This window comes from Salmo salar, chromosome ssa15 (assembly GCF_905237065.1).
Source record: "Salmo salar chromosome ssa15, Ssal_v3.1, whole genome shotgun sequence".
Classification (NCBI taxonomy): Eukaryota; Metazoa; Chordata; class Actinopteri; order Salmoniformes; family Salmonidae; genus Salmo; species Salmo salar.
In genome coordinates, this window is record NC_059456.1 from 1,189,419 (window position 1) to 1,246,205 (window position 56,787).

Consider the following 56,787-nt stretch of genomic DNA (forward strand, 5'->3'; position numbering starts at 1 on the left):
GTTTTTGGAGCAGTGGCTTCTTCCTTACTGAGTGGCCTTTCAGGTTATGTCGATATACTTTTGTACCTGTTTCCTCCAGCATCTTCACAAGGTTCTTTGCTGTTGTTCTGGGATTGATTTGCACTTTTTGCACCAAAGCATGTTCATCTCTAGGAGACAGAATGCGTCTCCTTCCTGAGCGGTATGACGGCTACGTTGTCCCATGGTGTTTATACTTGCGTACTATTGTTTGTACAGATGAACATGGTACCTTCAAGCATTTTTAAATTGCTCCCAAGGATAAACCAGACTTGTGGAGGTCTACCATTTGTTTTCTGAGGTCTTGGCTGATTTCTTTTGATTTTCCCATGATGTCAAGCAATGAGGAATTGAGTTTGAAGATAGGCCTTGAAATACATCCACAGGTACACCTCCAATTGACTCAAATGATGTCAATTAGCCTATCAGAAGCTTCTAAAGCCATAACATAATTTTCTGGAATTTTGCAAGCTGTTTAAAGGCACAGTAAACTTCTGACCCACTGGAATTGTGATACAGTGAATTATAAGTGAAATAATCTGTCTGTAAACAATTGTTGGACAAGTTACTTTTGTCATGCACAAAGTAGGTGTTCTAACCGACTTGTCAAAACTATTGTTTGTTAAGAAGAAATGTGTGGAGTGGTTGAAAAATGAGTTTTAATGACTCCAACCTAGGTGTATGTAAACATCTGACTTCAACTGTATATAATATTCTGCCCTTGTGGACACATTTATTTTAGGCCATATAAAGGACAGCTTTGCATTCTTTAATGAAATGCAGCAAACAGACATATTGTTTCACATTCTTTAATAAAAGTCTCTCCCTCCCTCTCCCTGGGAAAACATATGGTCACAATGCCAAAGGAAGTGAAATCAATAACAAAAGTTAAAAACAAAATGACACTGTATTTCCAAAAGAATGAAGACATTCAAATTAATTATGTCTATATACAGTGTTTCTCTCTCTGTCTCCCATCATTCCTTTTACAAAGTAATTCAACTTGTATTCAGAATTCAATTCTCAGACAAACTATGTACTGAATCTTGATGTTGAGTGTGCAGGTGTCTGTAAGCAGGGTAGCACCTTCCACAACAGGTTTTTCTCGACTAAAATACACATAATCATGGATATAATAGTGGCCTGTAATAATGAAAGATGCTTATCATCCTATTTAAAGGGATAATTCACAAAGACAAGTATTTTTCTGACCCCAGAAGACAAGCCGGTTATCTATGCCGACACTGTCAAGATGTCTAATGTACTGATTCACTTTGATGTCAGCCGAAATGTACCCTTCTTTTCCTCTGGGCCGATGGTGACCTTGTTGTTGACGATACAGAGGTACTTTTGAGGTTCCGCCACAGATTTCAGGATGCCCCACTCCCCTGTCTTCTCATGCCACTGGAACAGGCAATTCTCGTCTGAACAGGCTGTTTTCACGTCTGGTTTCATCTCTAGCTGTGGATATAGAGAGAGCATAAGTACAAACACCTCAACGAATTTAGTGGCCTTGTGGTAAGAGTATCTGCCGCTCTAGGGTGGGGGTTCAATCCAGGTCAAGTCCTACCAAAGACTGTCACTCAGGAGATGGATTGGGTGTAAGGCCCTGTATATCAAGTTGTCTCATGCTGCAGAAACAGGATCCTGGCCTTCTGGCTCAGACAAGGCTGACACACTTTTCCACCAGCCGACTCTTATCCTGGGGACCGATCATTCAAGTGGCATACGACAAGCACACAGGAGTGAGATAATACAAAAAAACAGTTTTTCATTTGCTTGTCATGTGGCCTTTCTTTCCTTTTAGTGATTTGGTTCATCGTTTAGCTTTAGTGATTTGGTTCATCGTTTAGCTTTAGTGATTTGGTTCATCGTTTAGTTTTAGTGATTTGGTTTATCGTTTAGTTTTAGTGATTTGGTTTATCGTTTAGTTTTAGTGATTTGGTTTATCGTTTAGTTTTAGTGATTTGGTTTATCGTTTAGTTTTAGTGATTTGGTTTATCGTTTAGTTTTAGTGATTTGGTTTATCGTTTAGTTTTAGTGATTTGGTTTATTGTTTAGTTTTAGTGATTTGGTTTATCGTTTAGTTTTAGTGATTTGGTTTATCGTTTAGTTTTAGTGATTTGGTTTATTGTATAGTTTTAGTGATTTGGTTTATTGTATAGTTTTAGCTCCAGGAGGACTTGTCAAGCGCTACTTCTGCCACGTTCCTGCTGTATCAAAATAGTCACACGCATTAAACTATCGTTAGCCTCGATTATAGATGGAATCCACAGTTAGGGGAAATAGGGCTACTGGCCGCCATTATTGTTTTTCTCCCGTAGCATGGTAAAAAAAAAAAATGCTGTGCATATTGTGCTTCTTCTACTGCAAGTGCAACAATGTCTGAGGGCTACTTAAATCCAAGAGATGGTACTAGTGCGTCTGAAATGTAGATTAGATATGCTGGTGCTACCAAAGGCTTCAATGTACTGCTGGAGCCAGGGCAGGGCCAGGCCAGAATGAATCAGTTGGACAGGCATTAGATTTATATAGGTGGGCCCATTTTTAACAGGCGTTATAATAAAGACCATAGGCAGCTCCTGAGTTTATAGTTTGGGGAAGCTTACAATTTATCCTGCCAATCTGTGTGCCAGTTATGACAATTTTTACATGCGCATTTTCGTGGAACATTTTCATTTCAATAAAGTTTTCATTGCTCAAAATTTTTGTCATGTGGTTCATAATAAAAACATGAATTAAAATGATATAAATCTAAAAGTTAAAATTCAACTAATGCAAGAACAACACCCTTTGACATATGGACACATTGATACAGCGTGATCCATTGGCATCTAAAGAAATTAGTGCATGGAACTCAGCCTATAGGCCAATGCAACAGTAGACCTACAACTTCCATCATCAACTAAGTAAAATACATAGGCCTAAAGCCAAAATAAATTGTAAAAAATGTAGAATATACTGATAAATTCAGGTTCTTTAAATCTCAACTCTGCCTGTCTGCCTCCCTTTCTAATATGTCTTGATTTGAGCTATGGCTTGTGAAGTGCATCGTATCAACTCAACATCAGAGGGACCTGTTATCAGGACAGAGAAACCACACATGCTCATTGCTCACATGGAGCACTCCAAATAAAATAATGAAGAGACAAAACTCTTAAATTATGGTTATGAAATGAACAAATACTTGTTTCTCAAGTGTAGCAGATATGCCGACTAGTTACATATGGAATGGAGAATGAATACAAACATACATACAGTTGAAGTCAGAAGTTAACATACACCTTAGCCAAATACATTTAAACTCAGTTTTTCACAGTTCCTGACATTTAATTATAGTAAAAATTCCCTGCCTTAGGTCATTTAGGATCACCACTTTATTTTAAGAATGTGAAATGTATTAGTAGAGAGAATTATTTATTTCAGCTTTTATTTCTTTCATCACATTCCCAGTGGGTCATAAGTTTACATACACTCAATTAGTATTTGGTAACATTGCATTTAAATTGTTTAACCTGTCTGGGCTAGGGGGCAGTATTTTCACGGCCGGATAAAAAACGTACCCGATTTAAACTGGTTACTACTCTTGCCCAGAAACGAGAATATGCATATAATTAGTAGATTTGGATAGAAAACACTCTAAAGTTTCTAAAACTGTTTGAATGGTGTCTGTGAGTATAACAGAACTCATATGGCAGGCCAAAACTTGAGAAGATTCCATACAGGAAGTGCCCTGTCTGACAATTTGTTGTCCTTCTGTTGCATCTCTATCGAAAATACAGCATCTGTGCTGTAACGTGACACTTTCTAAGGCTTCCATTGGCTCTCTAAAGCCGCCAGAAAGTGGAATGGGGTGTCTGCTGTCTCTGGGCAAAGTACAGCAGCGGATGCTGGAGTGAGTGGTTGTGCTGCACCTCGTTCCGCAGGTAAAATTACATTTCATTACATTACATTGGAACGATTTGATTAGTGCATTGTTAGCTAGCTACATAGTTGTATCTGCTGTCTTTGTATCAAGGATAAAGGTGTAGCTCTGAGGAACTAACAAGGTTAGCTAGCCAGCTGTATTCGTTCATTCGCGCCGTTTTCGAAATGGCGTCAACACCATAACACCACAGCTAGCTAGCCAACTTTACCAATTAGCAGTACTGTAGAAACTATATACATTACAATGGAACGATTTGACTAGTGTAATGTTAGCTAGCTACATAGTTGTCTTTGTATCAAGATAAAGGCGTAGTACAGAGTAACGATCGAGGTTAGCTAGCCAGCTACATTTTCTAACATAGTCTACAACTAGCTGTATCATTTTTAGTCAATAAGATTTTTGCAACGTAAGCTTAACTTTCTGAACATTCGAGATGTGTAGTCCACTTGTGTAGCTAGCAGGACTGACTGTGTTAGCTAGCCAACGTTTAATTACTTCTGCGTTATGAACTAGACACGGACACGAATGATCCATTGGTAGCTTGTTGTTACCAAGTATTGGTGCTAACCGTATGTTATAGGATGCTAGCATGCTAGTTAGCTAGTTAGCTATGGCGTCATAGGACACGGTGCACTAGGTGGGTTTTCACAGAAGAATACTGTACCAAGTTATCTAGCGGAATAAACTAAGTTTGAGCCTATTCCTGAAAATATTGAACCACTGTAGTTTACATCAATTTTAATTTCTAGTGGTAGCTAGAAAAGTTATATTTTAGTGTTTCAGTGAAATGTTAGTGAGGGAGGCCCTGCTCTCTCGCTTCCCCAGTTGTTTAGTTAATTTTTCATGCCAATCTCTTTTGTATTAGCGTAGCCTCTCCTGTAGCCTATCAACTATGTGTCGGTCTATCCCTGTTCTCTCCTCTCTGCACAGGCCATACAAACGCTTCACATCGCATGGCCGCTGCCACTCTAACCTGGTGGTCCCAGCGCGCACGACCTACGTGGAGTTCCAGGTCTCCGGCAGCCTCTGGAACTGCCGGTCTGCGGCCAACAAGGCAGAGTTCATCTCAGCCTATGCTACTCTCCAGTCCCTCGACTTCTTGGCGCTGACGGAAACATGGATGACCACAGAAAACACTGCTACTCCTACAGCTCTCTCCTCGTCTGACCACGTGTTCTCGCACACCCCGAGAGCATCTGGTCAGCGGGGTGGTGGCACTGGAATCCTCATCTCTCCCAAGTGGACATTCTCTCTTTCTCCCCTGACCCATCTGTCTATCTCCTCCTTTGAATTCCATGCTGTCACAATCACTAGCCCGTTCAAGCTTAACATCCTTACCATTTATCGCCCTCCAGGTTCCCTTGGAGAGTTCATCAATGAGCTTGACGCCTTGATAAGTTCCTTTCCTGAGGATGGCTCACCCCTCACAGTTCTGGGTGACTTTAACCTCCCTACCTTTGACTAATTTCTCTCTGCCTCCTTCTTTCCACTCCTCTCCTCTTTTGACCTCACCCTCTCACCGCCCCCCCCTACTCAAAAGGCAGGCAATACGCTTGACCTCATCTTCACTAGATGCTGTTCTTCTACTAATCTCACTGCAACTCCCCTCCAAGTCTCCGATCACTACCTTGTATCCTTTTCCCTCTCGCTCTCCTCCAACACTACTCACTCTGCCCCTACTCAGATGGTATTGTGCCGTCGCAACCTTCGCTCTCTCTCTCCTGCTACTCTCTCCTCTTCCATCCTATCATCTCTTCCCTCTGCTCAAACCTTCTCCAACCTATCTCCTGATTCTGCCCCCTCAACCCTCCTCTCCTCCCTTTCTGCATCCTTTGACTCTCTATGTCCCCTATCCTCCCGACCGGCTCGGTCCTCCCCTCCTGCTCCGTGGCTTGACGACTCATTGCGAGCTTACAGAACAGGGCTCCGGGCAGCCGAGCGGAAATGGAGGAAAACTCGCCTCCCTGCGGACCTGGCATCTTTTCACTCCCTCCTCTCTACATTTTCCTCCTCTGTTTCTGCTGCTAAAGCCACTTTCTACCACTCTAACTTCCAAGCATCTGCCTCTAACCCTAGGAAGCTCTTTGCCACCGATCCTCGTTTGTTAAGTCAAACGACACCGCTGGTCCTGCTCACATTTCCCTACCCTATGCTTTGACCTCTTTCTCCCCTCTCTCTCCAGATGAAATCTTGCGTCTTGTGACGACCGGCCGCCCAACAACCTGCCCGCTTGACCCTATCCCCTCCTCTCTTCTCCAGACCATTTCCGGAGACCTTCTCCCTTACCTCACCTCGCTCATCAACTCATCCTTGACCGCTGGCTACGTCCCTTCCGTCTTCAAGAGAGCGAGAGTTGCACCCCTTCTCAAAAAACCTACACTCGATCCCTCCGATGTCAACAACTACAGACCAGTATCCCTTCTTTCTTTTCTCTCCAAAACTCTTGAACGTGCCGTCCTTGGCCAGCTCTCCTGCTATCTCTCTCAGAATGACCTTCTCGATCCAAATCAGTCAGGTTTCAAGGCTGGTAATTCAACTGAGACTGCTCTTCTCTGTGTCACGGAGGCTCTCCGCACTGCTAAAGCTAACTCTCTCTCCTCTGCTCTCATCCATCTAGACCTATCTGCTGCCTTTGATACTGTGAACCATCAGATCCTCCTCTCCACCCTCTCCAAGTTGGGTATCTCTGGCGCGGCTCACTCTTGGATTGCGTCCTACCTGACAGGTCGCTCCTACCAGGTGGCGTGGCGAGAATCCGTCTCCGCACCACGTGCTCTCACCACTGGTGTCCCCCATGGCTCAGTTCTAGGCCCTCTCCTATTCTCACTATACACCAAGTCACTTGGCTCTGTCATATCTTCACAAGGTCTCTCCTATCATTGCTACGCAGACAACACACAATTAATCTTCTCCTTTCCCCCTTCTGATAACCAGGTGGCGAATCGCATCTCTGCATGTCTGGCAGACATATCAGTGTGGATGACGGATCACCACCTCAAGCTGAACCTCGGCAAGACGGAGCTGCTCTTCCTCCCGGGGAAGGACTGCCCTTTCCATGATCTCGCCATCACGGTGGACAACTCCATTGTGTCCTCCTCCCAGAGTGCTAAGAGCCTCGGCGTGACCCTGGACAACACCCTGTCGTTCTCCGCCAACATCAAGGCGGTGACCCGATCCTGTAGGTTCATGCTATACAACATTTGCAGAGTACGACCCTGCCTTAGACAGGAAGCGGCGCAGGTCCTAATCCAGGCACTTGTCATCTCCCGTCTGGATTACTGCAACTCCCTATTGGCGGGGCTCCCTGCCTGTGCCATTAAACCCCTACAACTCATCCAGAACGCCGCAGCCCGTCTGGTGTTCAACCTTCCCAAGTTCTCTCACGTCACCCCGCTCCTCTGCACACTCCACTGGCTTCCAGTTGAAGCTCGCATCTGCTACAAGACCATGGTGCTTGCCTACGGAGCTGTGAGGGGAACGGCACCTCCGTACCTTCAGGCTCTGATCAGGCCCTACACCCAAACAAGGGCACTGCGTTCATCCACCTCTGGCCTGCTGGCCCCCCTACCTCTGCGGAAGCACAGTTCCCGCTCAGCCCAGTCAAAACTGTTCGCTGCTCTGGCACCCCAATGGTGGAACAAGCTCCCTCACGACGCCAGGACAGCGGAGTCAATCACCACCTTCCGTAGACACCGGAAACCCCACCTCCTAAAGGAATACCTGGGATAGGATATAGTAATCCTTCTAACCCCCCCCCCCAAAAAAAGATATAGATGTACTATTGTAAAGTGGTTGTTCCACTGGATATCTTAAGGTGAATGCACCAATTTGTAAGTTGCTCTGGATAAGAGCGTCTGCTAAATGACGTAAATGTAAAAGAGGTCAGCCTGGGGACAGTGAGACTGAGATGCGCGTTCACAAGACTTCAATTTTTTTTTTCAGCCTTTGAATGAATACAACGTTGCCCGGTTGGAATACTATCGCTATTTTATGAGAAAAATAGCATAAAAATTGATTTTAAACAGCGTTTGACATGCTTCTAAGTACAGTAATGGAAAAATTTGAATTTTTTTGTCACGAAATGCGTCGTGCGTTACCCTTCTGATAGTGACCTGAACGCACGAACAAAACTGAGGTATTTGAGTATACAGTGCCTTGCAAAAGTATTCGGCCCCCTTGAACTTTTCGACCTTTTGCCACATTTCAGGCTTCAAACATAAAGATATAAAACTGTAATTTTTTGTGAAGAATCAACAACAAGTGGGACACAGTTATGAAGTGGAACGAAATGTATTGGATATTTCAAACTTTTTTAACAAATAAAAAACTGAAAAATTGGCCGTGCAAAATTATTAGTGTATGTAAACTTCTGACTTCAACTGTACATACACTACCGTTCAAAGGTTTGGGGTCACTTAGAAATGTACTTGTTTTTGAAAGAAAAGCACATTTTTGGTCGATTAATAGAACATCAAATTGATGAGAAATACAGTGTAGACATTGTTAATGTTGTAAATGACTATTGTAGCTGGAAACGGCTGATTTTTAATGGAATATCTACATAGGCGTACAGAGGCCCATTACCAGCATCACTCCTGTGTTCCAGTGGCACATTGTGTTAGCTAATCCAAGTTTATAATTTTAAAAGGCTTATTGATCATTAGAAAACCCTTTTGCAATTATGTTAGCTGTGACGACCCTCCCACTCTGTCTGCCGAATTCTTTCTCTTTGCTCTTGTTTTCCTTAATAGGATGTCGGTGGGCGGAGTCGAGAGGGTCGTCAGAGAAATGGGACACACCTGGGCTGGGGTGTGTCCCAGGATAAATGCACCTCTTCCCCATTCATTGGGAAGACTCTCTCCATGCAGACACAGATTTTGGTTGTTTGCGGTGGCACCTTCCAACACCCCTCATTATCACATTTATGCACGCAACCACTCACTGACACTACTGATTACTGACTAACACACACACACACACACACACACACCATTGTTAATTATATTTAGTTTACTTTAGTTAATAAATATATTTTGTTATTCCTGATCTCCACGTTGTCTCCCTTTTTGTTTCGCACTTTGAGCCGGTTCGTGACAAGTGTGGGCTCGTCTGGGATCTTGAAGGTGTTGTGTTTGGGAGAAAACGTGGAGTTAATGTTAAACTCTGTAGGTGCTTTGTTTGCATCTTTTGTTACAGTTTGTTTGAGTTGTAATGTTTGGTGTCCAGTACTGGTTGACTTTATTTGTTTGATAAACTTGCCACTGCAGTGGATAGTTGGTTGTGTGCTGTGTTGGAGAGAGTATATTGGTTAGTTTCCAGGCCCCTGCCCAGGCTGGAGACTCTTGCTCTACTCGCTGTTGGGACATCGGTCCGAGGAGGTGAGTACAGTCGGCTGTGTACTTCAGTGGGAGATTTGGGTAGAGTAGTGATGCTTACTACCCGGAGCTATAGCCTTTTCCCCTGTCAGGCTTAGCGACGTGTTTCATTTTGGAATAGATTTTTTTTTTTTGTATTTACTTCTGACTATGGTGTCTATTGTAGATGAGTTCATTCGCTTTCCATCAGAGGAACTGTTAGAATTATATTCTAAAGAACAGCTGTTGAAGGTTGCTGAACACCACAAGGTTGAAATTAGTGATAAACATCTAAAATATTCTATTAGGTTGATATTGAAGGCCAATCTGATGGAGAGTGGTATTCTTGATGTTTACCACGGGGGCAGCCTCTGCCGAGGACTCGCCGTCTCCCCGTAACGTTACAATGACCGCTCCATCGGTTAGTCTTTTTGAACAGCAGAAAGAACTGCTTCTGTTACAGCTAGAGCATGATCTTGTAAAGTATGAAAAATAATTGGAATTTAAACAGGATATGGAGAGTGCTAAAGTCAAGCTGCAACAAGAGTGGCTAGAGCTGGTTAGGAAAGGAAAGCTCTCAGGGCAGAGTTTTCTCTGGGAAGGTGACCCAGATGTACCTAGGAGTCGTTCCTCTTTTGGGCGTGCCCCGGACACATTTGACATTGTTGGGAATTTACGGTTGTTGCCTCAGTTTAATGAAAAGGACCCTGAGACGTTCTTCTCGTTGTTTGAGCGTGTTGCTGACGCTAGGAGTTGGCCTGATTCTGACTGTACTTTAATGTTGCAGTGTGTGTTGACTGGTGAAGCGCAGGAAGCATATTCAGCTCTTAGTGTAGCTGACAGTGTCAGTTATAAGGTTAAAACGGCTGTGTTACAGATTCACGAATTGGTCCCTGAGGCTTACCACCAACGATTTACAACTTTAATCTAACCACATTGTCTGATTTCAAAAAGGCTTTACAGCGAAAGCAAAACATTAGATTATGTCAGGAGAGTACCCAGCCAGAAATAATCACACAGCCAATTTTCAAGCTAAAATATATGTCACAAAAGCCAAAACCACAGATAAATGCAGCACTAACCTTTGATGATCATCAGATGACACTCTTACGACATTATGTTATACAATACATGCATGTTTTGTTCAATCAAGTTCATATGTATATCAAAAACCAGCTTTTTACATTAGCATGTGACGTTCAGAACTAGCAAACACACCGAAAACTTCCGGTGAATTTACTAAATTACTCTTGATAATCGTTTACAAAATACATAACAATTATTTAAAGAATTATAGATACAGAACTCCTTTATGCAATTGCGGTGTCAGATTATGAAATAGCTTTTCAGCAAAAGCACATTTTGCAATATTCTGAGTACATAGCTCGCCATCACGGGCTAGCTAATTTGACACCCACCAAGTTTGGTGTTCACTAAACTCAGAATTACTATAAGAAAAATTGGATTACCTTTGTTGTTCTTCGTCAGAATGCACTCCCAGGACTTCTACTTCAACCACAAATGTTGTTTTGGTTCAAAATAATCCATAGTTATGTTCAAATATCCTCCGTTTTGTTCGTGCGTTCAGGTCCCTATCCGAACAGTGACGCGCGGACGCATGTCGTGACAAAAAAATTCAAAATATTCCATTACCGTACTTCGAAGCATGTCAAACGCTGTTTAAAATCAATTTTTATGCTATTTTTCTCGTAAAATAGCGATAATATTCCAACCGGGCGATGTTGTTTTCGTTCAAAGGCTGAAAGAAAAACATGGCCACTTCTCGGGGCCGCGCATCTCCTGTCTCTGAGCCACCAGCCTGACCACTCACAAACAGCGCTCCTGTACCTAGCCCAGAGACAGCAGAGATCTCATTCCACTTTCTGGCGCCTTCAGAGAGCCCATGGGAGCCTTAGAAATTGTCACGTTACAGCAGAGATGCTGTATTTTCGACAGAGATGCCACAGAAGCACAAGAAATGGTCAGAGAGGGCACTTCCTGTATGGAATCTTCTCAGGTTTTGACCTGCCATATGAGTTCTGTTATACTCACAGACACCATTCAAACAGTTTTAGAAACTTTAGAGCGTTTTCTATCCAAATCTACCAATTATATGCATATTCTCGTTTCTGGAAAAGAGTAGTAACCAGTTTAAATTGGGTATGTTTTTTATCCGGCTGTGAAAATACTGCCCCCTACCCTAGAGGTTAAAAAGGATAGTAAACAGACTCATGTTGAGTTTGCGCGAGAGTTATCTTCACAGTTTAATCGCTGGTGTTCCGCCTCTGCAGTTATGACTTTATAAGGGCAGTGTGATCTGATTATACTAGAGCAATTTAAGGACACAATCCCTGATCGTATAGCCACGTACATTAACGAACGAAAAGTAAAGACTGTCGTTGAAGCTGCGGTTTTGGCGGACCCGTATGTTTTGACTCACGTGTCTTTGCAGAGCCCCGTATTCGGAGTGCTCCAGTGGTAAAGCTGACTTTGGTCAAAGTGTCACTACTGTCAAGGTTCGGGTCATTGGAAAAACGAATGTCTGGTTCTCAGGGCTAGGGGTAAATTCAGTACTTGTGCTTACATTAAATCTAAGCCTACGGCGTTAGCTGCGCCTGTTCCACATCAGTTCACTCCTGACACATTGTCTCATGCCCAGGGACATGTGAAAGTCCATATTGACCCAGACTATTTACCTTTCATTACAGAGGGTTTTGTGTCAATGTTAGGAAGTAAGGACCTAGTGCCAGTGAAGATTCTGAGATCCACAGGTGCCTCTGAATCGTTTGTGTTGGAATATGTTACCCTTCTCTGCTGAGACTGATTCAGGGAATAGTGTTCTAATTAGGGGAATAGATTTGAACACTGTCAGTTCCATTGCATAAACTGATGTTGGATTGTGGACTGGTGAAAGGTGAGGTTGTTGTGGGGGTGCGTCCTTCATTGCTTATTTAGCGTATCGATGTTATCCTTGGGAGTAACTTGGCTGGTGAGCGTGTATGGCCTGTCGTGTTTCCATCTCTAGTGGCTTCTGCTAAGCCGTCATTTGTAGGGATTCCTGATGAGAGTCTGCGGAGTTTCCCCAGAGGTGTTCTCTGCGTGTGCAGTGATGCGTTCTATGAGCCGTGGCGACCTGGTCACTGCGCCGACTAACGAGAATACCACAAAGAAGTCTGTCACTGCTTTCCCTGTTATCCCGTTATCTGTATCCCGCTCCGATTCTAATGATCAATAAGCCTTTTAAAGGCGATTAGTCAGGTTGTTGTACCAGTTAAGCTTTGTGAGTTGGTGTTGACAACTTCCCACAACGACGTTGTTGGACATATGGGTGTGAGGAAAACCTACAACCGCATATTAAGACATTTCTTTTGGCCTAGATTAAAGAGCGATGTTTCTGATTTCATCAACTTGATACACCTGTCAATTAACTGGTAAACCTAATCAAGCTATTAAGCCAGTACCACTGTTTCCTATTCCTGTACTCAGCCAACCTTTTGAGTATCTGATTATTGACTGTGTTGGTCCTCTGCCTTGTTCTAAAAGGGTTGTAGTTACCTGTTCACTGTGATGTGTCAGACCACTAGGTTTCCTGCTGCCTATCCTCTCCGGTCTATCACCACTAAGTCTGTGCTAAAAGCTTTGACTCTCAATGTTTGGAATCCCTAAGGTCATTCAGAGTGATCAAGGATCTAATTTCACCTCCAATCTGTTTGGTCAGGTTCTCCAACAGCTCCATATTAAACACAATTTGTCTAGAGCCTATCACGCGCAAAGTCAAGGAGCACTGGAACGTTTCCATCGAACACTTAAGTCTCTGAGAGCTTATTGTACTGAGACGGATAAGGATTGGGAGGAGGGGTTGCCTTGGTTACTGTTAGCTGCTAGGGAGGTTTCACAGGAGAGTGCGGGTTTCAGTCCAAATGATCTTGTGTTTGGACATAGGGTGCGTGGACTTCTCTGTTCTCCAGGATGACTGGAAGTCTCCCGAGCCCCCTCAGTCCCTATTATCTTGTGTGATTTCTGGCGACGCCTGTACGCCGCTGGTGAAATGGCTAAAGAGAAGCTATCATCTTCACAGAAGAGGATGAAGGGCATATTTGATCGGCGAACTGAGCCTCGTCACTTTAGTCCAGGTGACCAGGTTCTTGCTCTGCTGCCAATTGTTGGTTCTCTTTTTCAAGCCAAGTTTCAAGGTCCATATACGGTTGTACGCCAGTGCACTGAGCAAAACTATCTAGTTGCCGCTCAGGAACGGAGAAAAGCACCAACTGTGCCAGGTAAATTTGTGACTGGTATGGTGTTCTAGGGTCCTTGTTGGTCTCCGGTTTTATGGGGGGGTGTGATGACCCTCCCACTCTGTCTGCCAAATTCTTTCTCTTTGCTCTTGTTTCCCTTAATAGGATGTTGGTGGGCGGAGCTGGGAGGGTCGTCAGAAAAATGGGACACCTGGGCTCGGGTAAATGCACCTCTTCCCCATTCATTGGGAAGACTCTCTCCATGCAAACACAGATTTTGGTTGTTTGTGGTGGCATCTTTCAACACCCCTCATTATCACATTTATGCACGCAACCACTCACTGACACTACTTATTACTGACTACACACACCATTGTTAATTATATTTAGTTTACTTTAGTTTATAAATATATTTTGTTATTCCTGATCTCCACATTGTCTGCCTTTTTGTTACGCACTTTGAGCCGGTTTGTGACATAGCACGGCTGAAAACTGTTCTGATTAAAGAAGCAATAAAACTACTGGCCTTTAGACTAGCTGAGTATCTGGAACATCAGCATTTGTGGGTTTGTTTACAGGCTCAAAATTGGCAGAAACAAAACTTTCAGTTTATTTTTTTGCTGAGGTATATACATATATTATTTTTAAAGAACGGTAAATGTCTAATACCACCATTAATGTAACCAAATGATGGGGATTGACAGTACATTTACTAGTTGTTCTGGCTTCAAATATAAGGTGGAATTGATCCAATAAAAATCAAATGGCAAACAATTCACACAATGAATGTGTAAGAATTGGCGGGAGACATTGGTGCACATTCTGGAGTGCATGCATTCTCGTGAGAGACGCCCATATCTTCGCTACACACCCCTCCCCTTGTCTCAACGTTTGAAATTGTACTCAAGACACATTATCTTCACACATATTAGATGCTTTTCACTGACAACCACAACTCAATAATCGGCAACGTGCGCTGCCCAAATAGTTCTACGCACCTGTGATATGAAACTTTTAATTTTTTTTAAAAGAAGCTAATGATCCATGTCATGCTCTCTGGTAAAGTATTTTAAATGATTTTATTTGGACGGGGGTAATTATATAATTTTGGCAAACCATCAATTTACTTTAGGGGAAGCCAGCATCCAAACAGTGCATTGCAACCGCCAACTCTCCTTTCTAATTCGCTTAGCTGAAACCAGAGATCTGTAAATAATGACGAGATGCTCATGTTCCCGCCCTAACAATGCGAGTCATTGTCCCAAAGGTGGGAATGCAGGCGACAAGCTTAGATTTGCATATTATGCCCATAAACGCATTGGGATTATTCAGGATAGATTTTGGCAAGAGTGAGCCATCTCGCTTCTCATCTTACTCTCTGCTAAAATTAGTGAGTGAAACAGCGCCCCTCTGTCTTACTATATGTAGCCAATGTATTTGATGCTGTCTGGCCAGAAAAAGTATGACATGCCATACTCCTTTTGTCCAGACAGCATCAGATACATGGTCTACGGAGACAGAGGGGTGCTGTTCTGCTCAATCGGATGCTTGATCTGAGACTAAGTCTTTATGTCAGCGTGCGTTTCGGTCAAATAAATGATCAATATTTTATTTGGATGGGCAAGGGGGTAGGGCGGGCCAGGCCTCATAGGTCCCACCCATAACACTGTCTCTGACTTCAATGGAGTTGTTGTAGTCCAAAAGAGACTGCAACAAATGTATTTTCAAATGCATAGCTTCTGAAATATATTTATTACCTTCAATTCATCCCCGTCGACAACAGAGAAAACTCGCTGTTTATTATGCAGGAAACTGAACGCCAATCCAACAGATTTCGAATCCCTTTTCAAGTGGTAGACGGTCACTGAAAAACGAAATAAGCAATCTTTACTTCCTAGGGTGTGATAAAGTTCTGCACATTTTTCCACCAATGGTTGTATTTTTTCTTGTTGCCACAAAAAATAATCAACTAAGTAATGAATGTGCCTTTAAAGCAGGTGTGTCAACTCAATTCCTGGAGGGCCATGTGTCTGCTGTTTTTTCTCATTTCGATGTGTGTTCAATTAAGACCTAGAAAACCATGTAAGGGGAGTTCCTAACTATTCAATGATAAAGTACAAGGGCAGGAGCAAAAATCCACCTACACTCCAGGAATTGAATTTAACACCCCTGCTTTAAAGGGACGAAATACAGTATTCTTTATGGGTCTTGCAGAAATCACAAATATTACACAAATGCAGCACCAATTTAATTTATCCTCCTACCTTCATGATTGTTTTTCTCATTTATTTGCATCTCCTTGACATTGAGGACTAGTTTGTTTAGAAAGAAGCACTTTTGGACTGACGCCATCTTCCCTGTTACTTCCATGTGCTTGTAGGTGGTGTAGATGATTTCTTCTCCTGACATGGTAGATCTGTAGAACAACAAACGATCAATTAACAAGATACAGGATAGAGAACGTTTTGTTGATGCTGAGAACGGAATGTATATGTTTTTAAAATAACATTCTTAGTAAAGTTCAGAGAACATTTTAAAGTTCTTTATGCAAAGTTTTCTAACGTTCTTGGGAAAATTTCAGAACATGTCTTTAAATATGACCACATGAGGAAACATAGGAAGTTATGCTGAAGTCACAGGAGGTTGGTGGCACCTAAATTGGGGAGGACAAGCTTGTGATAATGGCTGGAGTGGAGTAGGTGGAATGGTATCAGACACATGGTGTGTTTGATGCCATTCCATTTGTTCAGTTCCAGCCATTACTATGAGCCGTCCTCCTGTCAGCAGCCTCCACTGGCTGAAGTACTGAAATTCCCACAGAAGAATGTTCCCACTTGATCAGTCCAATCAAAGCTACAGTAGATATAACGTGATTTGATGTAATTTTATCTGTGGCCAATGACCTTGAGCTTTCTTGGATGGGCACTTATAATGTAAATCTATGGCAGCATCCAAGGGACTTGAATTTTCGAGCTCTCCCTGTAGATGTTACCGTGACATAGTGTCCCCATGAGTGACAGAACACTGAGCCAATCACAGCGCAGCTAGAGAACATTACTAACCCCTACGCTCTGTATTTTCCACTGGCTGCCCCACCACCACAGAAAGCACTGAGCTAGGCTGAAACACCTGCATTCTGGAGCTGCCTTACTCAGTAAAGCAAAAAAGAGACCATGTTTGTATGCGGCTTTATTAACTCAATGATTTTTTATATTGTTTGCAAACTGATACATGAAAAACAGGCAATTTTTTTTATATAGTAATACACACATATTTTAGCTAAACAGGTGGGGCACTGCCCCACCGGCCCAGAAAGACGGGCCACCACTGACAGTACATAAACTAAAACAAAGAGGCATTATGGCAGTACTCAGACACTGTGGATCCAAAGGGGCTAAATTATGATTTTTCACTGTTCTTGTTTCTATAATATTGTTGCCTTGTTTTTTGGGGTCTCTGTCTCTTCGGATTCACAGACACCCAAATATCAGCTATGTATAATTTGACCTGTTGATTAACGAGACACAGTATTTATTTTATTAAGTTGTGCTATAAATTACCTGAACATATTATAATGATGTATTTATTTACATGGTTGTGTCTCAATGAGCCACTAGGCTATAAATAGGAGCTATGTGCAATGGTCAGGTCGCTCTGAAGAAGACGTCAGCTTGACGTCGAAACGTCAGTCACATGTTCACATCCTGTACAATGAATTAACGTGAGCAAAAATACATTAATCTATTCCTTGTTTTTGTTGAGTGCTCCAACTCCGTTTTAACTTGAATTAGTCCTTTTGTTGTTGAGCACCCCTCCCTTCCTTTGTTTGTTGACGCAGGAAAGCCCACCTGAATCTATTTCAATCCCACTTTGTAAGGCAACAAAATGGATGAGAAAAACGATTGTGGGTGTAGACTTTCTACAGGCACTGTAAATGTAACCATGTTTGTTTGAACTGTTAAGAAATGTTCTGTTAAAGTATTGAAATACCAAGAAAACAACGTTTTTTTTTTTGTCAAGTTCCTTAAATGCGGCAGCGTTGGGCCAGTAACCGAAAGGTTGCAGGATCGAATCCCCGAGCTGACAAGGTTAAAAAAAATCTGTCGTTCTGTCCCTGAACAAGGCAGTTAACCCACTGTTCCCCGGTAGGCCGTCATTGTAAATAAGAATTTGTTCTTAACTGACTTGTCCTTAGTTAAATTAAAGGTATAAAATAATACAAATAAATAATGTGCAGAGAATGTTCCAAAGCCAAGAAACTATCCTGCACCATTCCCAGAAAGTTGTGGGAAGTTTGTATGCAAAATAACCACAGGAGAACCACACTCTCAGTAGGTTCTTGCATTACCCATACCACAATTACAAAGCACTATCTCAACACTTTAATGTTTATGAACTCAGGAGTGCATACATACTCTCCACATTATCTTCATTTTAAGATGGAATCAGCAGCAGTGGGAAACGGCGCCACTGTCACTGTCTGTCACTGTTTAGTTTACAAGGTAGTGAGAGCTGGGGGAGTGTCGCACATCAAAAATAACTGTCTGTCACTGTCTGTCACTGTTTAGTTTACAAGGTAGTGAGAGCTGGGGGAGTGTCGCACATCAAAAATAACTGTCTGTCACTGTCTGTCACTGTTTAGTTTACAAGGTAGTGAGAGCTGGGGGAGTGTCGCACATCAAAAATAACTGTCTGTCACTGTCTGTCACTGTTTAGTTTACAAGGTAGTGAGAGCTGGGGGAGTGTCGCACATCAAAAATAACTGTCTGTCACTGTCTGTCACTGTTTAGTTTACAAGGTAGTGAGAGCTGGGGGAGTGTCGCACATCAAAAATAACTGTCTGTCACTGTCTGTCACTGTTTAGTTTACAAGGTAGTGAGAGCTGGGGGAGTGTCGCACATCAAAAATAACTGTCTGTCACTGTCTGTCACTGTTTAGTTTACAAGGTAGTGAGAGCTGGGGGAGTGTCGCACATCAAAAATAACTGTCTGTCACTGTCTGTCACTGTTTAGTTTACAAGGTAGTGAGAGCTGGGGGAGTGTCGCACATCAAAAATAACTGTCTGTCACTGTCTGTCACTGTTTAGTTTACAAGGTAGTGAGAGCTGGGGGAGTGTCGCACATCAAAAATAACTGTCTGTCACTGTCTGTCACTGTTTTGTTTACAAGGTAGTGAGAGCTGGGGGAGTGTCGCACATCAAAAATAACTGTCTGTCACTGTCTGTCACTGTTTAGTTTACAAGGTAGTGAGAGCTGGGGGAGTGTCGCACATCAAAAATAACTGTCTGTCACTGTCTGTCACTGTTTAGTTTACAAGGTAGTGAGAGCTGGGGGAGTGTCGCACATCAAAAATAACTGTCTGTCACTGTCTGTCACTGTTTAGTTTACAAGGTAGTGAGAGCTGGGGGAGTGTCGCACATCAAAAATAACTGTCTGTCACTGTCTGTCACTGTTTAGTTTACAAGGTAGTGAGAGCTGGGGGAGTGTCGCACATCAAAAATAACTGTCTGTCACTGTCTGTCACTGTTTAGTTTACAAGGTAGTGAGAGCTGGGGGAGTGTCGCACATCAAAAATAACTGTCTGTCACTGTCTGTCACTGTTTAGTTTACAAGGTAGTGAGAGCTGGGGGAGTGTCGCACATCAAAAATAACTGTCTGTCACTGTCTGTCACTGTTTAGTTTACAAGGTAGTGAGAGCTGGGGGAGTGTCGCACATCAAAAATAACTGTCTGTCACTGTCTGTCACTGTTTAGTTTACAAGGTAGTGAGAGCTGGGGGAGTGTCGCACATCAAAAATAACTGTCTGTCACTGTCTGTCACTGTTTAGTTTACAAGGTAGTGAGAGCTGGGGAGTGTCGCACATCAAAAATAACTGTCTGTCACTGTCTGTCACTGTTTAGTTTACAAGGTAGTGAGAGCTGGGGAGTGTCGCACATCAAAAATAACTGTCTGTCACTGTCTGTCACTGTTTAGTTTACAAGGTAGTGAGAGCTGGGGGAGTGTCGCACATCAAAAATAACTGTCTGTCACTGTCTGTCACTGTTTAGTTTACAAGGTAGTGAGAGCTGGGGGAGTGTCGCACATCAAAAATAACTGTCTGTCACTGTCTGTCACTGTTTAGTTTACAAGGTAGTGAGAGCTGGGGGAGTGTCGCACATCAAAAATAACTGCAGTACAGACGCTGCTGTTCTATTGTGTGAGCGATGATGTCTGAGGGGGAAAAAAAACAGTGTTCGTTGTTTGTTGTAACATCGCAAAAAGATGTGTCAGTTTCACCATTAAGGATTCCAGCGTTAAAACCAGGCATTCTGACTGACAAATGAACACCCCAGCATCTCCAGATGTTACTCGTCACAACATTCACGGCTCTCACTGGCGCCGCCAGATTGGGCCGCCCCACTTACTTCAGGATTTTGGCAATGAGGCCCTTCATCTACTTCCCCAGAGTCAGATGACTCATGGATACCATCCGTATGTCTCTGTATCCAGTATGAAGGAAGTTAGAGGTTATCTGTACTGAAGTTATTGCTATTTAATTATCTCAGTACACCCAGCTCACAGCCAGACTTTCTAACTCTCTCCTACGCACACCACAGCCATCTATTGGCCCATTAGGTTACACTCTCCCTACCATGACTCGCCTCCACAAACCTGAAATGTTTAAAGCAAGTGTGATTCAATTGCGGAGCCTCCGGAGGCATGCCAAGACCAAATTGAGCTCCGTACCATATTGCTTGCACCTCCCAAATGTTGTAACAATGCGGAGGACTCCCGTATAGCTCTGCATTGACATGACTCATTGACGGTAGGTGAGGACGGGAGGTCCTATATAAACACAAACTCACATCCTTGACAACTTCCTTCACAACAGCTCTGCGCTGCTCCGTGAAGCGCAAGCAGTATGAATGACCTGACTTCTGCAAAGGCCGTATCACCGTAAATACTTCACGGCCAATGCAGAGGTCGGATTGACAATGCAGCGCCTCTCACTGTCAAAGTTACAGGCACTTCCATATATGTCTAATATATGGTCTACTCTGTCTCTGACCAGGAGTAGATAACCTTTATTAATGTTTTGACCAGGAGTAGACAACCTTTATTAATGTTTTGACCAGGAGTAGACAACCTTTATTAATGTTTTGACCAGGAGCACTAGGAGAAGGAACAGATAAGTCAGAGTAACAAAAAAAACATTCCTTACCCCAGGACACTTCAACTGGGGACTATCATTCCTCACCCCAGGACACTTCAACTGGGGACTATCATTCCTTACCCCCAGGACACTTCAACTGGGGACTAACATTCCTCACCCCAGGACACTTCAACTGGGGACTAACATTCCTTACCTCAGGACACTTCAACTGGGGACTAACATTCCTTACCCGAGGACACTTCAACCGGGGACTAACATTCCTCACCTCAGGACACATCAACTGGGGACTATCATTCCTTACCACCAGGACACTTCAACTGGGGACTATCATTCCTTACCACCAGGACACTTCAACTGGGGACTATCATTCCTTACCACCAGGACACTTCAACTGGGGACTATCCAGGAGAATGAAGAAAAAGGAGCACTAGTTTCTGCGTAGATCTGATAGCCTAAGCTCTGATGACTCATTCCCTCCTAGTAATGGCACCGGAGGAGATGGCTGCCGTTTTACGGTCCCCTAACCAATTGTGCTTTTTCTTGTTATTTTTTACTTATTTTGTACATAGTGTTTCTGCCACCGTCTCTTATTATCTAAAATAGCTTCTAAACTCAGCAAAAAAATAAACGTCCCCTTTTCAGGAACCTGTCTTTCAAAGATTATTCATAATAATCCAAATAACTTCAACAACCCATGCTTGTTCAATGAACCATAAACAATTAATGAACATGCACATGTGGAACAGTCGTTAAGACACTAACAGCTTACAGATGGTAGGCAATTAAGGTCACAGTTAAGAAAACTTAGGACACCAAAGAGGCCTTTCTACTGACTCTGAAAAACACCAAAAGAAAGATGCCCAGGGTCTCTGCTCATCTGCGTGAATGTGCCTCAGGCATGCTGCAAGGAGGCATGAGGACTGCAGATGTGGCAAGGGCAATAAATTGCAATGTCTGTACTGTGAGACGCCTAAGACAGTGCTACAGGGAGACAGACACAGACAGCTGATCGTCCTCACAGTGGCAGACCACATGTAACAACACCTGCACAGGATCGGTACATCTGAACATCACACCTGCGGGACAGGTACAGGATGGCAGCAACAACTGCCCGAGTTACACCAAGAATGCACAATCTCTCCATCAGTGCTCAGACTGCCTGCAATAGGCTGAGAGAGGCTGAACTGAGGGATGTAGGCCTGTTGTAAGGCAGGTCCTCACCAGACATCACCGGCAACAATGTCGCCTATGGGCACAAACCCATTGTTGCTGGACCAGACAGGATTGGCAAAAAGTGCTCTTCACTGACGAGTCGCGGTTTTCTTTCACCAGCGGTGATGGTCGGATTCACGTTTATCGTCAAAGGAATGAGCGTTACACCGAGGCCTGTACACTGGAGCGGGATCAATTGGGAGGTGGAGGGTCCGTCATGGTCTGGGGTGGTGTGTCACAGCATCATTGGACTGAGCTTGTTGTCATTGCAGGCAATCTCCTCCCTCATGTGGTACCCTTCCTGCAGGCTCATCCTGACAAAACCCTCCAGCATGACAATGCCACCAGCCATACTGCTTGTTCTGTGCGTGATTTCCTGCAAGACAGGAATGTCAGTGTTCTGCCATGGCCAGCGAAGAGCCTGGATCTCAATCCCATTGAGCACGTCTGGGACCTGTTGTATCGAAGGGTGAGGGCTAGGGCCATTCCCCCCAGAAATGTCCGGGAACTTGCAGGTGCCTTGGTGGAAGAGTGGGGTAACGTCTCACAGCAAGAACTGGCAAATCTGGTGCAGTCCACGAGGAGGAGATGCACTGCAGTACTTAATGCAGCTGGTGGCCACACCAGATACTGACTGTTACTTTTGATTTTGACCCCCCCCCCCTTTGTTCAGGGACACATTATTCAATTTCTGTTAGTCACATGTCTGTGGAACTTGTTCAGTTTAAGTCTCAGTTGTTGAATCTTGTTATGTTCATACAAATATTTACACATGTTAAGTTTGCTGAAAATAAATGCAGTTGACAGTGAAGGACGTTTCTGCGATTACCCGCAGTGGAAGATTTTTTCATCAACGAGTCGGACGCAAAGTATTTACTCCAGACACCCGACAAGGCCCTCATCCCCGTCATTCGCAGGAGAAAGAGACGGAGATATCGGGGACGTAGGTCTGTGTGATTGTAAGGATCCGACAGCGAGTAAGTAATCTGCCTTTACCATCGGTCCTATTAGCCAACGAACAATCATTGGATACTAAAATAGACAAACTACGAGCTCGTATATATCCTACCAACGGGACATTAAAAACTGTAATATCTTATGTTTCACCTAGTCATGGCTGACCGACGACATGAATAACATACAGCTGGCGGGTTTTAAGCTTGTTCGGCAGGATAGAACAGCAGCCTCTGATAAGACAAGGGGTGGCGGTATATGTATATTTCTAAACAACAGTTGGTGCACAAAATCTGAGGAAGTCTCAAAGTTTTGCTCGCCTGAGGTAGAGTATCTCATGATAACCTGTAGACCACACTATTTTCAAAGAGAGTTTTCATCTTTATTCTTTGTAGCTGTCTATTTACCACTAGAAACCGATGGTGGCACTAAGACCGCACTCAACAAGCTGTGTAGGGCCATAAGCAAACATGAAGGCGCTTGGACGGCAGGTAGCCTAGTGGTTAGAGTGTTGTGCCAGTAACCAAAAGGTTGCTGGATCGAATCCTCGAGCTGACAAGGTAAAAATCTGTCGTTCTGCCCCTGAGCAAGGCAGTTAACCCACTGTTCCCCAGGCGCCGAAGACGTGGATGTCGATTACGACAGCCCCCCTCACCTCTCTGATTCAGAGGGGTTGGGTTAAATGCGGAAGACACATTTCAGTTGAAGGCATTCAGTTGTACAACTGACTAGGTATCCCCCTTTCATCCAGAGGCGGCACTCCTAGTGGCCGGGGACTTTAATGCAGGGAAACTTAAATCCGTTCAACCTAATTTCTACCAGCATGTTAAATGTGCAACCAGAGGGGAAAAAAACTCTAGACCACATTTACTCCAAACACAGACGCGTACAAAGCTCTCCCTCGCCCTCCATTTTGCAAATCTGACCATAATTATATCCTCCTGATTCCTGCTAACAAGCAAAAACTAAAGCAGGAAACACCACTGACTAGGTCAATAAAAAAGTGGTCAGATGAAGCAGATGCTAAGCTACAGGACTGTTTTGCTAGCAAAATAAGTTCCAGGATTCTACCAATAGCATTGACGAGTACACCACATCAGTCACTGGCTTCATCAATAAGTGCATTGATGACGTTGTTCCCACAGTGACTGTACGTACATACCCCAACCAGAAGCCATGGATTACAGGCAACATCCGGACTGAGCTAAAGGGTAGAGCTGCCACTTTCAAGTAGCAGGACTCTATCCCGGATGCAGGAGCAGGACTCTCGCCTACCATACAAGCTAAATTACTTCTATGCTCGCTTCGAGGCAAGTAACACTGAAACATGCATGAGAGCATCAGCTGTTCCGGACGACTGTGTGATCATGCTCTCCGTAGCCGATGTGAGTAAGACCTTTAAACAGGTCAACATTCACAAGGCCGCAGGCGGATTACCAGGACATGTACTCCGAGAATGCGCCGACCAACTGGCAAGTGTCTTTACTGACATTTTCAACCTGTCCCTGACTGAGTCAGTAATACCAACATGTTTTAAGCAGACCACAGAGTCCCTGTGCCTAAGAACACTAAAGTAACAGGCATAAATTACTACTGACCCATAGCACTCACGTCTGTAGCCATGAAGTGCTTTGAAAGGCTGGTCATGGCTCACATCAACCCCATTATCCCAGAAATCCTAGACCCACTCCAATTTGCATACGGCCCCAACAGATCCACAGATGACGCAATCTCTATTGCACTCCACACTGCCCTTTCCCACCTGGACAAAAGGAACACCTATGTGAGAATGCTATTCATTGACTACAGCTCAGCGTTCAACACCATAGTGCCCTCAAAGCTCATCACTAAGCTAAGGACTAAACACATCCCTCTGCAACTGGAGCCTGGACTTCCTGACGGGCCGACCCCAGGTGTTAAGGGTAGGTAACAACACATCTGCCACGCTGATCCTCAACACGGGGGCCCCTCAGGGGTGTGTGCTCAGTCCCCTCCTGTAATCCCTGTACACTCATGGCTGCGTGGCCAGGCACGACTCCAACGCCATCACTAAGTTTGCCGATGACACAACAGTGGTATGCCTGATCACCGGCAACGATGAGACAGCCTATAGGGAGGAGGTCAGAGACCTGGCTGTGTGATGCCTGGACAACAACCTCTCCCTCAACGTGATCAAGACAAAGGAGATGATTGTGGACTACAGGAAAAGGAGGACCGAGCACGCCCCCATTCTCATCGACGGGGCTGTAGTAGATCAGGTTGAGAGCTTCAAGTTCCTTGGTGTCCACATCACTAACAAACAATCATGGTCCAAACACACCAAGACAGTCGTGAAGAGGGCACAACAAAGCCTATTCCCCCTCAGGAATCTGAAAAGATTTGTTATGGGTCCTCAGATCCTCAAGAAGTTCTACAGCTGCACCATTGAGAGCATCCTGACTGGTTGCATCACTGCCTGGTATGGCAACTGCTTGGCCTCCGACCGCAAGGCACTAGAGGGTAGTACGTACGGCCCAGTACATCACTGGTGCCAAGCTTCCTGCCATCCAGGACCTCTATACCAGGCGGTGTCAGATGAAGGCCCTAAAAATTGTCAGACTCCAGCCACCCTAGTCATAGACTGTTCTCTCTGCTACCGCATGGCAAGCGGTACCGGAGTGCCAAGTCTAGGTCCAAAGACCTCTTAACAGCTTCTACCCCCAAACCATAAGACTACTGATAAGCTAATCAAATATCTACCCAGACTATTTGCTTTGCCCCACCCCCCTCTTTTACGCTGCTTCTACTCTCTGTTATCATCATCTATGTAGTCACTTTAATAACTCTACCTGCATGTACATATTACCTCAATTACCTCGACTAACCGGTGCCCCCGCACATTGACTCTATACCGGTACCCCCTTGTATATAGCCTCGCTATTGTTATTTTACTGCTGCTCTTTAATTATTTGTTACTTTCATTTTTTTTTAAATGTACTTGTCTATTTTTGACTTAACACATATTTTTTCTTACAACTGCATTGTTGGTTAAGAGCTTGTAAGTAAGCATTTCACTTTAAGGTCTACAGCTGTTGTATTCTGCGCATGTGACAAAATGTGATTTGATTTGGTCATTCATGCTGCAACGTAAGCCTAGTGTAGCAATCTGCCAACCTCCTTAAAGGCAGGCAGGCATAAATACTCTTTATCTGGGAAAAAGTATATGCAAACACGCTGCAGCCCAGCTTAAAACATTCAGCCCAGTTTAAAAAACATTCAGCCCAGTTTAAAAACATTCAGCCCAGCTTAAAAACATTCAGCCCAGCTTAAAAACATTCAGCCCAGCTTAAAAACATACAGCCCAGCCCAGCTTAAAAACTTTATGATGTTGGAAGTCCCACCCAGTTGCCAAAATGAAATACAAAAATGTAGGACGCCCTTAATGGCACTGCCCATGCTAATGAGTCATTTTGGCCACTATAGCTCTCTATCTATCTATGGTCTATTGTTTGTCTATTAATCGACCAAAAGTAAATTTCCTCTCTGGTTTCAGCATTTTAAACACCCTGAGCAAATAATGTACTCACAGCATTCTATATTTTTGCGAAGCTTGCGTTCAATGGCCCCTCCCTATTACAGATTGCACCTTGACATTTCAGAATCTTTATAAACGTATATGACTTAATAACACATTTCTTCATTTACACAAATGGCAATGAATCCAATCCATTGAATAAAATAATTGATTTAAAAAAAGTCTAGAAATTGTTAGTATTTCATTGGGATTCCTGGGGTCTAAAACAGGACAATGCTATGCTGCAAATATCACATTCTGCAAAATGAAAACTAATAATTCTAAACGAATAAAATACACTTGTTAAGAAATAAGTTAGAGAAAGAGGAATTGACATACTTTCTCCGTTGCCTCGCCTTGTGGATGCTGACTTGTAAAAGTCTGGTGTGGCAATGCTGTTGTGCTTTCTTGGTTGTAGGATCTGCAATGTCTGCAGGCTCACCGCACCCCCCAACAATTTTATAGAGCGCACACCGGAATGCAAAAGCATTCCCACGCAAACGGCACCCAGATTGGTGAGTATCGCCTGTAACAAATAAAACCAGAATCATAATTTATAGAATATACTGAGCCTTCAAAGTAAATTTGATATGAAAGGGTGGGACAGTGACCTGATACTGAAGGTAGTTTGGCATGTAAATTACAGTATGAAGAGATAATGTCTTGTTTTGCCCTGTCTTGGGTTAGAGTCAAACAGTTGCAACACACACACACACACACACACACATATATGATTGTCATCTAGAATGGCATTCATGGCTGAAATCGAGTCTGGAATATGATGTATTCAGTGTGTCCTAAATGTATCAGTTCTGGAATTAACCTTGGAATGTAAAATGTGTATGCTAGTTTGTGAGAACTCACTAATTCCCCCATCATTCATTCTGTTTGCATCAGCACATCAAATTAATTGACTTCCATATTTTGACAATTAGTCTGGTTAGGACAAGCCTCCTTCCTTCGTTCATGGTGAGGTGAAAACACAAGTCTGGTTAGGACTAACGATATGCTTTCACTTATAAAACTGACAGACACTGAAATTACCAAAGTTAATTATTTATTATACATAAATACCGACATCATTCATGCCTCTAAAATAGTAAAAACTACAACATAAAAAAACAACAAGCAGGTACAGTTGAAGTAGGAAGTTTACATACACCTTAGCCAAATACATTTAAACTCAGTTTTTCACAACTCCTGACATTTAATCATAGTAAAAATTCCCTGTCTTAGGTCATTTAGGATCACCACTTTATTTTAAGAATGTGAAATGTCAGAATAATAGCGAGTGCATGGTCACATTCCTTAGTGGCGAGCTGTAGTAAAACAAACAGTTCTGAAAGACACCTGGAGGATGAGTTTGTCAATCTAAATTTTTCTGGTGCCGTTCCGCCTGCGGAACCCCTAGCCAACAGCATCGCACGGCGCGAAATACAAAACCAACTAAAATACCACAATTCAATTTTCTCAAACAATCAACTATTTTACACCATTTTAAAGACAAGACTCTCGTTAATCTAACCACATTGTCCGATTTCAAAAAGGCTTTACAGCGAAAGCAAAACATTAGATTATGTCAGGAGAGTACAAAGACAAATAATCACACAGCCATTTTCAAAGCAAGCATATATGTCACAAAAACCAAAACCACAGCTAAATGCAGCACTAACCTTTGATGAACTTCACCAGATGACACTCCTAGGACATTATGTTATACAATACATGCATGTTTTGTTCAATCAAGTTCATATTTATATCAAAAAACAGCTTTTTACATTAGCATGTGATGTTCAGAACTAGCATACCCACCGCAAACTTCCGGTGAATTTACTAAATTACTCACGATAAACGTTTACAAAAAACATAACAATTATTTTAAGAATTAAAGATACAGAACTCCTTTATGCAATCGCGGTGTCATATTTTAAAATAGCTTTTCGGCAAAAGCACATTTTGCAATATTCTGAGTAAATAGCTCGGCCATCACAGGCTAGCTAATTTGACACCCACCAAGTTTGGCCCTCACCAAACTCAGATTTACGTTAAGAAAAATGTGATTACCTTTGCTGTTCTTCGTCATAATGCACTCCCAGGACTTCTACTTCAACAACAAATGTTGTTTTGGTTCCAAATAATCCATAGTTATATTGAAATAGCTCCATTTTGTTCGTGCGTTGAGGTCACTATCCGAAGGGTGACGCGCAGGCGCATTTTGTGACAAAAAAATTCAAAATATTCCATTACCGTACTTCGAAGCATGTCAAATGCTGTTTAAAATACATTTTTAAGCTATTTTTCTTGTAAAATAGCAATAATATTCCAACCGGGCGACGTTGTATTCATTCAAAGACTGAAAGAACAAAATGGAGTAGTCTCGTGGACACGCATCTCCAGTGTCACTGTCCCCAGGCAGGCCAGTAACAAACAGAGCTGCTGTACTTAGCCCAGAGACTGCAGAGCTCTCATTCCACTTTCTGGCGCCTTCTGAGAGCGAATGGAAGCCTTAGAAAATGTCACGTTACAGCACAGATGCTGTATTTTCGATAGAGAGGCCACAGAAGGACAATAAATTGTCAGACAGGGCACTTCCTGTATGGAATCTTCTCAGGTTTTGGCCTGCCATATGAGTTCTGTTATACTCACAGACACCATTCAAACTGTTTTAGAAACTTTAGAGTGTTTTCTATCCAAATCTACTATAGAATTATATGCATATTCTAGTTTCTGGGCAGGAGTAGTAACCAGATTAAATCGGGTACGTTTTTTTATCCGGCCGTGAAAATACTGTCCCCTATCCCAAACAGGTTAAGAAGGAAAGAAATTCCAAAAATTAACAAGGCACACCTGTTAATGTGCAAAGCTGTCAAAGGCAAAGTGTGGCTACTTTGAAGAATTTCAAATATATTTTGATTTGTTTAACCTGTTAGGGCTAGGGGGCAGTATTGACACGGCTGGATAAAAAACATACCCGATTTAATCTGGTTACCACTCCTACCCAGTAACTAGAATATGCATATACTTATTACATATGGATAGAAAACACCCTAAATTTTCTAAAACTGTTTGAATGGTGTCTGTGAGTATAACAGAACTCAAATGGCAGGTCAAAACCTGAGAGATTCCTTTACAGGAAGTGGCCTGTCTGACCATTTCTTGAACTTCTTTTCCATCTCTATCATTTACTAAGGATCTCTGCTCTAACGTGACACTTCCCACGTCGTCCATAGGCGCTCAGAGCCCGGGAAAAAACAGAATGTCGTCATTCCAGCCCCAGGCTGAAACACATAATCGCCTTTCTCAAGTGGCCGATCAAGGGACACTGGGCTTATGCGCGTGACCCCGACCGCCCCCGCCGTTGGGATTTTTTCCTCTGTTTGCCGAAAAGGAGATTCCCTGTCGGAATATTATCGCTTTTCTACGAGAAAAATGTCGTAAAAATTGATTTTAAACAGCGGTTGACATGCTTCGAAGTACGGTAATGGAATATTTAGAATTTTATTGTCACGAATTGCGCCATGCGCGACACTTCTTTACTATTTCGGATAGTGTCTGGAACGCATCGAACAAAACGCCGCTATTCGGATATAACGATGGATTATTTTGGACCAAACCAACATTTGTTATTGAAGTAGCAGTCCTGGGTGTGCATTCTGACGAAGACAACAAAAGGTAATCAAACTTTTATAATAGTAAATATGATTATGGTGAGTGCTAAACTTGCCGGGTGTCTAAATAGCGAGCCCGTGATGCCTGGGCTATGTACTTAGAATATTGCAAAATGTGCTTTCACCAAAAAGCTATTTTAAAATCGGACATATCGAGTGCATAGAGGAGGTCTGTATCTATAATTCTTAAAATAATTGTTATGCTTTTTGTGAACGTTTATCGTGAGTAATTTAGTAAAATGTTAGCGAATTCCCCGGAAGTTTGCGGGGGGTATGCTAGTTCTGAACGTCACATGCTAATGTAAAAAGCTGGTTTTTGATATAAATATGAACTTGATTGAACAAAACATGCATGTATTGTATAACATAATGTCCTAGGGTTGTCATCTGATGAAGATCATCAAAGGTGAGTGCAGCATTTAGCTGTCTTCTGGGTTTTGGTGACATTATATGCTGGCTTGAAAAATGGGTGTCTGATTATTTCTGGCTTGGTACTCTGCTGACATAATCTAAGCGTCCCACCTAGCCCATAGAGGTTAACACTTTTTTGGTTACTACATGATTCCATATGTGTTATTTCATAGTTTTGATGTCTTATTATTATACAATGTAGAAAATAGTAAAAAATTAAGAAAAACCCTGGAATGAGTAGGTGTATCCTAACTTTTGACTGGTACTATATATAGATTTTTTGTAAAAGCCAGGCACATTTAACAGTTAGGCTATTGATTATAGACCTAATTAAGTTGGTTTGCCCACTCCTCAATTTTCTCAGACAATAAGGCTAAGCCATATTCGCACGGGACCAGTATTACTGGAGAACGTTGGTTATGTAATTAATTCCCCAGAATGTCTGTTATTCCAGAGGACGATACGGACGGGATTCTTTTTTCCGAAACGGCACCCTGTAATAAAAAAACTTCCCTCCATGACAGTTATGACAGAAGCCTGGAGTTTTTCGTTCTAGGCATGAAGAAATTTCAACAAGTCCAGACAATAACAGGGCTACACTGATAACTCGAGCTTGGTTCCCAAGTTTCTAAACCACACCAAAATCAGCTTTGTTATAGTGTCACCATTATATTTCAATTGTGGAAGTGTGATCATAATCATTAGCATATTTTTGTGCTCTGCAGTAGAAGTCAAAAATGTCCCATAGCCTTCAGATGTGAGCTAAACAGTACACTTGAGATGCGTTTTAAGGCTATGGATGAGAAAGTGAATTTATCATTTCCAAACGTTTAGGTCAGTTGTATGCTGCTTTGCGATCTATTAACAGCAAGGGTTACAGAATAGGCTATGGGTAACACTTCGTTCAATTTATGGAATCAGTTATAGTTTTCTTGCTCAAACCGTGAGCAACACCTGTCAAAGACATTTCTCTCAAAACACAAGGATGTCGAGAGGACCTTTAGAGTTCTCCAAAAAAAAGCAGGTTATTCTGGCTGGAATTGTTAGTCTCCTGCCCTGTACGAATTACTGACATGGCAGATTCGGACGGGACTAAAATTACAGATGTGGCGTTTGTACACATAATTAAAATCCCCAGACCACCCCCAGAAAAACTAATCCAGTCCGAATAGGTATTTTAAAGCAAAGGCTGTTCTCAATCCCAATATGCTGGTTAATTTTACTATTATGCACATAGCAACGGCACACTGAAGATTGTATTGGTCGCTGTCCACGGTTCAGAAACAACATGGGAGAAAGTGTATTTATTATAAAATAATATTCGATTTTAGTGTTTCACCATTATTTTTACACAACCAAACACAGATTCAGTATCACGTCAAAGAGTGATGACTGTGCCATCCCCATGGCCTCCAATGGAATAGTCCAGAGACAGGCGCGACTCAGACAGGTGTCTTGTGCACAATGGGAAAAAAGAAAAGAAAATAATAATATCAACTGCTCGACTAAAGAAACCTTGGTCGACCAAACAATCAAACCAGATGACTAAATGGGGTCAGCCCACTTGGAGAAACCAGTTAGACCCATCACTCACATTGGTAATCATGAAGTGCTTTGCGAGGCTGGCTATGACAAACAACTCCATCATGCCTCACCCACTCCAATATGCATACTTGCCCCAACAGATCCATTGATGGTATAATCTGAATTTCACTCCACACTGCCCTCACACAACTAGATAAGAGGAATACCTACGGTGCATACCTGCGGTGCATTCGGAAAGAATTCAGACCCTTTTTCCCACATTTTGTTACGTTACAGCCTTATTCTAAAATGGATTAAATATACGTTCCTCAATCTACACACAATACCACACAATGACAAAGCAAAAACAGGTTACCATTTTTCCATAATTTACTAAATAAAAAACCTTATTAACATAAGTATTCAGAACCTTTGCTATGAAACTCAAAACTGAGCTCAGGTTCATCCTGTTTCTATTGATCATCCTTAGGGATGTTTCTACAACTTGATTGGAGTCCACCTGTGGTCAATTCAATTGATTGGACATGATTTGAAAAGGCAAACAGCTGTCTATATAAGATCCCACAGTCGACAGTGCATGTCAGAGCAAAAACCAAGCCATGAGGTCGAAGGAATTGTCTGTAGAGCTCCGAGACAGGATTGTGTCGAGGCACAGATCTGGGGAAGGGTACAAAAGAAAATTATGTTCTGCAGCATTGAAGGTCCCCAAGAACACAGTGGCCTTGATCATTCTTAAATGGAAGAAGTTTGGAACCACCAAGACTCTTCCTAGAGCTGGCCGCCCGGCCAAACTGAGCAATTGGGGAGGAAGGGCATTGGTCAGTGAGGTGACTAAGAACCCGATGGTCACTCTGACTGAGCTCCAGAGATCCTCTGTGGAGATGAGAAAATCTTCCAGAAGGACAACCATCTCTTCAGCACTCCACCAATCAGTCCTTTATGGTAGAATGGCCAGACAGAAGCCACTCCTCAGCAAAAGGCACGACAGCCCGCTTGGAGTTTGCCAGAAGGCAGCTAAAGGACTCTCCGACCATGATGAAACCAAGATTGAACTCTTTGGCCGGAATGTCAAGCGTCATGTCTGGAAGAAACCTGGCACATCCCTACGGTGAAGCATGGTGGTGGCAGCATCATGCCGAGGGGATGTTTTTCTGCGGCAAGCACTGGGAGACTAGTCAGACTTGAGGGAAAGAGGAACAGAGGAAAGTACAGAGAGATCCTTGATGAAAACCTGCTTCAGGACAAGTCTTTGAATGTCCTTGAGTGGCCCAGCCAGAGCCCGGACTTGAACCTGATCAAACATCTCTGGAGAAATCTGAAATAGCTCTGCAGTGATGCTCCCCATCCAACCTGACAGAGCTTGAGAGGACCTGCAGAGAAGAAGGGGTCTGAATACCTTACGAATGCACTGTAGGCCAATTTCTACTTTGTGTAAGGGTTTAACGCAGGCAAGGACCAGCCAGACTAGAGATACAAGCCTCTGCTTAAGTTAAAATGACTGTATATCTAAACAAGTAACGGGGCTGCCTTTTTGTTTTTCAAATATCAGGTTGTAGCTTTAAAATGGCTGATGGTAACCGGATCAGAGAAAGATCAAAACAGGAGGAAGAGGCCATAGGCAGTCAGGTCAGAGGTCATAGAGTACCCTGGAGTGGCGGTGATCTTGTACTTGACCACAGACGAGCCTCTTCGGTCACCACGGATCAGGGCTTTGACGGCTGTGGGTGTGGCCATGGGGTCTGGTGTAGAGTGAAGCTCCATAACGTCATCCTGCTCTCTTACAGGCTCCTGCTCCGATGCTACGGGAGACTGACCTGGAAGTAAAAGAATGTCATAGTCAACTACTGAGATGTGTGAGCACACACTGCTAAATGGCATTAAAAAAAAGAAGGTGTAAACTGTCCATTCAAGTGCATCGCCATTTACTGGTCCCAATTCAAATATATCCACCCATCTCTTCATGATATCACAATGTTCTGGTGTCGTAAACTCATTCATGACACCACCACCGATACTATATTCTATTTGATGGATTCTGACTTCTTAACTGGAAATATGAACTATACTATGGACCAGTCTGGTTTCAGTTATATTACACTTTTAATTTAACCTTTTTAACTAGGCAAGTCAGTTAACAACAAATTCTTATTTTCAATGACAGCCTAGGAACTGCCTTGTTTAGGGGCAGAATGACAGATTTTTACCTTGTCAGCTCGGGGGATTCGATCTAGCAAACTTTCGGTTACTTACCCAACGCTCTAAACACTAGGCTACCTGCCACCCCAATCAGTACTCCAATCAGTTATTGGGTTGTAATTTGAAATACTTGCTACACCAAAGGTTAATGGGTATCTGTAGGAGGAATGTATAAGGTGGAGTCAATTAAGGTTGGATATGGGGCTTGGAATGTTACTGAGTAAGGGAAAGGCAATCACATGGTTGCGGTCACTGATAAAGGTGAAGAGCTGTAGATTAGTGAGGAATCTGGGCCGAGGTCAGGTCACAGTAAGAGAAGGAACAGTTTATTACCCACATCACTTTACAGCTTTCTTGCTAGACAGGAAGTTGTTTAGAGGGAAGGAGACTTCATCTAAATTAGGGTATATATACACACACACACTTGTGCTGGTGGGAACATGTCATTGTCTGTTCAGCTGTCTGGCCCTTTGGGTGAATAAACTTGGTTTGAGCTTTAATAATCATCTGTGAGTTTTTACTCGGTTCATTTCGAACCTAACATATTATACACTTGGAAAGTGGAGATATCATAGAACGTCAAAATGTTAACATTGCTGGACACACCTTGCAGTTTGGCAGACACTGTCACGCTTGCTAGCAAAGACATTTGTGGTGACTAATTCACAGGAAATTGTGAAAAAAGATTTGTTTTACCTTTCAACTGCTTTCTGGTGGAATGCATTCAGTTGTGCAACTTACTGTATGTAACCCCTTTCCCTACCATTTTAATGGTAGGTTTATTTGAACAGTGAGAGACAGAATAACAACAACAAAAAATCCAGAAAAACGCATGTCAAAAATGTTATAAATTGATTTGCATTTTAATAAGGGAAATAAGTATTTCAAAGTAATTACAATTTAGCATTAACACTGGAGTGATAGATGTGTGATGATGATGTGCAAGTAGAGACACTGGGGTGCAAAAGAGCAAAAAATAAATAAATAACAATATGGGGATGAGGTAGTTGGGTGTGCTATTTACAGATGGGCTGTGTACAGGTACAGTGATCGATAACCTGCTCTGACAGCTGATGCTTAAAGTTAGAGAGGGAGCTTCAGTGATTTTTGCAATTCGTTTCAGTCATTGGCAGCAGAGAACTGGAAGGAAAGGCAGCCAAAGTAGGTGTTGGCTTTGGGGATAACCAGTGAAATATACCTGCTGGAGCGCGTGCTACGGGTGCGTGTTTCTATGGTAACCAGTGAGCTGAGATAAGGCGGGCTTTACCTAGCAAAGACTTATAGATGACCTGGAGCCAGTGGGTTTGGCAACGAATATGTAGTGTGGGCCAGCCAACGAGAGCATACAGGTCGCAGTGGTGGGTAGTATATGGGGCTTTGGTGACAAAACAGATGGCGCTGTGATAGACTCCATCCAATTTGCCGAGTAGAGTGTTGGAGGCTATTTTGTAAATGACATCGCCAAAGTCCAGGATCGGTAGGATAGTCAGTTTTACGAGGGAATGTTTGGCAGCATGAGTGAAGGAGGCTTTGTTGCGAAATAGGAAGCTGATTGTAGATTCAATTTTGGATTGGAGATTCTTAATATGAGTCTGGAAGGAGAGTTTACAGTCTAACCAGACACCTAGATATTTGTAGTTGTCCACATATTCTAAGTCAGAACCGTCCAGAGTAGTGATGCTAGTATGGCCGGCGGGTGCGGCCAGCAATCGGTTGAAGAGCATGCGTTTAGTTATACTAGAATTTAAAGGTTTGTTAACACAGGTTAGAATTTAGGTTTGTTAACACAGTGTCCAAAGAAGGGCCAGATGTATATAGAATGGTGTTGTCTGCGTAGAGGTGGATCAGAGAATCACCAGCAGCAAGAGCGACATCATTGATATATCCAGAGACGGTCGGCCTGAGAATTGAACCCTGTGGCACCCCCATAGAGACTGCCAGAGGTCAGGACAACAGGCCCTCCGATTTGACACACGGAACTCTTTCTGAGAAGTAGTTGGTGAACCAGGCGAGGCAATCATTTGAGAAACCAATGGTTTATGGTTTACAGCTTGTAGTAAACCATCTGTATTTACTCTGGTGCAGTCTTCTCTTGAATGTTGACTTTGACACAGATACGCCTACCTCCTGGAGAGAGTTCTTGATTTGGACAACTGTTGTGAAGGGGTTTTTCTTCACCAGGGTAATCATTTTTCTGTCATCCACCACAGTTGTTTTCCATTGACTTCCGGGCCTTTTGGTGTTCCTGAGCTCACCAGTGCGTTCTTTCATTTGAAGAATGTTTAAAATAGTTGATTTGGACACACCTCATGTTTTTGCAATATCTCTGATGGTTTTTTTTGATTTTTCAGCCTAATGACGGCTTGATTCACTGGCAGTGACAGCTCTTTATCCTTCATATTGAGGGTTAACAGCAACAGAATCCAAATGCAAACGCCACACTTAAAAACAACTCTAGACCTTTTATCTGATTACTAACACAAATAACCATGGAACAGCTGAGCAGCCAATTGTCAAATTACTTTTGGTCCCTTGAAAAGAGGGGACCACATAAAAAGTGCTATAATTCCTACACCGTTCACCTGATTTGGATGGACAGTTGAAGTCAGAAGTTTACATACACCTTAGCCAAATGCATTTAAACTCAGTTTTTCACAATTACAGCCATCTAATCCTAGTAAAAATTCCCTGTCTTAGGTCATTTAGGATCCCCACTTCATTGTAAGAATGTGAAATGTCAGAATAATACTAGAGAATTATTTATTTCAGCTTTTATTTCTATCATCACATTCCCAGTGGGTCAGAAATGTACATACACTCAATTAGTATTTGGGAGCATTGTTTTTAAATTGTTTAACATGGGTCAAACGTTTCAGGTAGCCTTCCACAAGCTTCCCACAATAAGTTGGGTGAATTCTGTCCCATTTCACCTGACAGAGCTGGTGTAACTGAGTCAGGTTTGTAGGCCTCCTTGCTCGCACACGCTTTTTCAGTTCTGCCCACAAATGTTCTATAGGATTGAGGTCAGGGCTTTGTGATGGCCACTCCAATACCTTGACTTTGTTGTCCTTAAACCATTTTGCCACAACTTTGGAAGAATGCTTGGGGTCATTGTTCATTTGGAATACCCATTTGCGACCAAGCTTTAACTTCCTGACTGATGTCTTGAGATGTTGCTTCAATATATCCACGTAATTTTCTCCCTCATGATGCCATCTATTTTGTGAAATGCACCAGTCCCTCCTGCAGCAAAGCACCCCCACAACATCATGCTGCCACACCCGTGCCTCACGTTTGGGATGGTGTTCTTTGGCTTGCAAGCCTCCCCCCTTTTCCTACAAACATAACGATGGTCATTATGGCCAAACAGTTCTATTTTTGTTTCATCAGACCAGAGGACATTTTTCCAAAAAGTATGATCTTTGTCCCAATGTGGATTTGCAAACCGTTGTCTGTTTTTTTATGGCGGTTTTGGAACAGTGGCTTCTTCGTTGCTGAGCGGCCTCTCAGGTTATTTCGATATAGGACTCGTTTTACTGTGGATATTGTCACGACCGTCGGATGAAGTAGACCAAGGTGCTGCGTGGTGAGTGTACATTTTCCTCTTTATTGAAATAACGCCAGCAAAACCAATAAACATTACAAAATGACCATGAAGCTTACAGGGCAAAGTGCCACAAACAAAGTTAACCCCTGTGCGGCCTCCCTCTTTTTTCGTTTTTTTTTTCTAATTATATCGTTTCATAGATACACCTCTCCTGAATCGAACCACGTTGTCCGATTTCAAAAAGGCTTTACAGCAAAAGCAAAACATTAGATTATGTTAGAGGAGTATATCGTAAAAGTAGCCACATAGCCATTTTCCGACCAACCACATGCATCACAAATAACCAAAAAACAGCTAAATGCAGCACTAACCTTTGACAATCTTCATCAGATGACACACCTAGGACATCATGTTACACAATACATGCATTCTTTTGTTCGATAAAGTTCATATTTATATATAAAAACAGCATTTTACATCGGTGCGTAACGTTGACTAACTATTTTCCCTCAAATGCATCCGATGAAACAGCGCTACAATTTACTAAATTACTATTCGAAAACATTTTAAAAATGTAATATTGTCATTCTAAGATTTTTAGATAAATATCTCTTGAAAGCACCTGTAATGCCAGATTTAAAAATAACTTTACTGGGTAATCACACTTTGCGATAAAAGGGGATGCGATACTCAGAACAATAGGCTAGCAATACAGGTCAGCGCCATCTTGGAATAATCGCATATCAAATCTAGTCTTGAATGCTATTGTCAATAATCCCTTACGTTTGATTATCTTCATCCTTAGGCACTTCCAGGAATCCCAGGTCCACAACAAATGTATTTTCGTTCGAAAAAGTTCATCCTTTATGTTCCATTAGCTTGTTGTTGTTAGCGCGTTCTGAAGGCTGCACCAAAAGTTCCGACGTGCGCGGGGCTACTCTTTCAACAAAATGCATTTTTTTCTTATTTAGGTTCGTTCAAACATGTCAAACGTTGTATAACATAAATCTTTAGGGCCTTTTTCAACCAGAGCTCCAATAAGATTCAAGGGGGACGATTGCATTGTCTTTATAAACGTTTCGAAAGGGGAGGGTAGCCAGGGGCGCCGGCGTCATAATGGTGATGGCCCTCTCCGTGTGACCACGTTCCACAGCGTGTCATTCTGTCAGTTTTCACAGTAGGAGACTCAAATCACTTTGTAAAGACTGGGGACATCTAGTGGAAGCAATAGGAAGTGCTCAATGAACCATAGCTCACGGTGTGATTAATAGGCAACGTGATGAAGTTGAGTCTGCAATTCAGAATTCCACTTCCTGTTTCGATCTGTCTCGGGGTTTTGACTGCCATATGAGTTCTGTTATACTCACAGACACCATTCAAACAGTTTTAGAAACTTTAGGGTGTTTTCTATCCACAAGTATTAATTATATGCATATCCTAGCTTCTGAGTTTGAGTAGTAGGCCGTTTAAAATGGGCACACATTTTTTTCAAAATGCGCTGTGGCGCCCCCTATCCTAGGCGACCGTCAAGAGGTTTTTAAGTACCCACACGGACAGGTGGGAAAAAGGGCTACCTAAGTATGGCTCCCAATCAGCGACAACGAAGTACAACTGTCCCTGATTGAGAGCCATACCAGGCCAAAACAAAGAAATACAAAACATAGAAAATAGAACATAGAATGCCCACCCAAATCACACCCTGACCAAGTCTAAATAGTGACATAAAAAGGCTCTCTCAGGTCAGGGCGTGACAGATATAGATACTTCAGTACCTGTTTCCTCCAGCATCTTCACAAGGTCCTTTGCTGTTGTTCTGGGATTGATTTGCACTTTTCGCACCAAAGTACGTTCATCTCTAGGAGACAGAATGAGTCTCCTTCCTGAGCGGTATGACGGCTGCGTGGTACCATGGTGTTTATACTTGCGTACAATTGTTTGTACAGATGAACGTGGAACCTTCTGGCTTTTGGAAATTGCTCCCAAGAATGAACCAGACTTGTGGAAGTGTACAAGGTCTTGGCTGATTTCTTTCGATTTTCCCATGATGTCAAGCGAAGAGGCACTGAGTTTGAAGGTTGGCCTTGAAATACATCCACAGGTGTACCTCCAATTGACTCAAATGATGTCAATTAGCCTATCAGAAGCCTCTAAAGCCATGACATAATTTTCTGGAATTTTCCAAGCTGTTTAAAGGCACAGTCAACTTACTGTATGTAAACTTCTGACCCACTGGAATTGTGATACAGTGAATGATAAGTGAAATAATCTGTCTGTAAACAATTGTTGAGAAATGACTTGTGTCATGTACAAAGTAGATGACTTAACCAACTTGCCAAAACTATAGTTTGTTAGCAAGAAATTTGTGGCGTGATTGTGTATGTAAACTTCCGACTTCAAATGTAAATACCCTCAAATTAAAGCTCATATTCATTTTTTAATTTCAACTCCAATAGGCTGGGGAAGAAAGCTAAAATAATAATAATAATAATTCAGTCATTGTCCAAATATTTATGGACCTGACTGTATCTCCCCTACTCACCCACTCCCCCTCCTGCTCCAGGCATCCTGTCTGACCTGAGATGAATGAAGAATAGAAAGAGAGAGAGAGACCAAGAGAGAGAAAGCCACAGGGAAAGAAAGGGCAAGAGATACACACAGAGAAAGAAAGGGCGAGAGATACTGTTAGACATGTTAAACTGCGAGACATCGAGCGCCAGCTATCCTGAGGGAAACTTGTTTGAATGTAATGATTAAATAATTCTACCCTGAAACTTAACTACACTGCTCAAAAAAATAAAGGGAACACTTAAACAACACAATGTAACTCCAAGTCAATCACACTTCTGTGAAATCAAACTGTCCACTTAGGAAGCAACACTGATTGACAATAAATGTCACATGCTGTTGTGCAAATGGAATAGACAACAGGTGGAAATTATAGGTAATTAGCAAGACTCCCCCAATAAAGGAGTGGTTCTGCAGGTGGGGACCACAGACCACTTCTCAGTTCCTATGCTTCCTGGCTGATGTTTTGGTCACTTTTGAATGCTGGCGGTGCTTTCACTCTAGTGGTAGCATGAGACGGAGTCTACAACCCACACAAGTGGCTCAGGTAGTGCAGCTCATCCAGGATGGCAAATCAATGCGAGCTGTGGCAAGAAGGTTTGCTGTGTCTGTCAGCGTAGTGTCCAGAGCATGGAGGCGCTACCAGGAGACAGGCCAGTACATCAGGGGACGTGGAGGAGGCCGTAGGAGGGCAACAACCCAACAGCAGGACCGCTACCTCCGCCTTTGTGCAAGGAGGAGCAGGAGAAGCACTGCCAGAGCCCTGCAAAATGACCTCCAGCAGGCCACAAATGTGCATGTGTCTGCTCAAACGGTCAGAAACAGACTCCATGAGGGTGGTATGAGGGCCCGACGTGCTTACAGCCCAACACCGTGCAGGACGTTTGGCATTTGCCAGAGAACACCAAGATTGGCAAATTTGCCACTGGCGCCCTGTGCTCTTCACAGATGAAAGCAGTTTCACACTGAGCACGTGACAGAGTCTGGAGACGCCGTGGAGAACGTTCTGCTGCCTGCAACATCCTCCAGCATGACCGGTTTGGTGGTGGGTCAGTCATGGTGTGGGGTGACATTTCTTTGGGGGGGCCGCACAGCCCTCCATGTGCTCGCCAGTGGTAGCCTGACTGCCATTAGGTACCGAGATGAGATCCTCAGACCCCTTGTGAGACCATATGCTGGTGCGGTTGGCCCTGGGTTCCTCCTAATGCAAGACAATGCTAGACCTCATGTGGCTGGAGTGTGTCAGCAGTTCCTGCAAGAGGAAGGCATTGATGCTATGGACTGGCCCGCCCGTTCCCGACCTGAATCCAATTGAGCACATCTGGGACATCATGTCTCGCTCCATCCACCAACGCCACGTTGCACCACAGACTGTCCAGGAGTTGGCGGATGCTTTAGTCCAGGTCTGGGAGGAGATCCCTCAGGAGACCATCTGCCACCTCATCAGGAGCATGCCCAGGTGTTGTAGGGAGGTCATACAGGCACGTGGAGGCCACACACACTACTGAGCCTCATTTTGACTTGTTTTAAGGACATTACATCAAAGTTGGATCAGCCTGTAGTGTGGTTTTCCACTTTAATTTTGAGTGTGACTCCAAATCCAGACCTCCATGGGTTGATAAATTGGATTTCCATTGATTATTTTTGTGTGATTTTGTTGTCAGCACATTCAACTATGTAAAGAAAAAAGTTTTTAATAAGATTTTTTCTTTCATTCAGATCTAGGATGTGTTGTTTAAGTGTTCCCTTTATTTTTTTGATTAGTATATTAGGGAAATGGTCTATATAGCATGTAGAATGAGTAATTTAACCTGTTATGGCTAGGGGGCAGTATTTTCATGGCTGGATAAAAAACGTACCCGATTTAATCTGGTTACTACTCCTGCCCAGTAACTAGAATATGCATATAATTATTGGCTTTGGATAGAAAACACCCTAAAGTTTCTAAAACTGTTTGAATGGTGTCTGTGAGTATAACAGAACTCATATGGCAGGCAAAAACCTGAGAAGATTTCATGCAGGAAGTGGCCTGTCTGACAAGGTGTTGTTCTTCTTGTCTCTGTTTATTGAAGAGTGAGGATCTTAGCTGTCCCGGGACACTTCCTACGGCTGCCATAGGTTCTCAGAAGGCGGCAAAACGCTGAATCGTGGCTTTGCAGGCTCTGGCTGAAACAAAGTAGCGCGTTTGGGTAGTGGCTGGTTACAGTACTGTGAGACTCAGGCTCGTGCCCGCGTCGACCGAAAGCTTTGTTTTCTTTCTTCTGTTTAGCTAAATGGACATTCCCGGTCGGAATATTATCGCTTTTTTACGAGAAAAATGGCATAAAAATGGATTTTAAACAGCGGTTGATATGCTTCGAAGTACGGTAATGGAATATTTAGATTTTTCTTGTCACGAATTGCGCCATGCGCACGACCCTTCTTTACCATTCGGATAGTGTCTGGGACGCATGAACAAAACGCCGCTATTCGGATATAACGATGGATTATTTTGGACCAAACCAACATTTGTTATTGAAGTAGCAGTCCTGGGAGTGCATTCTGACGAAGACAACAAAAGGTAATCAAACTTTTATAATAGTAAATCTGATATTGGTGAGTGCTAAACTTGCCGGGTGTCTAAATAGCTAGCCCGTGATGCCTGGGCTATGTACTTAGAATATTGCAAAATGTGCTTTCACCAAAAAGCTATTTTAAAATCAGACATATCGAGTGCATAGAGGAGTTCTGTATCTATAATTCTTAAAATAATTGTTATGCTTTTTGTGAACGTTTATCGTGAGTAATTTAGTAAATTGTTAGCAAATTCCCCGGAAGTTTGCGGGGGGTATGCTAGTTCTGAACGTCACATGCTAATGTAAAAAGCTGTTTTTTGATATAAATATTAACTTGATTAAACAAAACATGCATGTATTGTATAACATAATGTCCTAGGTGTGTCATCTGATGAAGATCATCAAAGGTTAGTGCTGCATTTAGCTGTCTTCTGGGTTTTTGTGACATTATATGCTGGCTTGAAAAATGGGTGTCTGATTATTTCTGGCTTGGTACTCTGCTGACATAATCTAATGTTTTGCTTTCGCAGTAAAGCCTTTTTGAAATCGGACAGTGTGGTTAGATAAAGGAGAGTCTTGTCTTTAAAATGCTGTGAAATAGTCATATGTTTGAAAAATTTTAGTTTTTGTATTTTTGTGGAATTTGTAATTCGCGCCACGCCTATCATTGGATATTGGAGCAGGTGTTCCTCTAGCGGAACGTCTAGATGTAAGAGGTTAAGGGTTAAGCATAAATCTAACGAGGTTTGACTGGGAACGAGAATAATATGTGTCTGTGTGTTTAAGTAAACACCAAGAACTGTTAAACTGTGGTTGACCTGCCCTAGCTTGAACTCTGAGGGTTTAAAATATGAGAGGGAGTACCCCCTCAAGGTTTCCCTAACCTCAGAGGAATGCAACTGTCGGCTGGGTAATGATCAACAGTGTTAAGAGATCTGGGGCCTTAATGTTTGTGTGTATGTGTGTGTGCGTAAGTAAGGAGTGACCTATAAAAATGATGTCTCTGTACAATGGACTTCAGAACGTTCTCGTGAATAAACATTCTGCCTCTTGTAAACTGGGACTCTGTCTGTTTCATTCAACCAGAATCTTACCAATTCCGGGTTGCAGACTGAGTATTTTAATTGAAGTTAACATTGAGAACATTATTCTCCTAACAGATACACAGAAAGAGAGAGGAGAGATACACAGAGAAAGAGAGGGGAGAGATACAGAGAGAAAGAGAGGGGAGCGATACACAGAGAAAGAGAGGGGAGCGATACACAGAGAAAGAGAGGGGAGAGATACACAGAGAAAGAGAGGGGAGAGTTACACAGAGAAAGAGAGGGAAGAGATAAATAGAGAAAGAGAGGGGAGAGATACAGAGAAAAAGAGAGGGGAGAGATACAGAGAGAAAGAGAGGGGAGAGATAAACCGAGAAAGAGAGGGGAGAGATACAGAGAAAAAGAGAGGGGAGAGATACAGAGAAAAAGAGAGGGGAGAGATACAGAGAAAAAGAGAGGGGAGAGATACAGAGAGAAAGAGAGGGGAGAGATAAACCGAGAAAGAGAGGGGAAAGATACAGAGAGAAAGAGAGAGGACATTTCAAGGGTAAGTAATACTACACTGGGCTCCATGCCTATGAAATAAATGATTATTTCCCATGGCTCTGGTATCCCAGCCAACTCTCTGTACCTTTGCTTCATACTGTGACGCCTTAAAGCGCCTGGTAATCACGACAGTTACGTCAATGACCTAACTCAGATTTTCAGTAGGAGCTGTAACTGAGCTAGATGCTGGATGCTACATCCTGCAGAGCATCCAGCTCAGAGTTACAACATCCTGTATAGCATCCAGCTCAGAGTTACAACATCCTGCAGAGCATCCAGCTCAGAGTTACAACATCCTGTATAGCATCCAGCTCAGAGTTACCACATCCTGCAGAGCATCCAGCTCAGAGTTACAACATCCTGTATAGCATCCAGCTCAGAGTTACCACATCCTGCAGAGCATCCAGCTCAGAGTTACAACATCCTGCAGAGCATCCAGCTCAGAGTTACAACATCCTGCAGAGAATCCAGCTCAGAGTTACAACATCCTGCAGAGCATCCAGCTCAGAGTTACAACATCCTGCAGAGCATCCAGCTCAGAGTTACAACATCCTGCAGAGCATCCAGCTCAGAGTTACAACATCCTGCAGAGCATCCAGCTCAGAGTTACAACATCCTGCAGAGCATCCAGCTCAGAGTTACAACATCCTGCATAGCATCCAGCTCAGAGTTACAACATCCTGTATAGCATCCAGCTCAGAGTTACAACATCCTGTATAGGATCCAGCTCAGAGTTACATCATCCTGTATAGGATCCAGCACAGAGTTACCACATCCTGCAGAGCATCCAGCTCAGAGTTACAACATCCTGTATAGGATCCAGCACAGAGTTACCACATCCTGTATAGGATCCAGCTCAGAGTTACAACATCCTGTATAGGATCCAGCTCAGAGTTACATCATCCTGTATAGGATCCAGCTCAGAGTTACCACATCCTGCAGAGCATACGGCTCCGTGTTACATTCAGAATCTGGTTCAGAGTTACATCCAGCATCCAACGTCTGGCTCAGAGTTACACTACCGTTCAAAAGTTTAGGATCAAGAAATGTCCTTGTTTTTGAAAGAAATGCAAAATTTTTGTCAATTAAAATAACATCAAATTGATCAGAAATACAGTGTAGACATTGTTAATGTTGTAAATGACTATTGTAGCTGGAAACGGCTGATTTTTAATGGAATATCTACATTGGCGTACAGAGGCCCATTATCAGCAACCATCACTCCTGTGTTCCAATGGCACGTTGTGTTAGCTAATCCAAGTTTATCATTTTAAAAGGTTAATTGATCATTAGAAAACCCTTTTGCAATTCTTTTAGCACAGCTGAAAACTGTTGTTCTGATTAAAGAAGCAATAAAACTGGCTTTCTTTAGACTAGTTGAGTATCTGGAGCATCAGCATTTGTGGGTTCGATTACAGGCTCAAAATGGCCAGAAACAAATAATTTTCTTCTAAAACTCATCAGTCTATTCTTGTTCTGAGAAATGAAGGCTATTCCATGCCAGAAATTGCCAAGAAACTGAAGATCTCGTACAACGCTGTGTACTACTCCCTTGACAGAACAGCGCAAACTGGCTCTAACCAGAATAGAAAGAGGAGTGGGAGGCCCCGGTGCACAACTGAGCAAGAGGATAAGTACATTAGAGTATCTAGTTTGACAAACAGACGCCTCACAAGTCCTCAACTGGCAGCTTCAGTAAATAGTACCTGCAAAACACCAGTCTCAATGTCAACAGTGAAGAGGCGACTCCGAGATGCTGGACTTCTAGGCAGAGTTTCTCTGTCCAGTGTCTGTCTTCTTCTGTCTTCCAACTTAGATTTGTCTGTCCATAACACTTCTTTTCCAATCTTCCTCTGTCCAGTATCTGTGGTATTTTTCCCATCTTAATCTTTTCTTTTTATTGGCCAGTCTGAGATATGGCTTTTTCTTTGCAACTCTCTCCCCTAGACACCCAAAGTTGTGCCCCTGTTGTAATGAATAATGTGGAAATTGAGCAAGTTGAGGAGACTAAACTGCTTGGAGTAATGCTGGATTGTAAACTGTCATGGTCAAAAACATATTGATGCAGCAGTAGCTAAGATGGGGAGAGGTGTGTCCATAATAAAGCGCTGCTTTGCCATCTTGACCACACTATCAACAAGGCAGGTCCTACATGCCCTGGTTTTGTCTCACCTGGACTACTGCCCAGTTGTGTGGTCAGGTACCATGAAGAGGGATTTTACAACTGGCCCGAACAGACCAGCACAACTGGCCCTTTAATGTACTTGTAGAGCTAACATTAATAATATGCATGTCAATCTCTCATGGCTCAAAGTAGAGGAGAGATTGACTTCATCACTACTTGTTTTTATAAGAAGTATTGACATGTTGAATGCACCGAGCTGTCTGTTTAAACTACTAGCACACAGCTCAGACACCCATGCATACCCGACAAGACCTCACAAGTCCTCAACTGGCAGCTTCATTAAATAGTACCCGCAAAACACCAGTCTCAATGTCAACAGTGAAGAGGCGACTCCGAGATGCTGGCCTTCTAAGCAGAGTTGCAAAGAAAAACCCATATCTCAGACTGGCCAATAGAAAGGAAGATTAAGATGGGCAAAATACCACAGATACTGGACAGAGGATGATTGTAAAAAAGTGTTATGGACAGACAAATCTAAGTTGGATCACAAAGAAGAACGTTCGTGAGACGCAGAAAAAATGAAAAGATGCTGAAGGAGTGCTTGACACCATCTGTCAAGCATGGTGGAGGCAATGTGATGGTCTGGGGGTGCTTTGGGGATGGTAAAGTGGGAGATTTGTACAGGGTAAAAGGGATCTTAAAGATGGAAGGCTATCATTCCATTTTTCAGCGCCATGCCATACCCTGTGGACGGCGCTTAATTGGAGCCAATTTCCTCCTACAACAGGACAATGACCCCAAAGCACAGCTCCAATCTATGCAATAACTATTTAGGGAGGAAGCAGTCAGCTGGTATTCTGTCTATAATGGAGCAGCCAGCACAGTCACTGGATCTCAACCCTATTGAGCTGTTGTGGGAGCAGCTTGACCGTATGATGCGTAAGAAGTGCCCATCAAGCCAATCCAATTTATGGGAGGTGCTTCAGGAAGCATGGGGTGAAATCTCTTCAGATTACCTCAACAAATTGACAACTAGAATGCCAAAGGTCTGCAAGGCTGTAATTGCTGCAAATGGAGGATTCTTTGACGAAAGCAAAGTTTGAAGGACACAATTATTATTTCAATTAAAAATCATTATTTATAACCTTTTCAACGTCTTGACTATATTTCCTATTCATTCTGCAACTAATTTCATGTATGTTTTCATGGAAAACAAGGAATTCTCTAAGTGACCCCAAACTTTTGAATGGTAGTATACATCCAGCATCCATGTCAGAGTTACATCATCAAATCAATACTTAAGTTCACAGAGGACACCCGATACCCCCGGACAGGGCCAACCAGGCAGGATATAACCCCAACCACTTTACCAAAGCACAGCAACCAAACCACTAGAGGGATATCAACAAAAACCGGACAGGAAGATCCCGTCATTGACTCAACCCACTCAAGTCGAGTATAGTGAAAAAAGCCTGGCACGACGTGACACACCCCTCCTAGGGACAGCTAAGGAAAACCACCAGTAAGCCAGTGACTCAGCCCCCGTAATAGGGTCAGAGACAGAGAATCCCAGTGGAGAGAGGGGAGCCGGCCAAGCAGAGACGGGAAGGGCGGTTCGTCACTCCAGTACCCTGCCGTTCGCCTTCGCACACCTGGGCCAGACTACACTCAAACATAGGACCTACTGAATCAAATCAAATTATATTTGTCACATGCGCCGAATACAACAGATGCAAACCTTAGTGAAATGCTTACTTACAAGCCCTTAACCAACAATGAAGTTAAGAAAAATACAACAAAAAATAATAACAGATGAGTCTTTAGTAAAGAATTAAAGGTCATTAACGAGTCTGTCTCTCTTGCAGAAAGAAGCACAATATAGTGTTTTACTGTTGTTAATGCAGTTAGATGGTTGAGCCCTCAGGTTGTCTTTAGTCTGCACAGACAACTAATTTCCTGTTACACACCATCTGCTGACTGCCACCGATACAGAAAGGGGTTGTATGTATTTTCTCTATAAAAGCAGAGACCTGGCTATGTTTTTTAAGCTTTTCAACTCTGAGCCATTCTTGGTGATGGTTGACTTGCTTCATTTTTGCAAATCTTATAATAAAGTGTTGTTTTAAAGAATCTGCAGTCTCTCTTCCCTTTGATTAGATATTCCACGACAATTTGGTGGCAGCGGTGGGATGCTAACTCCACTTGCTGATTGCTCCCAGGAGACCGAGTTTAAACTGTGAGCAGGGGCTCTGTTAGACGTGGCTCAGGGTCCCACACACTACGAGTAAAATGGACCAGAGATTGACCCTCCTCGGACCTGCCGGGCGTGTCAGTGAGTGGTTACGTCATTCTGGACAGATAAGATAAATTCACTGTGAGACTGATTTTCTTTTAAACATCATAGAAAATCTTGTTCTAAGAACAAGTTGTGCACATTATCTCTTTGTTGGAGCAACGACACCCCTAGTTAGAAACTATGTTGGAGCAACGACACCCCTAGTTAGAAACTTTGTTGGAGCAACGACACCCCTAGTTAGAAACGTTGTTGCAGCAACGACACCCCTAGTTAGAAACTTTGTTGCAGCAACGACACCCCTAGTTAGAAACTTTGTTGCAGCAACGACACCCCTAGTTAGAAACTTTGTTGCAGCAACGGCACCCCTAGTTAGAAACTTTGCTGCAGCAACGACACCCCTAGTTAGAAACTTTGTTGCAGCAGAGTTATTTCTGAATAGGGGAAGTCCTAGAAGTAATTCTAGGGCAAACGTCCTGTTGAACCAGGGTGACCCTGAAATAGCAAGGGACATCTCCGATTGGGATCTTTTTGTTGAAGCAGAAGTATCCAGGTTAAAGACAGGGTTTACGTTTCTCTGATGAAGAAGAGAAGCAGCCATGGGATGATATGACACGGTTACGATTTATGGGATTCCAAGGCACAAACAATTTTGTAGTACAGTAGCTGTTTGTCTGTTAGTACACCAGCGGTCCCTACCTGAGAGGTGTCATGGGAGGGGATGTGGGCTGAGATAGGTCTGGCATGGGGACCAACAGAATGTTGTTGGGGTAGTTGAAGAGGTAGGACACCACGATGGTGTGACCATCCTTAAAACCTCCTCCTCTTCTTCTTCACTCTCCTTTCGTTACGTGACTTTCTCGTTGCTGCAGGAAGATTTGAAGATTTCACTCATGTCCATCTTCCAACTGTCAGGGACATCCTTGATTTTGTGGAAATGCACTGCCCTGTTCAAACCTGGGAGTAGCCAGAGCAATTCAACAATTACAGATTCATTTGATCTTAATTCAGTTGAGTAAGACATTTGATTTCTCCATAAGAATGCCCATTCAGTTCCTGAACAAAGTGGAGATGTACATTTAGTGTTCCTTAGGCGAGCCCTCCTTCCCTTCACGAGATCTCAGGTTTAGAGATGCTGTCCATGATCACTTCATAGATCGACATCCCTGCCACAGTGTGAAAACAACAACATCCGCGTCCTTTATTAGCGGTCATAGCAGTCATTTAGTTATATAAAGGAGGTATTACACACCCAGAGTATTATGTTTGTGTATTCCTTTGTATACTAGTTGGGTTATTAGCTGGGTTAATAGTTGGTTTATTAGTTGGGTTAATAGCTGGGTTATTAGCTGGGTTAATAGTTGGGTTATTAGTTGGGTTATTAGGCGGGTTATTAGTTGGGCTACTAGTCGGTCTATTAGTTGGGTTATTAGATGGGTTAATAGCCGGGTTATTAGTTGGTTTATTAGTCGGGTTATTAGCTGGGTTATTAGTTGGGTTATTCGCTGGGAATTTAGTCGGGATGTTAGTTGGGTTGTTAGGTGGGTTATTCGTTGGGTTAGTAGTTGGGTTATTAGTTGGGTTAAAGGTTGGGTTATTAGTTGAGTTATTAGCTGGGTTATTAGTTGGGTTATTAGCTGGGTTAAGGGTTATTAGTTGGGTCAAAGTTCGGGTTATTAGTTGGGTTGTTAGCTGGGTTAATAGTTGGGTTATTAGTTGGGTTAATCGTTGGGTTATTAGTTGGGTTAATAGTTGGGTTTTTATACCACTTTAGTGTGCCTTTTCAATGTGTTAGAGCAGTTATAAGAGTTTGTGATTTTTAGTTAGTTAAGATGGCGCTAGTTAATGTTACTTCAGATTTATGCCCCACTCTTTCTGGTGTTATAGGATTCAGTGAGATTCCACCATTCAGTTATGTAGTGATGCCCTAGTCATTCATGTATTTGGTATTTTATTAGGATCCCCGTTGGCGGTTGCAAAAGCAGCAGCTACTCTTCCTGGGGTCCACACAAAACATGAAACATGACATAATACAGAACATTAATAGACACTAGCTCAAGGACAGAACTGCATTAAAAAAATGGTATTACAAAAAGGCACACGTAGCCTACATATGAATACATACACACTAACTATCAAGGACAAATAAGGGAGAGGCCTTGAGGTGTTGCCTCATCTGTTTTTTTCAACCAAGTTAGCTGTTCACTTGAGCAACATGAGATGGAACAGAGTTCTCTGCAATAATGGCTCTATATAAGACTGTACACTTTCTTGAATTTGTTCTGGATTTGGGGTATCGTGGAAAATGACATAATTAGTCACGCTATCCCGTGTTTTACTGTTTAAAGAATTGTCTCTTGGTATATGCTAGTCTTTCTCTAACCTGATAAAAACTCTTTGTGGGACTTAGCTATACACCCAGTCTGATGACTAAGGTCCGCTTGGGTGTGACATCCTGTGGGTTTACTGTCTACAGAAAGTCCCATGTATGGAAACTTGCAGAAAGGAGCACAATATAGTGTTTTACTGTTGTGAATGCAGTTAGATGGTTGAGCCCTCAGGTTGTCTTTAGTCTGCACAGACAACCAATTACCTTACACACCATCTGCTGACTGCCACCGATACAGAAAGGGGTTGTATGTATTTTCTCTATAAAAGCAGAGACCTGGCTGTGTTTGTTAAGCTTTTCAACTCTGAGCCATTCTTGGTGATGGTTGATTTGCTTCATTTTTGCAAATCTTATAATAAAGTGTTGTTTGAAAGAATCTGCATTCTCTCTTCCCTTTGATTAGATATTCCACGACAATTTGGTGGCAGCGGTGGGATGCTAACTCCACTTGCTGATTGCTCCCAGGAGACCGAGTTTAAACTGTGAGCAGGGGCTCTGTTAGACGTGGCTCAGGGTCCCACACACTACGAGTAAAATGGACCAGAGATTGACCCTCCTCGGACCTGCCGGGCGTGTCAGTGAGTGGTTACGTCATTCCGGACAGATAAGATAAATTCACTGTGAGACTGATTTTCTTTTAAACATCATAGAAAATCTTGTTCTAAGAACAAGTTGTGCACATTATCTCTTTGTTGCAGCAATGACACCCCTAGTTAGAAACTATGTTGCAGCAACGACACCCCTAGTTAGAAACTTTGTTGTAGCAACGACACCCCTCGTTAGAAACTTTTTTGGAGCAACGACACCACTAGTTAGACACTTTGCTGCAGCAACGGCACCCCTAGGTAGAAACTTTGCTGCAGCAACGACACCACTAGTTAGACACTTTGCTGCAGCAACGGCACCCCTAGGTAGAAACTTTGTTGGAGCAACGACACCCTCTAGTTAGAAACTTTGTTGCAGCAGAGTTATTTCTGAATAGGGGAAGTCCTAGAAGTAATTCTAGGGCAAACGTCCTGTTGAACCAGGGTGACCCTGAAAGAGCAAGGGACATCTCCGATTGGGATCTTTTTGTTGAAGCAGAAGTATCCAGGTTAAAGACAGGGTTTACGTTTCTCTGATGAAGAAGAGAAGCAGCCATGGGATGATATGACCCGGTTACGATTTATGGGATTCCAAGGCACAATCCTTAGATATATATTTTTTTCTATATTCCTGCAGGAAAACAAATATAAAAGTTTAAAAATAAAAATTATGGAAAAAATATTAACATTGTAAAATAAAATTATTTATTTAAATGTACTGGTAAAACATTTGGTTATGATTGGGTGTGAAACCAGCTATAAATGTAAACCCTACACAGAAATGTGCATAGGAGGAACTACCATGTGGGTAAAACATTTAACATTACATAGAATAAAAAATAAAGAAATTACTATTTTCAAATAGCAAATACTGTGTGTGTGTGTGTGTATAGACGTATAGAGTGTATAGAGAAACAGGGATGACAGGGATGATGATGATAATGTCTGTCCACACCCTAACTTTGCTTGTTACAACTGTGGAAAAGAGGGACATTTCGCTAGAAAGTGTTCAAACCCAAGGAAACAGAGGGCAGCGGGGAAAGGTTGGAAAACCAGACCTCCACCGAAAACAACCCTTTACAATCCACATACGGACTGATGCGAGGTAGAGACAGTTGACGCCCTTGGACAGCATTTAAAGATACTTTTTTTTAAACCACGTGAGGTGCCGATGGTTTGTCTCTTCGTTAATGGTGAGTCAATAGATTTTCTAGTAAATTCCGGCGCTGCGATGTCTGTCATAAATTCACATCCATTTCAAACGAATCCGTCAGCAATGTGGAGTGACTATGAAAGAGTTGCGTAAAACATCAATCCATTTTCTGCATGTTGTCCTGTAAATTTGGCAGGAAGAGATCTCTGTAAATTGTGGATATACAGGATATCTTCTCAACAGTTCCAACAGTTGTTGGAAACAGAAAGACAGTTTTGTATAAGGGCACAGGGCGAGACCCAGATGCAGACATGGGAGGCAGATTGTTCGAGTCTCTGATATTTATTATAAAACAAGGGGCAGGCAAGAGAATGGTCATGGACAGGCAAAAGATCATAACATGGTCAAAGTCCAGGAGGTACAGAGTGGCAGGCAGGCTTGAGGTCAAGGCAGGCAGTATGGTCAGGCAGGCGGGTTCAGAGTCAAGGCAGGCAGGGTCAAAACTGGGAGGACTAACAAAACAGATGAGGAAAAAGCAGGCGCACAGAAACTCACGCTGGTTGACTTGACAAGACAAACTGGCAACAGACAAACAGGGAACACCAGAATAAATACCCAGGGACTAATGGGGAAAACGGGTGACACCTGGAGGTGGGTGGAGACAATCACAAAGACAGGTGAAACAGATCAGGGCGTGACAGTTTTGTGTCAGAGACTGGCTTACCTTGCACTAAATACTTCCCACCATTGACAAAATATTTATGTTATGGACAGAAGATGGACCCCAATTCTGACTTATTAATATGTGTTGTCAACAACAGTGACATTTGAAGCCTGAGACTGGTATAGGACATTAGGACTCCCATATTCTCCAGTAGTAAATTGGCAGATCTTCAGTATTGGTTCTAATACAAGGTATCAGGTTCTGTTACCAATTAAAAAGGCATAAATACTATAACAACTCTCCAGGGAAGTGGGTATCACTTCCTTAGAAAATGGTTAAGTTGTTATATATTAGAGAGGTGAGTGAGTACAGCTACACTCTGGCCACGGTCAGGAAGAGGTCAACTACAGCAAAACCATAGAGGCACTAAGGGAAGAGGTCAACTATAGCAAAACCATAGAGGCACTAAAGGTAACGGAAAGGTATTCTACCAATCCAGCTTGAATATGAAAAAATCCAATCATGGATAAACTGGGCAACATTTCCCTGCTGACTGGAAATATGCGAAAGCAGATACAAATTCATTGCTTTGACTAATTATAACAATTTGTTAGTTACGCTATCCTTATGAACTGCATAGCATATCATTACGGCAGTATGTACCGGTAATATTTGTTAACTAGCTACCTAACGTTAGTTGGCTACTAATATATCGAACTAATAAGTATATTAACTATGCTATCCAACGTTTATTGACTTGATTCTTTGCGTTATTCTTAGCTTAGCTAAATGGTATATTCGTTGTGCATTCTCAATGGACATTGTCAAATGGGGCGCTTTGTAAATTCGCTCTGGATATTGTTCGGATTGCAGAGCACTCTCGTCTGAATTGTACGGGTGAGTAACTGATGAATTTACAAATGGTCAACACCTGTTGAATATGGCCGGTGTCAGTAAACGTCAAGGAAAGAACGTAATTAAATTGTTGCCAGCAGCACAGTGTGGAGTGTGATTTGGTGTCAGGAAAACAACCTCTCACTCAACGCCAACAAAACAAAGGAGCTGATCATGGACTTCAGGAAATAGCAGAGGGAGCACCCCCCTATCCACATCAACGAGACAGCAGTGGAGAAGGTGGAAAGTTAAGCTCCTCGACATACACATCACGGACAAACTGAAATGGTCCACCCACAGACAGTGTGGTGAAGAAGGCGCAACAGCGCCTCATCAACCTCAGGAGGCTGAAGAAATTTGGCTTGTCACCTAAAACACACAAACTTATACAGATGCACAATCGAGAGCATCCTGTCGGGCTCTATCACCGCCTGGTACGGCAACTGCACCGCCCACAACCACAAGGCTCTCCAGAGGGTAGTGAGGTCTGCACAACGCGTCACTGGGGGCAAACTACCTGCCCTCCAGGACACCTACACCACCTGATGTCACAGGAAGGTCAAAAAGATCATCAAGGACAACAACCACCACTGCCTGTTCACCCCGCTATCATCCAAAGGCCAGGTCAGCACAGGTGCATCAAAGAGGGGATCGAGAGACTGAAAAACAGCTTCTATCTCAAGGCCATCAGACTGTTAAATATCCATCACTAACACAGAGAGGCTGCTGCCTACATACAGACTTGACATCATTGGCCACTTTAATAAATGGATCACTAGTCACTATAATAATGCCACTTTAATAATGTTTACATATCTTGAATTACTCATCTCACATGTATGTGCTGTATTTCATACCATCTTGCCTATGCCGCTCAGTCATAGCTCATCCATATACAGTTGAAGTCGGAAGTTTACATACACCTTAGCCAAATACATTTAAACTCAGTTTTTCATAATTCCTGAAATTAAGCATAGCATAAATTCCCTGTCTTAGGTCAGTTAGGATCACCACTTTATTTTTAGAATGTGCATTGTCAGAAAAATAGTTTAGAGAATTATTTATTTCACCTATTTCTTTCATCACATTCCCAGTGGGTTAGAAGTCTACATACTCTCAATTAGTATTTGGTAGCATTGCCTTTAAATTGTTTAACTTGGGTCAAACGTTTCGGGTAGCCTTCTACAAGCTTCCCACAATAAGTTGGGTGAATTTTGGCCCGTTCCTCCTGAAAGAGCTGGTGTAACGGAGTCAGGTTTGTAGGTCTCCTTGCTCGCACACACCTTTTCAGTTCTGCCCACAAATTTTCAATAGGATTGAGGTCAGGGCTTTGTGATGGCCACTCCAATACCTTGACTTTGTTGTCCTTAAGCCATTTTGCCACAACTTTGGAAGTATGCTTGGGGTCATTGTCCATTTGGAAGACCCATTTGCGACAAAGCTTTACATCCTGACATGTCTTGAGATGTTGCTTTAATATTGGCACATAATTTTCCTGCCTCATGATGCCATCTCTTTTGTGAAGTGCACTAGTCCCTCCTGCAGCAAAGCACCCCACAACATGATGCTGCCACCCCCGTGCTTCACGGTTGGGATGGTGTTCTTCGGCTTGCAAGCCTCCACCTTTTTCCTCCAAACATAACGATGGTCATTATGGCCAAACAGTTCTATTTTTGTTTCATCAGACCAGAAGACATTTCTCCAAAAAGTATGATCTTTGTCCCAATGTGCATTTGCAAACCGTAGTATGGCTTTTTAAGGTGGTTTTGGAGCAGTGGCTTCTTCCTTACTGAGCGGCCTTTCAGGTTATGTCGATATAGGACTCGTTTAACTGTGGATATAGATACTTTTGTACCTGTTTCCTCCAGCATCTTCACAAGGTCCTTTGCTGTTGTTCTGGGATTGATTTGCACTTTTTGCACCAAAGCACATTCATCTCTAGGAGACAGAATGCGTCTCCTTCCTGAGCGGTATGACGGCTACGTGGTCCCATGTTGTTTATACTTGAGTACTATTATTTGTACAGATGAACATGGTACCTTCAAGCATTTGGAAATTGCTCCCAAGGACGAACCAGACTTGTGGAGGTCTACCATATTTTTTCTGAGGTCTTGGCTGATTTCTTCTGATCTTCCCATGATGTCAAGCAATGAGGAATTGAGTTTGCAGGTAGGCCTTGAAATACATCCACAGGTACACCTCC

General features: G+C 42.8%; 1 protein-coding gene across 1 annotated transcript; it reads right to left on the minus strand.

The window, feature by feature from the left end:
* Positions 1 to 811: 811 nt before the first annotated feature.
* On the minus strand, positions 812 to 27,017 carry LOC106570825 (uncharacterized). Its single transcript, XM_045695315.1, has 4 exons — positions 26,746 to 27,017; positions 15,800 to 15,951; positions 15,293 to 15,399; positions 812 to 1,479 (listed from the first exon to the last, which is right to left on the minus strand). The coding sequence occupies exons 1-4, from the start codon at positions 26,955 to 26,957 to the stop codon at positions 1,288 to 1,290; spliced, it is 663 nt and encodes a 220-aa protein (XP_045551271.1). The 5' UTR covers positions 26,958 to 27,017; the 3' UTR covers positions 812 to 1,287.
* Between the last annotated feature and the right edge of the window lie 29,770 nt (positions 27,018 to 56,787).

What these genes read in the sequence shown, in the direction of transcription:
- LOC106570825 (XM_045695315.1), bottom strand. Translation starts at nt 26,957, where the DNA reads ATGATTCTGGTTTTATTTGTTACAGGCGATACTCACCAATCTGGGTGC. An exon ending in TGAGAAAAACAATCATGAAG is followed by an intron (nt 15,400 to 15,799) that starts GTAGGAGGATAA and finishes TTCGTTTTTCAG; the next exon opens with TGACCGTCTACCACTTGAAA. An exon ending in TCGACGGGGATGAATTGAAG is followed by an intron (nt 1,480 to 15,292) that starts GTAATAAATATA and finishes CTATATCCACAG; the next exon opens with CTAGAGATGAAACCAGACGT.